General features: G+C 48.2%; 1 protein-coding gene across 2 annotated transcripts; it reads left to right on the top strand.

Moving 5' to 3' along the window:
* The first annotated feature begins 42061 nt into the window (after nucleotides 1–42061).
* SNTA1 (syntrophin alpha 1) lies at nucleotides 42062–70361 on the top strand. 2 transcript variants are annotated; one of them, XM_045981851.1, is made up of 8 exons: nucleotides 42062–42493; nucleotides 45565–45750; nucleotides 62314–62518; nucleotides 65630–65837; nucleotides 65974–66104; nucleotides 68567–68753; nucleotides 69468–69655; nucleotides 69740–70361. In XM_045981851.1, exons 1-8 carry the CDS (start codon nucleotides 42184–42186, stop codon nucleotides 69855–69857), a joined length of 1533 nt encoding a protein of 510 aa, XP_045837807.1. In that variant the 5' UTR covers nucleotides 42062–42183; the 3' UTR covers nucleotides 69858–70361. The 2 variants fall into 2 exon arrangements, with proteins under 2 accessions (XP_045837807.1, XP_045837808.1); XM_045981852.1 differs by having other exon boundaries at nucleotides 68567–68763.
* Nucleotides 70362–70799: the final 438 nt, after the last annotated feature.

Here is a 70799-nt window from a genome sequence, read left to right as displayed (position 1 = left end):
AGAATTTCCAGCAGATTCTCTGCTCAGCCTTGAGTCTGATCTGGGGCTTGATCTTATCACCCTGAGACCATGACCAGAGTGAAAATCAAGAGTCAGACACTTAACTTACTGAGCCACCCAGGCGCTCCCACTTTCTATCACTATGCATTGGCTTGCATTTTCTAGAACTGCATATAAATGGACTCATACAGCATGCATTCTTTTTTTTTTTAAGATTTTATTTATTTATTTGACAGAGATAGATCAAAAGACAAAGAACACAGGTGGTGGGGGAGTGTGGAATGGCAGAGGGAGAAGGAGAAGCAGGAACCCTGCTGAGCAGGGAGCCAGACATGGTGCTCCATCCCAAGACCCTGAGATCATCACCTGAGCCAAAGGCAGATGCCCAACCAACTGAGCCACCCAAGTGCCCCTCACAACCTTTCAAAGGAATTATAAACGTGATAGACCTGAGGAAATTGCTCGTGGCCATGGCTATTTCTTGTCCAAACCAAGTGATTGTTTTTCTTTAACTAGTGACTAAGAGGATAAAGATGGGCGGCAGGGAGAAGCGCATGCTGCCTGCCATCTGCACTGGCCAAGCCCCTTCTGCTGATGTATAACAAACACAAGGCCTGGCCAGATGACAGGCAGTGAGGGGAAGCGATTTAAAGGTGTATGATGCTTATTAGATAAACAGGAGCCTGAAATGTCCATGGCACTTTAAAAAACCTATCTGTACCCTGGAGAACTATTTGGCATGGCTGGGGCTTTTCTAATAAGCAGGACGTTTTCTCCATCGAAGGCTAAAGATCCCAGAGCCCCCAAAGGGAAAGACGAACAAGCTGAGTTATAGTAAGATTCAGTATTGTTTATGAACCTGAGAGGAATGTGAGGATACTCCCGGTGAAGAGTTTGTGTACTATACAGCAAAATTAGGAAGAAAATGAAAATCAGGGGCGCTTGGGTGGCTCAGTTGGTTAAGCACCTGCATTCGGCTCAAGTCATGGGTCCTGGGACAGAGTCCCAAGTCTGTGTCCCTGCTCAGCAGGAAGCCTGTTTCTCCCTCTTTCCCAACCCCTCCCCCTCGCTCTTGCTCTCTCTGGCATGCTCTCTCTCAAATAAATAAAATATATATTTTTAAGATTTTATTTATTTGAGAGAGACAGAGATAGCAACAGAGATAGTGAGTGAGAGCACAAAGGAGTGGGGAAGAGAGGGAGAAGCAGGCTCCCTGATGCAGGACTTGATCCCAGGACCCTGGGATTATGACCTGAGCTGAAGGCAGAAGCTTAACTGACTCTGCTACCCAGGTACCCTAAATAAAACCTTTTTAAAAATTTTAAAGGCATGGGGTGCCTGGGTGGCTCAGTGGGTTAAGTAAACCTCTGCCTTTGGCTCAGGTCATGATCTTAGGGTCTAGGATCCTAGGATTAAGCCACTGCCTTTGGCTCAGGTCATGATCTCGGGATCCTGAGATCGAGCCCCGCATCGGGCTGTCTGCTCAGCAGGGAGCCTGCTTCCCCCTCTCCCTCTGCCTGCCTCTCTGCCTACTTGTGCTCTCTCTCTGTGTAATAAATAAATAAAATCTTTTTTTTTTTAATTTTATTTATTTATTTGACAGAGAGAAGATCACAAGCAGGGAGGCAGGCAGAGAGAGAGGCGGAAGCAGGCTCTCTGCAGAGCAGAGAGCCCGATGCGGGGCTCGATCCCAGGACCCCGGGACCATGACCTGAGCCGAAGGCAGAGGCCTCAACCCACTGAGCCACCCAGGCGCCCCTTATTTTATTTTTTTTTAAAGATTTTATTTATTTGACAGAGAGATCACAAGTAGGCAGACAGAGAGAGAGGAAAGCAGGCTCCCCGCTGAGCAGAGAGCCCGATGCAGACCTGATCCCAGGACCCTGAGATCACGACCCGAGCCGAAGGCAGAAGATTTTGGTTATGTATTTGACAGAGAGACACAGGGAGAGAGGGAACACAAGCAGGGGGAGTGGGAGAGGGAGAAGCAGGCTTCCCGCGGAGCAGGGAGCCCGATGCCCCGATGCGATGCGGGGCTCAATCCCAGGACCCTGGAATCAGGACCTGGGCCAAAGGCAGACGCTTAACAACTGAGCTACCCGGCACCCTCACTCTTAGTTCTTAACACTGAGAAATAAATGCTCTCACCATTTTACTAGATAGACTCAATTTCTTTCTATTCATGGGTACTTGTACAGAATTGAGATCATGCTCTTAATGCATTTCACATCCTGACTTTTTTTGCTAATATGTACACAGCATTTCTTCTTCTTGCTAAAAATTATTCATCAATGTCACGTCACTTTAATGGATGGTCACATAATAGTCTATTTTTGGTGGAATCTGATTCGTATAATCATTAGGGCTGCTGCTTTTTAAATTATTTTTCTATCATAAATAATGCCTTACTGAACACCACGTGCATCAGTCTTTCCAATTTTCTGATTCTCAGAACAGAGTTCTCAAAATGGAGTCATTAGGTCAAATAATAGCAACATTTACAGTTTTACCCAACCCTCTTTCCATCAGTAGTGGTTCATAACACCCTAAGAGTGGCTATTAAATTATTGTAGAGGGGTGCCCAGGTGGCTCAATCGGTCAAGCATCTGCCTTCAGCGCACGTTATATTCCCAGGGTGCTGGGATCGAGTCCCATGTCCTGCTCCCTGCTCAGTCGGGAGCAGCTTTTCCCTCTGCCCCTGCTTGTGTGCTTTCTCTCTCTCTCTCACTTGCTTGGTCTGTCTCTCAAATACATAAATAAGTAAAATCTTAAAAAAATTATTGAAGAACATTTCTAAATTGATAGCTGAAAATGTGATACAGTGCAAATGGGCAGTATTGCTCCCTGATGAGTACGTAAATTCCTGAGGCGCAGAAGTGTCCAAGAGGAGAAGCAGATGCCACCCCAAAGCACGGCACCTCTTGTCCTGCAGGCAAGGATCCAGAGGCTTGCTTCAGTCCACTTCTGTACCATTCTTCATCCTCTTTTGCAGAATCCTGTTTTCTCATCTTCTGCTGTCCAGGCTGACGTTCTGATCAGTTCATTTTCTGGTCTCCCTTTAGACATTTTATTACGAATATGTCACACCTGCAGACACAGACATGGTTTACTGCAGAGGTTTCCTAATTGTTTTTCCTGCCTCTAAGATTCTCCCTTCACTGTTCTCTGCAGCCAGAGGATCTAACCACAGCTCCCCGTGGATTTAGTTTCCCTGCCCATTCTCCAGCCTCCTTTAAATTCTAACTGGTAGGGGCGCCTGGGTGGCTCAGTGGGTTAAAACCTCTGCCTTCGGCTCAGGTCATGGTCCCAGGGTCCTGGGATGGAGCCTCGCATCGGGCTCTCTGCTCGGCAGGGAGCCTGCTTCCTCCTCTTTCTCTCTGTCTGCCTCTCTGCCTACTTGTGATCTCTCTCTGTCAAATAAATAAATAAAATCTTAAAAAAAATTCTAATTGGCTCTAGTGTCACCTACCTCCGCCATCCCCTCCAGCCACAAAGAAACCTTCACAATAGAGTGCCTGGGTGGCTCAGTTGTTAAGCATCTGCTTTTGGCTCAGGCATTGAGTCCTGAGTCAGGCTCCCTGCTCCGCAAAGAGCCTGCTTCTCCCTCTCCCTCTGCCTCTTCCCTCTGCTTGTGCTCTCTCTCTCTCCTTCTCTCAAATAAATAAATAAAATCGGGGTGCCTGGGTGGCTCAGTGGGTTAAAGCCTCTGCCTTTGGCTCAGGTCATGATCTTGGGGTCCTGGGATCGAGCCCCGTGTTGGGGGGGGGGGGGTCTGTGCTCAGCGGGGAGCCTGCTTCCTCCTCTCTCTCTGCCTGCCTCTCTGCCTACTTGTGATCTCTGTCTGTCAAATAAATAAATAAAATCTTAAAAAAATAAAAGTAAAATCTTAAAAAAAAAAAAGTCCTGCCTAACTGTTGTCATGTCCCTCTGCATCCATTCATTTCTCCAGGTAGCATGGTCCTTCCAGACCATACAGGGTCCTTTGTACTGAACACAGGCCCCATAAACTCCCCTGGAGCACAGTTTTAAACCCTCCATACAGGATGTGAACTCCTCAGGGGCAGGGATCTTCTCTTGTTTATGGCTGATCCTTGGGCCCCAGATGGTGTCTGATGAGAAAGTGCCAAGGACAGGGCCATCTAGTCCATAGATGCTGGACTGGGACACATGCTGTGTCACTCCCTACCTGAAACGCTCACGAGCTCTCCGACGCGTGTGGTGGGAGCATAAGTGGTACAACCACTTAGGAAAACCTTATCAACGAAACCAGAATGTGTGCCTGCCCCGTCGGGCCTCATTTTCACTCGAAGGGAGCTACCGGACGGGAATGCTTACGTGTGTGTGAGCACACCCGCACAAGTTACAGGAGTAGTATTTACCGGAGCCCAGACAAGAAAGTTCCCAAGTGTTTGTCAACAGGAGGATAAACACATCGTGACACAGTTACACAACGGAATGCTGCATAGCAATGGCAATGAGTAAACTATGGCTATACAGACAACAGAAATGAATCCCAGGGGTGCCTGGGCGGCTCAGTGGGTTAAAGCCTCTGCCTTCGGCTCAGGTCATGATCCCAGGGTCCTGGGATCGAGCCCCACATCGGGCTCTCTGCTCCGCGGGGAGCCTGCTTCCTCCTCTCTTTCTGCCTGCCTCTCTGACTAGTTGTGATTTCTCTCTGTCAAATAAATAAAATATTAAAAAAAAAAAAAAAGAAATGAATCCCACATAGTGTTGAGTTAAAGAAGCCAGACACAAGGGGTGCCTGGGTGGCTCAGTGGGTTAAAGCCTCTGCCTTCGGCTCAGGTCATGATCCCAGGGTCCTGGGATCGAGCCCCACATAGGGCTCTCTGCTCTGCAGGGAGCCTGCTTCCTCCTTTCTCTCTGCCTGCCTCTCTGCCTAGTTGTGATTTCTCTCTGTCAAATAAATAAAATATAAAAAAAAAAAAAAAGCCAGACACAAGAAAGCATATACTCTGATTCCATTTACATAAAAAAATTCAAAATGAAGTAACTCTAATCTGTGCTTTTAGGAATCAGGATAGTGGTGACCCTTAGGATGGGGGAAGGACAGTGACTCGGCTAGCCTGCCGGGGGCTGGTGATAGTTCTGATTCTTGATTTGGGGGCTCACTTTCATGGAGGTGTGTTCAGCCAGAGAAAATTCACACTTAAGATCTGTGCTCTATGTTTTTCTTCAATCAAAAATCAAAAACAAAACCGAAAGAAAACAAGTACTTCCAAGACTCCTCAATGTGCTTGAGATAAAATTCAAACAGCCCACTAGGACCTACAAAGTCTCACATTGCCTGGCCCCACCCATATCTTAGACCGCCCCCAGGCCTCTCAGGGCTTCTTTACCCCCTACCTGCCCCTCACACAGAGCTCTTCAGACCCTCTGCCACACTACTCTTTCAGCTAGGCCGGGAGGCTGGGCTGCCACTTGGAGACCTAGGGAAAGGATGTTACTGTAAGGGCCTATTTAGCCAGTGGCCCCACCTCGGTTGAACAGCCATTTTGTTGTTTATGCAGTAAAACTTAAATTGACCCTGTTCCCCCCCCCCCCAGGGAACTTAATTAAAAGCAAATCCGGGAAACCAGTCCCAGGTAACAAAGCCCAAATACAAGGGCGGGTCAGGTCAGGTGTAGATAACGGCCCAAATGCAGGGATGAGTCGGGTCAGGTGGAGACAACCAATCAGTAGAGCGTGCATACTGTCTCCCTAGCTACCAAGGAGTGTGGGACCTGCCTTTTGGGCGCCAGTTCTGACCAAGGTGATAGGCTAATTCAAATAGCTACTAGGGGTGAATTGTAATTCAATTGGCCACCCGTTTGGGACCTGGCATGACTGTGCAGCTTTCTCTGTGTGTTACAATCTCATTGGCCACCTGCGTGTGGCCAGGCCCAACCATGTGGCCTTTGCTCTATAAAGGTTAGTCTGTAAGGCAGGGAGGGGTCGCCTCTTTGTAAGAGGCGGGTCAGGTTGATTCTCGATGCTTGGCGTGAAATAAAGTTTTGCTTGACCTTTGCTTTGTATCAGTCTCATTCCTTTAATCACAGACCCATTATTGGTCATTACAGTCACAGCCTGAGGCAAGGGAACGCATATGAAAATACTCCCTAGGGTCACCTGGGTGGCTCAGTGGGTTAAGGCTCTGCCTTTGGCTGGGGTCATGATCTTGGGGTCCTGGGATCCGGGCTCTCTGCTCTCTCTCTCTGCCTCTCTGCCTACTTGGGGTCTTTGTCTGTCAAATAAATAAAATCTTAAAAAAGGAAACCAAGTACTCCCTACAGGGAGGGCCCTGATTTGCTTTTATTTTTTTTTCCCCTTAAACAGTTGGCCACAAGCCACACTAAAAGAGAAGAGAAATCTAGAGATTTAGGAGTTTCCTCTGAGAATGTGTAAGAGACTTGCCCACCCCTAGACCAGAGGGTCTCAGACGTCATCCTTAAGCGACTGAACGCCCTGGGGCTCTCAGAATTCAGTCTCTTCCAGCTCCCTGTCAATTCTTTTTTTTTTTTTTTTTAAGATTTTATTTATTTATTTGATAGAGATCACAAGTAGATAGAGAGGCAGGCAGAGAGAGAGAGAGAGAGAGAGGGAAGCAGGCTCCCTGCCAAGCAGAGAGCCCGATGCGGGACTCGATCCCAGGACCCTGAGATCATGACCTGAGCCGAAGGCAGCGGCTTAACCCACTGAGCCACCCAGGCGCCCCTCCCTGTCAATTCTGATTGTATGTGGGGGAGCAGTACAAGAGACACACTTTAAGTCTGTTACCAATTTGGGGCCAGTCAGAGTTTTGGAGCCTCGTTTCCCCATCTGCAAAGTCAGATAATAGCAGTGCCTGCCTTAGCGGCCATGGGGATTCAACGAGATAACCGTAATAGGTGCTAAGTGTGGTTCCTGGCACAAGGCTTGTGGTTCCTTCCTTTACTGAGTACCTACTATGTGCAGAGTACTGGGGATAAAGCAGTGAACAAGATGGCCAAAATCCCTGTGCTATGGAGCTGTCATTCTTGTGAGGGGACACAGACAATGGACTGACAGCAAGTAAATACTGTGATAGGTGCCCTGAGGAGAAATAAGACAAAGGCACAGGGGCTTAGGGAGTCCTGTTTTGTTTTTTGTTTTAAGATTTTTATTTATTTGACAGAGATAGAGAGGGAATACAAGCAGGGGGAGTGGGAGAGGGAGAAGCAGGCTTCCAACTGAGCAGGGAGCCCAAGGGGCTAGATCCCAAGACCCCAGGATCACTACCCTGAGCTGATGGCAGGCACTTAAGGACTGAGACGCCCAGGCACCTCAGGGAGTCCTGTTTTATGTAAGGTGGAAAAGAAAGCCTTCTCTGAAAAGGGTATTTCCATTCCTAAGACCTTAGTAAGAAGAAGGGAAAAAATAAAGTTGCTAGAAGCTGTGTGAGTTAGGAGCGGCTCTTGGCGGAGGGTAGCAGGAGCAAAGGCCCTGAGGCAGGTGTGTGCACAGCACAGAGAGGACATATGTCCTGGGCAAGGAGTCCAGAGTCAGATAAATGGGGCTCAATAGACCAAAGTAAGGAAATTGACTTTGTTCTGAGTGAATTTCGGAGTGATTAAACAGTTTGGAGTAAAGGAGTGACATGATCTTCCTGCCTCCAGGATGAAGAGTATACTGGAGGAAGCAATGGTGGGAAACTGCCACAGTGATCTGGGAGGGAGACAATGGTGGCTCAGACCAAGGTGACAGCAGGCCCATGGTGAGGAGGGGCTAGATTTGAGACTGGCTGATTGATTGATTTTAAGAATTAAAAAAAGTTTTTAAAAAAAGATTTTATGTATTTATTTGAGAGAGTGAGCTCACGCATACAAGCAGGGGTGGGGCAGAGGAAGAGAGACAAGCAGACCCCCTTGCTGAGCAAGGAGACCAACATGGGGCTCAATCCCTGGACCCCGAGATCATGACCTGAACCAAAGGCAGACATTTAACTGACTGAGCCACCCAGGCGGCTCCCCCCACCCCCCGCGCCAATTTTTTAAAGTAATCTCTACACCAAACATGGGGCTCGAATTCACACCCCTGAGATCAGGAGATCAAGAGTTAAGATCCTCCACCAAATGACCCAGCCAGGCACCCCTCAAGATATATTTAGGATGGAGTCAGTAGGATTTGCTAATGGCTTCTTTGTAGGGTGTGGAAAAGAGAAGGGTAAAGGATATTCTAAGATTTGGGGCCAGACCATCGGAAGGATGGGGCAGCCATCCCATGAGGTGGAGACAGCTGTGGGATGAACAGGCACATCCTGGAAGCAAAAGCAAAGATTCTGGTTCCAAGATGTTAACTTTGGGATGCCAGTAGATAGTCACATGGAGGGTGTACATGGCTTGCTGTGGTTGTTCAACTCTATTAGTGAGGTGGGACCACAGCAGATGCCTATTGTTTGAAATAGCCTGCATGTGACCTATTTAAGCCTTTCAGCCTCTGGTGCAGCTGAGCCTTGGCATTGAGAGGTTGCTAATCCTCTCCTCCCCTCGGCTCTGGGCCTCCCATCTGGTGCACCTTCCCCAGGTGTCAGCTGTGCTGGAAACTGCTCATCCCAGGCTCAGACACATTGTGTGACCTTAAACCGCCTATGGGAGGCGGTGGGGACAGGGCCTGAAACTCCCAGTGTATCCCCTCCCTCATCCGCATCCGGGCCCAAGGAGGCTCCTGCTGGTGGCAAGGGCAGAATTGGGTGCAGCTGTTTGCTTTGCAACGTGGATGATTGCGCCCACCCCCTCGGTGCTCCAGGGCACAGCTCCACACCTGTTCTCCACCCTCCTGCCCAGGTGCAGAGAACAAAAGAACACCCACTCACCGAGGTCATTGCCTTGAGGGGGGCGGGGAGAAAGACTGCAATAGGGAGAGCCCTCTCTGGGAAAGGGAAAAAAGCTCTGGGGAATGAGAGGGTTTGCATCAGCCCGGTTTAACACAACCTTCTAAGGTAAGGGGAATGTTCTGTATCTGCACCACAAGAGCACGTGGCTATAGAGAACTTAAAGTGTGGCTGGTGTGACTGAGGATCTAAAATTCCAATTTAATTTAAATTTTTTTTTTTTAATTTTATTTATTTATTTGACAGATAGAGATCACAAGTAGGGAGAGAAGCAGGCAGAGAGAGAGAGGAGGAAGCAGGCTCCCCGCCAAGCAGAGAGCCCGATGCGGGACTCGATCCCAGGACCCCGAGATCATGACCCGAGCGGAAGGCAGCAGCCTAAACCACTGAGCCACCCAGGCGCCCCAAATTTAATTTAAATTTAAATAGCCACTTGTGCCTAGTGATTGCCTTATTGGCCAGCCTAGGTTTAACATTTGGCCCTGGAGGACATCAGGATGATAATATGTTTAAGTAACTGCAAGTTAACATCTGTTACGCGCACGCTTTGTGCCAAGTACGTTGCATACGTTCTCTTACTCCTCACACTACTCTGTAGGAAAGGTGTTATCATCCCCATTTTACAGATGAGGAAACTGAGGGTCAGAGTGGCAGATTCATTTGGTCACTGTTCCACAATAAGGAAGCGCTGAAGGCTGAAAGGGAACACCCAAAATCCCATTTTCAAAACCAGACTCAGATAAAATAAAGCAAAGCTGCTTTGCAACTTCTAGCTCTCTGCAAATGAATGGAGTGTGCAAATTGCTAAAGGAATGCAAATCAGCCTACAATTTGGGGGACAGAGCTCAGCTCTGGTCACACCCGCCATCTTCGCTGGCTGTGAGTGAGTGGGGGCGGAGGCTGAGTGACAAGGAGGGAGCAGGGAGGAGGGGGAGTTGGGGTGGGGGTGGGGCCAGACCAGCTGGTGTCGGAGACCCAGGACATCAGCTGGCTGGCGGGCTGGCGGGCTGAGACAATGGGCGGGGCACCTGGTCAGAAACCTCCTCCTTCCACACCCGGCCCTCTCCCCTACCCTGGCCAGCTGCCATGGGCACCTTTTCCTGTCTTGAGCAAGGCCTGGGATACAGGAGAACTGCGGGGCCAGTGCAGGATTGGGGGGGGTCTATCTTGAATGACCTAGTGGAGTGAGGGGGAGCGGGGGTGGGGGTGGAAAACAGGAAGGTAGGAGCTTCTATGGAGGTCTTAGTGCCAGACTTTTTGCCCCCGGGCGGGGGGGAGGTGGGCACCTTGCAAACGTCCTTGCACTTGCTCCTCCCACAGTCCCCCTTGGTGATAATAATAATAATAATTATTATTATTAACATTAGTAACCCAGTGGCTCAGCCCACCTGTCTGGAATGGAAGGTGTTATCTCAGTTAATCCTCAGGACCACCTAGGGAACCAAGGACTTTTATTCTCTTCCTTTCCCAAAGCGGGAGCCTAAGGCTCCGAATGGTTAAGAGACTTGCCCCGCATGGAATTCCAGCTTACTTACAAAACGTCTCATCTTCATCTTAGTCTCCCACACTTACTTGCTACTTAAAGTCTTATTTTGGGGTTTTGCAAATGATAGCCCTTGCCTGCCCCACTGTTTTGTACTGTTTATGAAGTGTTTACACCTTTTAACTACTGAGAGGAAGCAAGAATGTTGTTTGTGATGTGATACTTACATTAAATTCAAATTTTATGTCTTTAAGTGCAGGTTTTTTGAATGCAGCCAACTTTATCATTTACATATTGTTTATGACTAATTGCTGCAACAGCGGGCAGCCCATGTTTTAGGGTCCATTTATAGGAAAGGCTTGCCCATTCCTACCCTACCCCTGGCTCCATAGGGAGACTGGGGACCCAAGCTCGCAGTCCCCTGAGGGTCCTTCTCCCAGGAAACATTCCCTGACCCTTGGCTGCTACTGACCCTAGCAGATCCCTTTCCATCCTGCCAGCAGGAGTGTACCACCGGCTTCATGCATTCATTCCACAAACAGTTCTGGAGCGCCTGCTATGTGCCAGGCACCGGTCTAGGCATAAGGGACAAAGCAGATGTGGTCCTCACCTACAGATATCCGCAATCACCCAGAACATCTCTCAATACAAACAGTACAGAGTGCTGTGTGGAAGTTGGAGAGCATCTGACAAGAGAGCCAAATTAATCTGGCCATCAGGGAGAAATTTCTGAAAAAGGTAACAGTAATATTCAAGGTCTGAAAAATTAGTAGGGTTCCAAATTGTAGGTATCCCCTTTTAGACTTACCTCCCGATTTCAGTTCCTTTTCCCTTCCTTGGAGACTAGATCTTGACACAGATGAGACCCCTGACTTAGGATGAGGGGCAGAGCTAGAGAGAGGCATTCCCCTCCCCATTGTGAGTGGAAACATTGAGTCAGGCCCAGAAGGTAGGTGGATGAATTGGCAGTCACTCTTAAAAATGTTTGGATGGGGGCGCCTGGGTGGCTCAGTGGGTTGAGCCGCTGCCTTCGGCTCGGGTCGTGATCTCAGGGTCCTGGGATCGAGTCCCACATCGGACTCTCTGCTCAGGGGCGAGCCTGCTTCCCTCTCTCTCTCTCTGCCTGCCTCTCTGTCTACTTGTGATCTCTCTCTGTCAAATAAATAAATAAAATCTTTAAAAAAAAAATGTTTGGATGGGAGGCGCCTGGGTGGCTCAGTGGGTTAAAGCCTCTGCCTTCAGCTCAGGTCATGATCTCAGGGTCCCGGGATAGAGCCCTGCATTGGGCTCTCTGCTCCACGGGGAGCCTGCTTCCTCCTCTCTCTCTGCCTGCCTCTCTGCCTACTTGTGATCTCTGTCTGTCAAATAAACAAATAAGATATTTTAAAAAAAGATTTCATTTATTTATTTGAAAGAGAGAGACAAAACAAAACAAGAACATCTACTGTGTGCCAGGCACTGTTCTAGATCTTGGGGATACAGCAGTGAACAAGATAGGAAAAAATATCTCTACCCTGGTGGAGCTTCTCACATTCTGGTACAGAAGGCGGTAAATAATATATTGGATATGTTTTGTTTTTTTTTTTTAAAGCATTTCTCTTTTTTTTTAAATTTTATTTATTTATTTGACAGACAGAGATCACAAGTAGGCAGAGAGGCAGGCAGAGAGAGAGGAGGAAGCAGGCCCCCCACCAAGCAGAGAGCCCGATGTGGGACTCGATCCCAGGACCCTGAGATCATGACCCGAGCCAAAGGCAGAGGCTTTAACCCACTGAGCCACCCAGGCGCCCCTGCATTGGATATGTTAAGTGGTGACCACCACTATGGAGGGAAAATAAAACAGGAGCAGGTGACAGACAGACCCTTTGAAATAGGGAGTTAAGAGAAGATAACAGTTTGGGAATGCAGGTGTGGCTCAGTCTGTTAAGCGTCTTCGTTCAGCTCAGGTCATGATCCCAGGGTCACCAGATCTCCCACATTGGGCTTCTTGCTCTCCAGCGAGCCTGCTGCTCCCCCTGCTTGTGCTCTCTCTGACAAATAAATAAATAAAATCTTAAATTAAAAAAAAAAGAAGGTAACAGTTGGAGCAGAGAGCTGTGTGGGTGTCTGGAGGGAAGCATACATTGATGGAATGCTAAGACGCCATAAAATTCTAATCAATGGCATTCTCAAGTCGTGAAATTCTAAGTAATAGAATTCTGGGGCCATGGAATGCTAATCAATACTTCTCGGGTGCCATAAAATTCTAATCAATAGAATTTTCTGGTTGTGAAATTCTAACTAATAAAACTCCAAAGACATGAAATTTTAATCAATCAGGAAACCTCCTTAGGGCACCTGGCTGGCTTTTTCAGGAGAGCATGTGACTCATGAGCCCAGGGTCATGAGTTCAAGCCCCATATTGGGTGCAGGGCTTACCTAAAAATCAATCAATCAGGAGACCTACATGTGAACGCAGGTGGGGAGCAAAATTCTCAGTGATCAGTAGTAGTTAACTAGGTGAAGGGAGGAATAATGCCCAGGAGAGGAGTACAAATGGCATGTACAATGGTCCTGTGGCAAGAGGGTAGGAAGATTGGGAGCTGGAACCTGCCCCCTACCTAGCCACTCTATTGGTAAGACAAACTGTTCCAGAAGGATCTGTTTCTCTACCTTTGAGCCATGACACCAGAGTTTCAGCAGAAGAGAAGTTGGTAAAAATAATATGCCTAGGGCACCTGGGTGGCTCAGTAGGTTAAGCATCTGATGACTCTTAATTTTGGCTCAGGTCATGATCTTGGGGTCCTGGGCTCAAGCCCCGTATCAGGTTCCCTGATAGGCGGGGAGTGTGCTTGTCTCCCTCTCTGCTTGCCTCACCCTTGCTTGCCTTCTCTCTCTCTCTCTTTCTCTCGTTCAGATAGGTGAATACATCTTTAAGTAATAATAATAATATGCATAGAGACACATCTGGGCTAGTCAGGCCCCAATTCCAGGTCTGCTTCCAATCAGGCCTATGGCCTATGTAGCTCTCTTCCTCCTACATTGAATGAGAGGGCTTTGGGGTGACTATATCTGGGCCTCAGTCCTACCTCTTGTCTTTATGAATATTAGCTATAATATGGTATCACCCAAGACTGCTTCTCCCACCCCCCACATTTATTATTCATTGCTCCATCAATATCATTATGAATAATAGTAATGGCTACTGACTGTGTCAGCCATGGAACCAAGTGATCTATAATCATTGCTCCTCGAAGTGTGGTTCCTGGATAGTGTTTGTTCCCAAACTGTCTACACAAAATTTGTAAGAAATGAGAGTGTTTAGAAACTTCTATGATGGGGCACCCTGAGAGATTTTATTTATTTATTCGACAGACAGAGATCACAAACAGGCAGAGAGACAGGCAGAGGGAGAGAGAGAGAGAGAAGCAGGCTCCCTGCTGAGCAGAGAGCCGGATGCGGGGCTCAATCCAGGACCCGGAGATCACGACTGGAGCTGAAGGCAGAGGCTTAAACTACTGGGCCACCCAGGCGCCCCAATAAATAAAATGTTTAAAAAAAAAAAAAAGGGAAGAAAGAAACTTCTATGATAATTTGATATTGTCAGGACATCCAGCATGTGACTATTTTCCCAACACTTCATTTTCCACATATGTAACAAAAAGTATCAGTCCACAGTGGACTGGAAATAGTAAAGTGAAAAGAAAAGAGAAAGGAAAAAAACAAACAAAAACAAAACCCAGTAAACTTATCTCTCATCACAGATAGCAGGAGAAGCTCGCTTTATTCACATTATCCCTTTAAAACTCACAGCCTTGTGCAGCTGGTACTTTTATTATTTCCACTTTCTGGTTGAAGGAACTGAAACTCAGGGAAGTTGCATGTCCCCGTTGCCCAGAGCAAGGGGTGAGGAGGGGATTCTAGGTCTGTCAGAAGCAGGAGGCTGAAATGTTGGGCACACCTCTGTGCTCCCTCACCTGCCTGGGTTCTTCTCTTTACCATAATCTGTTTGCTTTAACTCAGCAGGTACCCACATCTTTCTCCCCTGCTGGTTCCAGCCCAAATACCTGCCCTCTTCCTATTCCTGCTGCTTCTACTCTTCAGTGTTTTCCCTCGCTGGCCTCTAGGTAAGCACCCTTCCACAGAAGTTTCTGAGATAATAGAGACATTCTATATCTGCCTGTCTGTTATGGCAGGCATTGGCTACATGTGGCTGTTGAGCACTTGAAAGGTGATTAATGTGACAGGGAGACTGAGTTGTTAAGTGTCATTTTAAATAACTACATGTGGCTGGTGGCTATTGTATTAGATCGTGGCAGACCCAGAGAGGAAAAAGTGCAAACCTCACACAGCACTCAAGGCCTTTGTTTTTGGACCATGAAATTGCTGACTGATCTCTGGGCTAACAGTTACAAAGAGAGGGCTTTGGAGCCTAATAGATCTGGATGCAAATCTATATCCACAAGCTGTGTGGCACTGGGTAAGTTACTTAACCTCTCTGTGCTATCAAGTCCCATCTGTGAAATGGGACTAAGGATTCCTACCTTCTAGGCTTAATCAAATTTTAGTTACAGTCCTTGGGATACTGCATACCACATTGTGCTGCTTATAGACAGCAAGATGGAGTCACTCATGTCAAGCAGTCCCTCATGCCAAGGAGTGATGTAATGAATCAGGAAGGCAGCCAAGGGTGATGAGCTGAGAATAGATATCGCTAGAATCAGAATACACTGGCAGCCCCCAGAACTGATAACTAACTAGCAAAGCCAAGAGAATCTGGAAGAAACAAGAAGTGATAATCCCTGGAACCAGAAGAGGTCTGGAAAGTCTAAACACTGATCGAATTCCTTTAGAAAGGGAGGATTTCTGCAGTAAACTGTCACATTCTCCAGACGCTGACTCTTCCACGTCGGACTGCATTAGAAAGGTAATTGCCCAAGGCCCGACTGATCTCTGAACATAATAGAGATCCTCCACTCCCTCCACTGCCGGAACATAATGAGCAGAGTCCCCATCTCGAGCTCACGTACTGACTTTGGGTTTGGTTTGTTAATGTCTTACTCTTCTGGTATCTTGTTTGTTGCATGACTTTGTATTGTACTTTGTTTTGTGGGACAGGTATGAAGCCAAGTTACATGCAATGTCATTGACTTTGGAATTCTGAACGTGCTTTACAGTTATGTTGATCTTGCTTTATGATTGAATAAAGCTAACACTGTGGAAAGATAGCTAGGGTCCTAGCCTTTGTAGCCTCAGCTCCATGCTTCTGGGTTCTTATCTGTCCTCTGTCTTTTTCTCCCCTCTGCATCTGTGCAGACGGAGACTCTGAAGGGGGTTTAACTTTCCCAGAGTTCCTCAGGAAGCCTCAGGCAGGGTAAGGTCTAGGTTACCAGGTCTCCTCACTCTTTAGGTTCTACACCTGGCAGCTGTGTGACCTTGAGCAAGTTCCTTAACCTCTCTGATCTTGGTTTTCCCTTTTTCAAAATATAAAGACATCAGTCTTACATCACAGCATTCTTTTTTTTTTTTAATTATTTATTTATTTGTCAGAGAGAGAGAGAGAACAAGTAGGCAGAGCAGCAGGCTCCCCACTGAGCAGAGAGCCTGATGCGGGGCTCGATCCCAGGACTCTGAAGATCGTGACCTGAGCTGAAGGTAGACACTTAATGACTGAAGCCACCCAGGTGCCCCACATCACATCATTCTTAAGAGAATTCAGTGACTAAATGACAAAATGTGTGTTTAGCATACTGATAAGCTCTCAAGGTCAGCAATTGCTGTTGTTGCTCAGTATGGTAATTAGTTTAACTATAACAATAATTATTATTCATAATTATTCCAGCCCAGGTCTCTTTCCTGGGCCTTTATTTAATTTTATCTTTTTTTTTTTTTTTTTTTAGGATTTATTTATTTATTGGGTGCCTGGATGGCTCAGTTGATTGAGCGACTGCCTTCAGCTCAGGACATTGATCCTAGAGTCCCCAGACTGAGTCCTCATCAAGCTCCCTGCTCAGCAGGGTGTCTGCTTTTCCCTCTGACCTTCCCTCTCTCATGCTCACTCTCATTCTCTCTCTTTCTCAAATAATGAAATAAAATCTTTTTTTTTAAAGATTTATTTATTTGACAGGCAGAGATCACAAGTAGGCAGAGAGGCAGGCAGAGAGGGGTGGGGGGAAGCAGGCTCCCCACTGAGCAGAGAGCCTGATGTGGGGCTGGATCCCAGGACCCTGGGATCATGACCTGAGCTGAAGGCAGAGGTTTTAACCCACTGAGCCACCCAGGTGCCCCTGAAATAAAATCTTTTTAAAAATTATCTATTTATTTATAAGTAGGCTCCTCACCCAATGTGGGGCTTGAACTCACCACCCTGAGATCAAGAGTTGCATCCCCTGGGGCACCTGGGTGGCTCAGTGGGTGTAGTAGCCTCTACCTTTAGTTCAGGTCATGATCCCAGGGTCCTCGGATCCAGCCCCACATCTGGCTCTCTGCTAGGTGGGGGGCCTGCTTCCCTCTCCCTCTCTGCCTACTTGTGATCTCTCTCTGTCAAATAAACAAATAAAATCTTAATTAAAAAAAAAAAGGTGGGGCGCCTGGGTGGCTCAGTGGGTTAAGCCGCTGCCTTTGGCTCAGGTCATGATCCCAGGGTGCTGGGATTGAGTCCCGCGTCGGGCTCTCTGCTCAGCAGGGAGCCTGCTTCCCTCTCTCTCTCTCTCTCTCTCTCTGTGCCTGCCTCTCTATCCACTTGTGATCTCTCTCTCTGTCAAATAAATAAATAAAATCTTTAAAAAAAAAAAAAAAGTTTGTGGCCTGAGGCCTGATTCTAAAATGGAAACTGCTTTCTACTCCTCTCTCTGAAGGTCAGAAGTCTGAGCTGCGTACTGGAAGGAGGTGGTGATAAAAGGCAGGGCACAGGACGGAGTGCTGGCAGTAGAGGCAAAGATGATGCAAAGCCACCTCTTTTTGTCTTCTTTTTTTAAAATTTTATTTTTAGGGGTGCCTGGGTGGCTCAGTTGGTTAAGCATCTGACTTTGGCCCAGGTCATGATCTCAGGGTCCTGGGATGGAGCCCAGCTTCAAGCTCCCCACTTAGCAGGGAGTTTTGCTTGTCACTCTCTGCTCCTCCCTGCCACCCCTCATGCTCTCTCAAATAAAAATAAATAAAACCTTTTTTTTTTTTAGATTTTATTTATTTGACGGAGAGAGACACAGCTAGAGAGGGAACACAAGCAGGGGGAGTGGGAGAGGCAGAAGCGGGCTTCCCTTTGAGCAGGGAGACAGATGCGGGGCTCAAACCCAGGATCCTGGGACCATAACTTGAGCTATGACTTCCAAAAAGAAATAAAATCTTTAAAAAAGTATCAAGACCCCAACATGGGTCTTGATCTTGTAACCCCAAGATCAAGAGTTGCACATTCTATGGACCGAGCCAGCCGGGTGCCCCCCCCTTTTTAAAAAATTTTAAATCCGGTAGAGTTAACAAACAGTGTTTTATTAGTACACAATATAGTGTTTCAACAATTCTTTTTTTTTTTTAATATTTTATTTATTTATTTGAGAGAGAGAGAAAGCACAAGCCTGGCTTAGGCCTAGGTGGTCCTGGGAGGAGGCGTTGGGGTCCCAGGAGACAAGATGCAGCAGAAGCATCTGCAGCCTGGGAGGAAGGTGCCGCTGACCAAGTTCAGAGATGCAGAGGAAGCCACAACCCTGCAGGCTCCCGCTCGTGGACCGCCAAGGACCTGTGGCAGTTAGCCTCAAAGTTCCATGGGAAGTCACGTGAGCTGTGCCCATGGCTGGGAGGGAGAAGGGGCACAAGGAAGGGCAGCAGAAAAGTGGTCTGAGGAATTCCTCTATTCCCTGGGAGGCAGAGGGGGCCAAGAATGCGCATCGGCGTAGAGTCCTGGTATGTTCTGGTTTTGGGTTCTGTGTTTTCCATTCATAGACGGGGAGTTCTGAGTCTGTAGCCACACAGACCATACACCATTATTTGGTTGGCATTATTAGCTTCTTGACTTTGGGCAAAAGCCCTGACTGAGACTCCATTTCCCAATCAGTGAGCAAGAAATATACCTGCTCACTGGGGTATGAGGGCCCAAGTGTAGTGTGGTGCCCGATGCTTGGCAGATATTCATTAAATATTAGTTACTGTTATCATCGAGTTACTCAGACTTTCTGATCTGTGGGGCTCTAATCTATTGAACTGTAGAGATTGGCATAAGGTCATGGGCAAGGTAGTGAATTGTAGGGGCTTAGAGTTTCAGCTCTGGGATCAGATCTCATCTCTGCCCATGTGCCTATGGGCAGGTCCCCTACCCTCTGAGCCTCCACTTCTTTTTTGTAAAGTGGGGAGGGCCTTTAAAGTTTGGAAATGCCTGATCCTTGCAGGAGGGTTAGTGGGCCTCCCATTTTCTTCACCCAGCTTCTGCTTCCCAACTTTTTGGAGGCGGACCAACTGACCTTTTTATTCCTTCCTGCTCCCCACCAAAGATTTTATTTACTTATTTGACAGAGAGAGAGTGAGTGTGCACACAGTAGGGGGAGCAGCAGAGGGAGAGGGAGAAGCAGGCTCTCTGCTGATCAGGGAGCCCCATGCAGGACTCAATCCCACAACCCCGGGATCATGACCTCAGCCGAAGATACTAACCAACTAAGCCACCCAGGTGCCCCTCTTTGTTTGTTTTTAAGTAATCTCTGTGCCCAACCTGGGGCTCAAACTCATGACCCCAAGATCAAGAGTCACCAACTAAGCCAGCCAGGCACCCCTGTGTTCCTACTTTTAGTTGTTTTGAATATATACCCAAAAGTGAAATAGATATGGGAATTCTATGTTGAATTTTTCAATTAATTGCCACACCATTTTCCATAGCACCATTTTCCATTCCCCTTAGCAGTGTTCAAGGGTTTCAATTCCACATCCTCACCAGCTCTCGTTAGTCTCTGTTTTTGGGGGTAATAGACAAGCCAAGATAATAGGTATGTACAGTGGGCTTTTAAAATTTTTTTCCAAGTTTTATTTATTTGAAGGTTGCCTGGGATGCCCAATCGGTTAAGCATCTGCCTTCAGCTGGGGTCATGATCCCAGGGTCCTAGGATCAAGTCTCACATTGGGCTCCCTGCTCAGTGAGGAGCCTGCTTCTATCTCTGCCTGCCACTCCCCCTTCTTGTGCTATCTCTGAGAAATAAATTTTAAAAATCTTCAAAAAATTATTTATCTGAGAGAGAGAAAGAAAGTGTAGGAGCAGAGGGTAGGGTGGAGGAAGAGAGGGTATCTCAAGCAGACTCCCCACTGAGCCTCACAACCCATGAGATCACAGAGTTGAACCAAAATCAAGAGTCAGAGGCTCTACTGACTAATGGACCCTAGACCATAGACCCGACTGAGCCACCCAGGCACCCCTGGGCTTTAAAAAAACAATTTTTTTTAATGCAAATACCTTCATGCAAATCATCTTGTATGGTTTTCTGCATTTATTTTTTATTTATTTTTAAAGATTTTATTTATTTGACAGAGAGAGACACGAGACAGGAAACACAAGCAGGGGAGCAGCAGAGGGAGAGGGAGAAGCTGGCCCCCTGCTGAGCGGGAAGCCTGATGCAGGGCTCCATCCCAGGACCCTGAGATCATGACCCAAGCAGAAGACAGATGCCTAACGACGGAGCCACCCAGGTGTCCTTGGTTTTCTGTTTAAAAAAAGAAAACATGGGGCGCCTGGGTGGCTCAGTGGGTTAAAGCCTCTGCCTTCGGCTTAGGTCATGATCCCAGGGTCCGGGGATCGAGCCCTGCATTGGGCTCTCTGCTCAGCAGGGAGCCTGCCTCCCCCTCTCTCTGTGCCTGCCTTTCTGCCTGCTTGTGATTTCTGTCTGTCAAATAAATAAATAAAATCTTTAAAAAAAAATGCAGTGGCCCGGGAGTTAGTTCTGTCTGTCCCTGCACCTCCCTGAGCCCCCAGTTTTGCTGCCCAAGGAAAGGGAAGAGTAACCCCATTCCCAGAATTAAGGAAATAACTGTTCAGATGTGTGTACAAAGAAAAAAATTTGGCCAGAGGTCAGTGGATGGGACGCTTGTGCTCTGTCTGTCAAATAAATAAATAAATCTTAAAAAACAAAGAACCAGGGACGCCTGGGTGGCTCAGTTGGTTGGGCGCGGCCTTCGGCCCAGGTCATGATCCCAGGGTTCTGAGATCAAGTCCCACCTCGGGCTCCTTGCTCAACAGGGAGCCTGCTTCTCTCTCCCACTCCTCCTGCTTGTGTGCTCTTGCTCTCTCTCTCTCTGACAAATAAATAAATGAAATCTTAAAAAAAAATAAAAACAAAGAAACAAACAAACAAAAATGAAATTAACAAAACAAAACAAAAAACAGGAGTGCCTGGATGGCTCAGTGGGTTAAAGCCTCTGCCTTCAGCTCAGGTCATGATCCCAGGGTCCGGGTATCAAGGCCCGCATCTGGCTCTCTGCTCTGCGGGGAGCCTGCCCCCCCCCCCACCTACTTGTGGTCTCTCTCTGTCAAATAAATAAATTAAATCTTTATAAAAAAATGATAAAATGTTACAGCTTCAGGTGAAAGCCTTTATTTACTCTTCCTCTGCCCCACTGCTCTTCCCCGCTCTCCGTCCGGGGGGGGTTTGGTGGCTCCCATAAAGGCTTCCGGTTTGGGGTTTCCAAACATCGCATGCATGGTTTTACACCCACACTGGTGTTGATACAAATGTGCTTCCATTGCACTAAAATCACACACGATATTATTCCTGTGTTTTTAAAAAGGTCCCATGTATCTTCCTATTTCCCCCACATCCTTCTGCAACTTGATTTTTTCCCACTTCACCTTATGTTTTCAAGGTGTAACCATTTTTTTAAAAAAGATTTTATTTATTTTTCAGAGAGAGAGAGAGCGAGCGAGCGCACAAGCAGGCAGAGGCGGAGAGAGAAGCAGGCTCCCTGCCAAGCAAGGACCGGATGTGGGACTTGATCTGAGGACCCTGGGATTGTGACCTGAGCCAAAGGCAGCCGCTTAACCCACTGAGCCCCCCAGGCATCCAAGGCGCATCCATTTTGAGTTCATTCCCTTTCCCTGCTGTAGAGTTTTCCACTGTATGAATAGAACACATTTCATTTGTTTATTGTCAAAGAGAGGTATTTGCCAAGGGAAGCAAAACGTTTGCCCAAACAAATTGGTCTGCAAGAATTTCCTGGGGCAAATAGTGAAGTTATTTATTGGTTTCCAGTCCTGTCTTTCCAGGCAAGAATTTCCTGGATCAGATAGTCGAGTCATGTTGACATGGAGTGGGTGGGGGGGGGTCTCCCCTCTCAGGCCCGGTGGTTGGGTAACACGGAAGACGGTTGTCTAGGTTGTTGTTTATCCAGTCCCCTACTGATGGGCATTTAGGTTATTGCCAGTATTTAGCTATCATACCCAGTGCTGCAACACCACATCGTGAGAGCTTCCTTGGGGTCCCCACAGAGAAGTGCGTTTGCTGGGTAGCAAGATGTGGGTATCTGCAATTTTCCCGGGGCCCTGTGTTCTTTCTGGCCCACCTCCCTGACTCCCAGAAGAGGAAAATCTCCCTCCACAGCCACCAGAACAGACGGCAGGAACTGCCAGGGCTTTGCCCACACCGGCTGCCTGCCTACCGGCCCGCCTTCCCTTGTTCTGGCAGATTAACGGTGACCTATGACCCTGACAGGCTGGCCACACTCCCGGCCAATTTCAGCCTGTCGAAAGGAGTCCCCGGGGGTGGTTAGGGCTTGGGGATATGTCGGCCAGATGGGCCTGGGAGGTCTTGGTTTGGCTTATCCCAGGAGGCAGGGCAGAGCAGGTGGGCAGCCCCCAGGACCCCCACCCCCGTTCCCCCATCATGCATCACTGGGCTGGAGCTGGAGCCAGATGGTGGGGATGGGGCGGCCTTGCAGCTTCGGGCCTGACAAAGACTCCTCTGTACTGCTCCCCCACCCTGACTGGCGTGGCTGGCCTAGTCTGACTGCCAATCACTCTCAGCCCTGGCCTGCCTTGCCCTGGGCAGCGTTTCTGCCCAGAAGTTCCCTTCCCCCATCCCATTTATGGGGGAAGTTTCCCAAGCAATGTTCCTGGAGAGCCTGAGATTTGGAAACCCATTTGTCCTCCACCTGAGAATGGGCGAATACGACCAAGGCAGTGCAGCCTGGTGGTTCGGACAGGTCACAGATTCAAAAGCACGGATAAGATCAAGTGCAATGGGCCAGGTGGGGATTGTGGCAAACTGGTGCCTGGCACTCGGTGAGCGGTCATCAGTGGTCCCTGCGATTACTGTAATGGAGGAGCTGAAGCCCAGAGAGGAGGCCGCTGGCCCGGGAGTCTCAAGGTTAGGAAAACAGACTTGAGAGTCCGGCCCACCTGAATTCCAGATCTGCTACTGAGACTGAGTTCTTGGGATCACCTAAGTGCTCATTCATTCCTCATCTGAAACGGAGCTAATTAAATCTTTACCGCAGAAGACAATCCTGAGGGAGAAGTAAGAGAACACCCGGAAAGCATCTGGTACAGGCTAGCCCCGAGTACATATGAGCTCCATCTCATTATTATCCTGGGACCCAGAGAGAGGGTGCAGACGCTGCTAGAGACAAGAGAGCCTCCGAGCAAGGGGAGGAGGATTCTAGGGCTTCAGTAGTTGACTGGTTCAGGCCTGGGATCCACTGGGAGGACTTTCCAAGTTACCATGTGTCACCTTCTTCTTGACTGGGACTCTGTTTCCGTATCTGTAAAATTCATTAAATGATAGCAGGTACCTGATAGGAGGCTGTAAGGATTAAGTCAGTTTTTTTAAAAAAGATTTTATTTTATTTATTTATTTGACAGAGAGAGAGAGCGCGCGAGAGCAAGCGAGCGCACAAACGGGGAGAGGCAGAGGGAGAGGGAGAAGCAGACTCCCCACTGAGCAGGAAGCCTGATGTGGGGCTCGATCCCAGAACCGTGGGATCATGACCCGAGCCAAAGGCAGAGGCTCAAAGGACAGCCACCCAGATGCCCCTCGCTGCCCTTTTTTTAAAAAAGAGATAGAAGTTTATTGAATACAGCATAAGGAAGCGACAGGTAGGACAGCAGAAGAGAGGCTGTCTGCTAGGATTAAGTCAATTTTTACCTGGAGAGCTTATGGACCATAGTCGATCAGAATTAGTTATTACTGGGAGGCAAGGAGTCATTTCTGACTCTCCTCATGCAGGCTAGGGTTTGGAGGGTCTCCAAGTTAGATCTGTCTTGGGGGCGTAGCAAAGGGGAGGAAGGGGGAAAGGCTGCCCTGGGGGGCTAGGGGTCCTGGGTACCTTTCTGGGTGCTGCCTCTGTTTTGCTGGGTGACTCGAGGCCTCTGGAGAGTGGATGATATGACCTCCGCCGGTTCCAGGATTCTCTGACCTGGGCTGGGGCATGAGGAAAGGAAGATGGATGTGGAGGGAGGCTGGGGGAGTGGTACTGGGGGCTAGCCATGGAGCTGCAGCCAGGCCAGCCTTCATGCCCGGCTGCCTCCAGGAATCCCTCCCCACACACTGGGTCCAGGCATGTTCCAACTGGCTCCTTGATGCCAAGTGAAGTCTATTAATATCAAATTAATAAGGTAATTACTGTGATTTGGAAAAATTACTAGTGAATGTTTTTGAGAGAATTTCAGAGCAGAGAGTAGGGTGAGTGAAACATCTGTGAGAAAAGGACGAAGGATGGTTCTGGAAGCAGCATGAGGGTGGTAGGCTCTGGGCCCAGGGGGAGCTCCCTCCACACTCAATGGCTTGGGACTCCTCCTGCAGTACCAGTGAGGAGAGGAGAGCTCCCAGAGCTGCTCTGGGGGAGGGTGGGAGGGTGCTTGTGTGTTGGGGTGGGGCTTGGGAGAAGAACAGAGAGGGGGGCATGTGGGATTTTTAGGCCCTAAAATTACCCTCACAGATAGCCTGTAACCTCTGGCTCTGTGAGCGAGTGATCTCCTGCCCCAGTCACCCCAGTTCGGAGCTCCTGCCTGGAGTAGGGTTAGAAGGAAGTCCCCTGAGTCAGAGAGGCTGTGAAGAGCTTAGAAACAGAGGGTGTCAATGTGTGACTCTTGGACCACAGCACCGTCATCGCCTAAGAACTGGCCAACCCGCTGAATGGCAAGCTCTCGGATGTGGCCTGGCAATCTGTGTTTGAACCAGCCCAGAGTAGAGGTGTGGAACGACAGGCAGGGCCAGGCCTGGGAAATGGGGCGTGAAGCCCGCTTTGAATGGTTTTTGGAGATTGACTCCGTAGGAACTGACAGCAGGGTGGATGTGGGAGACAGCATGGTAATAGTAGTCACAGAAGTAAGAAGAAGAAGAAGCAAATCTATGCTGTGTACTCATTCAGCAGGACACGGTGCTAAGCACTTTCTCAGTATGACCTTCACGGGAGCCCTCACAAGTGGGAATGACTGTGGACCTAATATTTTGGATAGGAAACTGAAGAACAGAAAGGGTAGATGCCCAAGGCTCCACAGAGCCAGTCTTCCGATCTAGGGTTTTTCCTCCTCTCTGATCCCAGCCTCCCTTGGTATATCTGAGGAGGGTAGTTGGTGACCCAAGTGAGCATGACTTTGGGATCACCGCCTGAGCCAAAGGCAGATGCTTAACCAACTGAGCCACCCAGGAGCCCTATTGTTATAATCTTTGAAGATTTTATTTATTTTATTTGAGAGAGAGTAGAAGCAAGAGAGATCACAGAGGCAGATGGAGAGGCAGACTTGCCAGTGAGTGGAGAGCCCAATGTGGGGCTTGATCCCAGGATCCTGAGATCATGACTTGAGCTGAAAGCAGATGCTTAACCGACTGAGCCACCCAGGCACCCCTTTCTGTCACTTTTATTTTTTTTTATTTTTAAAAAAGATTTTATTTATTTATTTGACAGAGAGAAAGAGATCATAAGTAGGCAGAGAGAGAGGGGGAAGCAGACTCCCTGCTGAGCTTAAAGCCTGATGCAGGGTTTGATCCCAGGACCCTGAGACCATGACCTGAGCTGAAGGCAGAGGTTTAACCCACTGAGCCACCCAGGTGCCCCTTTCTGTCACTTTTAAACATCACTCTGGGGGTGCTTGGCTGGCTCAGTCAGAAGGGCATGGGACTCCTGATCTTGGGGTTGTGAGTGCAAGGCCTCACATAGGATGGAGAGATTACTTAAATAAATACAACATTAAAGAAATGTCACTTAGGGCACCTGGGTGGCTCAGTTGCTTAAGCGACTGCCTTCAGCTCAGGTCATGATCCTGGAGTCCCGGGATCCAGTCCCACATCAGGCTCCCTGCTTGGCAGGGAGTCTGCTTTTCCCACTGACCTCTCTCCTCTCATGCTCTCTCTCTCTCTCATTCTCTCTCTCTCTCAAATAAATAAATGAAATCTTTAAAAAAAATTCGCTTGGATCCTCTAGGTTCTACAACTGTCCCCATTTTTTAAAAATTTAATTAATTTATTTTTTTCAGCATAACAGTATTCATTGTTTTCGCACAACACCCAGTGCTCCATGCAATACGTGCCCTCCCTATTACCCACCACCTGGTTCCCCCAACCTCCCACCCCCACCCCTTCAAAACCCTCCACAACTGTCCCCATTTTATAGATGATGCAATTGAGGCTCAGAAAACAGAGTCATGGGCACCTGGGTGGCTCAGTCAGTTAAACATTTGTCTTGAGCTGGAGTCATGATCCCAGGGTCCTGGGATGGAGCCCAGCATTGGGGTCCCTCCTCAATGGGAAGCTTGCTTCTCCTTCTTCCTCTGCCTGCCACTATGCCTGCTTATTTCTCTCTCCTCTCTATCAAATGAATAAATAAAACCTTTAAAGAAGAAAAAAGAGAAAGAAAGAAAACAGGGTCAGCTGCCCAAGGTCACATAGTGAGTGGCGCAAGTAAAATTTCAAAGGAAACAGGAATTTGGAATCCTGGCTGTTAATCCAGATAGGCAGACCCTAGACTTGGTGGGGACCCCTCTTACACAGAGGTGCTTTCCGGGTTTCCTGTCCATTTGAGGTGCCCATCCTATGTCCCCGAGCACCCAGGATAGGTGCAGGCGCAGAGTGAATGTCTGTTAAGTGACATTAATAACACTTTTCTAAATAGAACAGTCTGTGGAAGCCAGAAGAAGGAATTAAAATTGAAGGGGTTTCTTCAATACAGGGCCATTTAATTCTCTCAGAGCCCTTTAGCCTTTTGTTATATTATCCCCATTTCACAGATGAGGAAAGGAGGACTCAGAGAAGAAGTGATGTGCTTGAGGTCATACGGTGTTGGTGAAAAAGCGGGGGTGTGAGGCCAAGTCCGCCTGCCCCCTGCCCCCCCCACCCCGCCCCCAAACTGGTTCTTTTTCCACTGGCTGGGTCAGCGACGGGGTGGTAGGGGTGCAGAGATGGGATGGGCCCAAGAAAGGGTGGCTGGTATATTAATGGTAACAATCATTATTATTATTATCACCATCTGCGAAATGGATGAATAATCCTTACACGAGGAGGGGAAGAAAGTGCCTCACCCATTCTAGACTCCCATCTTTCTTCCGCCTGGACTGAGCTGCCTGCCAGCTTAGGACCCTGCTGCTCTGGCTCTCTGCTGCCCTCTGCTGGCAGCCATCCGAGGTGACGCTAGGCTGTGGAAACCATATGGCCCCAGCGACATAAACTGGTCTCCAGCTGATTTACATACAGTGTCTTTTGCTAGTGACCAATATTGGGCTGGGGCGGGGACAGGGCAGGGACCAATATTGGGTGAGGCTCTCTAGGGCCTCTGTTCCTCCTTTGTGAAATGTTGGATTTGGGACCAAAAGCTCTTAGACCATGTGAATCTGTGTCTGCCAAAGTTGACACCTTTCTGGCTTCTCGTTATCTCTAGGAAGAAAGTGAAACCCATTGCCCTGCCTCCTGTCCCCTTACTTCTAGCTTCTGAAACCTTCTTGCTTCTTACCTGAGCATTATCAAAACCCAGTCTGAACCAGTAACATCCACCCACAAGGTTTATTTTCTTGCTGAGGGGTTAGAATCAGAGCCCTGGGATGATTGTCTGGTTGAAAGAGAAAAACCCTCTCTTAAACTCCTGCTCAACAAAACACACCCAGGAGCAAATGTCCTGCTTCCTGAGATGGTTGTTTAGCCTTGCTCTCTCTTCTTTGACTTGATTTCTACCCCAGGGCTCAGCCCTTGGTTCATTTTTCTTCCTTCTCTGCACTCTTCCTAGATTATCTTCGGTGGTCACGCACTTTCAACGTCTCCCAACTGCTGTTGACTCTCCAGAACCTTCTGCACCCAAGCCTACAGCAAATCTTATCCATCTTCCCTTCTCCATACCCCCTAATTATATTTACTCCTCTCCATCCCCGCGGCAGCCACTCCCTAGTCCCGGTCGCCACCATCTGCCATATGGACAACTTCAACAGCCTCTGTGGGGGCTGTATTTTCCAGAGAAGTCCGTAACAATAGCTCCCCTTCCATATGCCCTTCTGGGACCCTCTCATTCTTCCATCAAGAGGTGGAATAACATTCTGCTCCTCTTGAATATGGGGGACTTTTGTGACTGTCTTGATCCACAGAGCCCAATAGAAATGATGTTATGTGACTTCCCAGCCTAGATGGTAAGCACACCGTGTCCTTCCACCTTGCTTTCCTGGCACACTTGATCTTGTGCTTCAGCCACCATTCTGTGGGGAAGCCCAGCAGCTCATGGGCAGGAGCAAAAGCCCCCAGTCCCCGGCCTCACCTTCGTTCCCATGCCAGTTTTCTAGGCAAATGAATGAGCTGTCTTGAAAACAGATCTTCCATCCTCCAGTGAAACCACTGCGTTTGATACCGTGTGGGACAGAGATGAGCTAAGCCTGAGTGGGGTTCTTTTTTACACATTAATATATAACCTGAATACTCTTCCTTCCTTTTTTTTTTTTTTTAAGATTTAATTAATTTATTTGACAGAGAGAGAGAGAGAGCACAAGCAAGGGCAGCTGCAGGCAGAGGGAGAGGGAGAAGCAGGGTCTCTGCTGAGCAGGGAGCCGGATGCAGGACTGGATCCCAGGAACTTGGGATCATGACCTGAGCCGAAGGCAGACACTTAACTGGCTAAGCCACCCAGGCACCCCTGTATACTCTTTTAAATAGTCTCCTTGCGTCCAAGCCAACCCCCCTCACATTGTCCATAGTCTATTTGGTGGACAGAGGGATCTTTTAAAAACATAAGTCAGTTAACAATTTAGAGGATTAGATACTCTGAACAACTCCCTTGCTCAAAAAATCTATAGGTTCTGGATAAAAATCTAAAAATACATTACTGAGTTGCTAAGAGTGCCATGGATATGGTGAAACCTATTTTGATACACAAGTATTTCTGCAACATCTGAATCATACAACTTATAATATGGAAGTAAAGGAAATTACCCTTTCTAAGGCTTGCCCCATGTAAATCGCAAACACACCGGACAGGAGTAACTATCATCCATTCCAGATCCTCTCTCTCATATTTGGGGACATGAGTCAAGTATGACAGTGGAATCTTTGGTTCTTAAAATTGTAAATTTTTCTTTCATTGCAATAAACCAGAGTCACATAAGTACGTTGTTGTGTTGAAATATAATACATGTCCCATAAAGTTTACTCATTTATTTTATTTATTATTTTTAAGACTTATTTACTTATTTATTTTTTAAAATATTTTATTTATTTATTTGACAGGAGAGAGAGATCACAAGTAGGCAGAGAGGCAGGCAGAGAGAGGGGGAAGAAGGCTCCCCGCCAAGCAGAGAGCCCGACATGGGCTCGATCCCAGGACCCTGAGATCATGACCCGAGCTGAAGGCAGAGGCTCAACCCACTGAGCCACCCAGGCACCCCAAGACTTATTTATTTAAAAAAAATATTTTATTTATTTATTTGGCAGAGAGATCAAACACCAGGAGGCAGAGTGGCAGGTAGAGGGAGAGGGGGAAGCAGGCTCCCAGCCGTTCCAATTTTAGTATATGTGCTGCCGAAGCGAGCACAGCAGGCTCCCAGCCGAGCTGGGAACCTGATTAGGGGCTCGATCCCAGGACCCTGAGATCATGTCCTGAGCTGAAGGCAGCCGCTCAACCAACTGAGTCACCCAGGCGCCCCTAAGATTTTATTTATTTATTTGTCAGAGAGAGAGAGAGCATGCTAGGGGGAGCGGAAGGCAGAGGGAGAGGGAGAAGCAGACTCCCCGCTGAGCAGGGAGCCTAATGCAGGGCTCTATCCCAGGACCCCATGATCATGACCAGAGCTAAAGGCAGCTGCTTAACTGACTGAGCCAGCCAGGTGCCCCAAAATTTACTCATTTAAAGGGTACAGTGGTTTTAGTATATTTATAAAGTTGTGTGACCACCACTATAATCCGTCAGATTTTCATTTTATCTCCTTCTTTCCTTTTTATTTTTTTTAAAAGATTTTATTTCTTTATTTGACAGAGAGAGAAGTAGGCAGAGAAGCAGGCAGAGAGAGAGGGGGAAGCAGGATCCCCACTGAGCAGAATGCTGGACTCAGAGCTCAATCCCAGGACCCCTGGGACCATGACCTGAGCTGAAGGCAAAGGCTTAACCCTCTGAGCCACCCAGGCACCCCCTTCCTTTCTTAATAACATATAATGCATTATTTGTTTCAGGGGTTATTTATTTATTTATATTAAAAATATATATTTTTAAAGATTTTATTTATTTATTTGACAGACAGAGATCACAAGTAGGCAGAGAGGCAGGCAGAGAGAGGGAGAAGCAGGCTCCCCGTGGAGCAGAGACCCCGATGTGGGGCTCGATCCCAGGACCCCGGGACCATGACCTGAGCCGAAGGCAGAGGCTTTAACCCACTGAGCCACCCAGGCGCCCCTTAAAAATTTTTTTTATGGAACCAGAGAGTAGGAACAGAGATGGGGCGGGGCAGGCTTCCCTCTGAGCAGGGAGCCCGAGGTAGTCGATCCCACGACTCTGAAATCACCATCTGAGGGGAAGGCAGATGCTTAACCAACTGAGCCATCCAGGTGCCCCTATTTTCTTTTTGAAAAGACTTTATTTTTAAATAATGTCTACTTCCAATGTGGGGCTTGAATTCATGACCCCAAGATCAGGAGTGACATCATCCACGGGTGCAGCTAGCAAGTGCCCCTCGTTCTATATTTTTAACACCCCTAAAAGAAACCCTTTACCCCTTGGCAGTCCTTCTGTCCTCCTCCTGCTCTAGGCGTGGGCGACCACTGATCTATCTTCTGTCTCTATAGATTTGCCTATTCCTTTCATATAAATGAAATCGTACAGAATGTGGTGTTTTTTTGTTTTTTTTTTTAAGATTTTATTTATTTATTTGACAGAGAGAGAGATCACAAGTAGGCAGAGAGGCAGGCAGAGAGAGAGGAAGAAGCAGGCTCCCTGCGGAGCAGAGAGCCCGATGCGGGGCTTGATCCCAGGACCCCGAGATGATGACCTGAGCCGAAGGCAGCGGCCTAATCCACTGAGCCACCCAGGCGCCCCCAGAATGTGGTGTTTTGTGATTTACTTCTTTCACTTAACATGTTTTTGAAGTTACCCATATTGTAGCATGACTCAGTACTTCATTCTTTCTCACTTAATAATAATCTTTTGTATGGATAGACCACATTTTGGTTATCTATTAATCAGCTGATGGACATTTGGGTTGTTTCCACCTTTTAGCAATAATAATAATAATGTGAACATTTGTGTACAAATTTTTGTGTGGTCAGTGTTTTCATTTATCTCAGGTATATACACTGCTGGGTCATATGATAACACTATGTTTAACATTTAAGGAACTGTCTAACTGTAAAACTAGAATAATTTGTTCAAATTTTTTCTTAAGGCATTTTACCTGTTTATTGGAGAGAGGAAAGAGAGGATGGGGAGGAGCAAAGGGAAAGGGACAAAAAGATTCTGCACTGAGCACAGAGCCCGACGTGGGGCTCAAGCTCATAACCCTCTGATCACAACCTGAGCTGAAACCAGGAGTTGGACACCTAACTGAGCCATCCAGGTGCCCCCAGACAGTTTTAGATTTACCAAAAAATTTTGAGGATGGTACAGAAAGTTTCCATACATTCCACATCAGGTCTTCCTTATTAAGAATCTCCTACATTATTATGGTACATTTGTCACAGTTAGCCAATATTGATACATTATTATTACTTGAAGTTCACACTTTAGGAGTGTCTGTGTGGCTCAGTCGTTGAGTGTCTGTTTTCAGCTCAGGTCATGATCCTAGGGTCCTGGGATCAAGCCCCACATGGGGCTCCTTGCTCAGTGAGAAGCCTGTTTCTCCCTCTACCACTCCCCCTGCTTATGTTCCCTCTCTTGTCGTCTCTCTCTGTCGAATAAATAAATAAAATCTTTAAAAAAAAGTTCACACTTTATTCAGATTTCCTTAGTTTTTGGCTAATGCCCTTTTCCTGTTCATCATTCTCCAGGACACCGCATTTTGTTTATTTATTTTAAGTAGGCTCCACACCCAGTGTGGGTCTCGAACTCACGACTGAGAGTTGGATGCTGTATCGACTGAGCCAGCCCAGTGGCGCCCCCACATTTCATTTAGTCACCACGTCTCCTTTAGGCTCCTCTTGGCTGTGACAGTTTCTCCAACTTTCCTTATTTTGGATGACCTTGACAGTTTTGAGAACTGGTTGGATATTTTGTAGAATGTCTCTCTAGTGGGATTTGTCTGATGTTTTTTCTCATGATTAGACTTGGGTTACAGGTTTTTGAAAGAAAGACCAAAAGACAGATTATCTACGAAAGGAAGGAGTATTTGTGTGACAGCAAACTTGTCAATAGCTTCAGTGGAAGCCAGAAGACAGGGCTAAGGGAACAGGCTGAGGGAAAACCTGCCAACCTAGAATTTCCACTCAGTGAGATTATCTTTTAAGAACAGCATAAAATTAAGACATTTTCAGATAAAGAGAAACAGATTTTCGTGTCTTTGGTGGTTTCCTTTCTTCTCCCCCTCTGGCTGTGCCTCATTCCGATGTTGGATGGTCTGGGAACCTGGGTTTGCTCCTGTGTGTGGTTAGCACGATCAGAGGGTACAGGATGGATCTTGGAGGAGGACGTCCCTGCTGGGCTTCCAAGAGAAGCTATGTAGACATCTACAACCTTGGGTCTCTTGATCTCTAGGATATACTGGTGGCAGAAAGCAGACTTCAAGTGGACTAGGGGTGGGAAGGTGTTGGTTGAGAGCCCTGTGAGCCACAGGGCAGTGAGTAGATTGACTGTAGCCTGATCTGCTTGGTTCAGTCTGTTCTGTAACAGGAGTTTCTCAGCTCTGGAGTTGGAATACAAGGCGACTTCTCCTTTTTCTTCCCCTCCTCCTTCTTCTTCTCTTCCTCCTCCTTCTTCTCCTTCTCCTCCTCCTCCTCCTCCTTCTTCTCCTTGTCCTCCTCCTCCTTGTCCTCCTCCTCCTCCTTCTTCTTCTAAGAGATTTATCTATTTATGAGGGAGAGAGGGGGGAGGAGGGAGAGGAAAGGGAAAGAATCCCCTAGCAGATTCTGCAATGAGTTTGGAGCCTGACGGGGTGGGGGTGGGGCTCCATCCCAGGACCCAGAGATCATCACAGGAGCCAAAATGAGGAGTCAGTCCCCCAACTGACTGAACTACCTGGATGCCCCTGGAATAGAAGGCTTCTTGAAAACCATTGTCCCTGAGCTCTCCGAAGAAAGGGTACTTAATAGTTCCCATTGAATCTGTCTCACAAGGCTTTTGTGTAACCTGAGGACAGACTAGAGGCCTGCAGCTCCTTTGAGGAGTCAAAGATTATTGTGAATCTTTGGTAAAATTTCTAACTTGTATCCTCCTTCCTATCTGGAGGAAGAAAGAAAATAAAATTCTTTAAGGCAAAACAGAAAGAAGGCAAAACGGAAAGAAGAGTGCACCCTCACTCACCATGGGAAATTCTAGAGGATATAATTCCAAGAAGGAAAATAATCTCAGAAGAAAGTTCTGAGATGCAAGAAATACCAAAGAGCAAGTTAAACATGTAGGTAACTCTGAGGGAACTTTAACGGTGTAATCAAGGACGATATCTAATTTGTGGGGTTAGGGAAAAAATGAGCACCAAAGTAGTAGATAAAGAGAGCAAATAATTTGGGAAAGAGTAAATGAAGGTAATAGAGTTAATACAATTAGAGAACATAACTTCCAAATAGGAGAAGGGAGGTGTCCACTGGTAAGACCTTTTTTTTCTTTTTAAAGATTTTTTTTTTTTAAATTTTATTTGACAGAGAGAGAGTGCGAGAGAGGGAACACAAGCAGGGGGAGTGGGAGAGGGAGAAACAGGCTTCCTGCCAAGCAGGGACCCCAATGCGGGGCTTGATCCCAGGATCATGGGATCAGGAACTGAGCTGAAGGCAGACGCTTAAGGACTGAGCCACCCAGGCAATCCATAATAAGATATTTTTTAAAAAATATTTTATTTATTTGTTTGAGAGAGAGACAGAGATAGTGAGAGAGAGCACAAGTGGGGAGGAGAGGGAGAAACAAGCTCCCTGCTGAGCAGGGAGCCCAATGTGGGGCTTGATTCCAGGACCCCAGGATCGTGACCTGAACCAAAGGCAAATGCTTAACCAACTGAGCTACCCAGGTGCCCCTAGATGTTGTAATTATTTTATGTGTTTGTGTGTGTGTGTAATTATATATAATATATAATTATTTATATATTATATAAATGTATATGAATATATAAATATATACAAAATATATTTATATAAATATATTATATATAATTATATATCATATATTATTATATATAAGAATATATAATATATAAAATATATAAAATATATAATCATATGTATAATTATATACTATTTAATTATATATATGTGTGTGTGTGTGTGTGTGTGTGTGTGTGTGTGTATTCATTTATATGAATGTGGGCTCCCAGCCCAGTGTGGATCCCAAATAGGGCTTGAACTCACAACCCTGAGATTGAGACCTGAGCTGAAAACAAAACATTTAATTGACTGAGCAAACCCGGTGCCCCTTAAATATTTTTAATAGTTAATAAAATTGAATGTAACCCTATCAAACAAACCATGCCAGTTCTCTGCTGAATCCCTCCCAGTATCCTTCAGCTTGGAATAAAATCTGGGTGTATTTCCTTGTCTCAGAGGATCAGCATTGTCTGGCTCCTCTAACCTCTCTGCACCTTCTCCTTCCGTCACTGAACTAGAACCGTCCAAAGAAGCAAAGGTCTTTCCCACCTCAAGAGCTTTGCACAGACTCTTTCCTCTAGGCGTAATTGGCTCCTTGTTAACTTTTAGGTCTTACCTTGAATATACCTCCTTCCCTGACTACCGTCCAGAAGGTCCTCCTGCCCCTTGTTGTCCTCTATCATTGTCACCTACTCATTTTTTGTTTTAGGCACACATCAGGTTTGGCAATTATTTTTAAATTTTATTTATTTTTTAAAGATTTTATTTATTTATGACAGAGAGAGAGATCACCAGTAGGCAGAGAGGCAGGCAGAGAGAGAGGGAGAAACAGGCTCCCCACTGAGCAGAGAGCCCGATGTGGGGCTCGATCCCAGGACCCTGCGATCATGACCTGAGCTGCAGGCAGAGGCTTAATGCACTGAGCCACCCAGGTGCCCCAGGTTTGGTTCTTTTAATTGTTTTTTTGTTTGTTTAAGAAACTCCCCCCATTAGATTATAGATTCCATTAGGGCAGGACTGTATACATCTTCTTCCTTCCTTCAGTCATTTTTAAGTAAACTCCGCACCCAAGGTGGGACTTGAATTCGTGACACATGCTCTACCAACTGAGCCAGCCAGGCGTCCCAGGACTGTATACAGCTGTCCATGGTCTATCCCCAGTACATACCACAGTGTCTACCTCAGAGCTGGGACTTAGCAAATATTTTTTTTTTTTAAAGATTTTATTTATTTATTTGACAGAGAGAGATCACAAGTAGACAGAAAGGCAGGCAGAGAGAGAGAGAGGGAAGCAGGCTCGCTGCCGAGAAGAGAGCCCGATGTGGGACTCGATCCCAGGACCCTGAAATCATGACCTGAGCCGAAGGCAGTGGCTTAACCCACTGAGCCACCCAGGCGCCCTTAGCAAATATTTTTGAATGAATAAATAAATGAATTGTGGTCAGATTGAGAGAGGAGGCCCAGGAAGTGTCTGTTTGATCAGAAAGGATGAGATTTTCCCTACCTATCCCAGTCCCACTCAATAAAATTTATTAAATAAAGTAAGAAGAAGAGAATGGCAGCTGTGGTCGGCATCCTTTCGAATGGAAACCAGTGGAAACCAGAACACTTCTCTGCTATTCATCACTCATTCATCAAACATTACTGGACTTTTACTGTTTACCAGGTCTCATTGTGGGGCTTTAATAGTGGGCAGTACAGTGCCTGCCCTAACAGTGGGAGGTTGCTGGGTCTTGCCTGAAGGGATGAGGTGCTGAGCTTAGCCCCTCCCACAGCCTTCAGCCTGGAAGACCATCTCCCTGGTTATCTTTCAGGGACCTAAGCTCCTATTGCTCTCCCTCAGCAAGCATTCATTCATTCACTTATTCATTCATTCATTCATTCATGCCAGGAACTCTGCTAAATAGATAGAGTTCCTGCCCTCAGGGGGTGTCCTGTCTAGCGGGGAGACAGGTGATAGGTAAACAAACATGGAAGTACAAGTTGTGATAACTGCTGTGAAGGTAGTGCATAGGACGGTCATGGGAGAATTCATTTTTTTCTCAGCTTTAATTTAAACAAGCTTTTTTTCCCTTTAAAGATGTATTTATTTATTTGAGAGAGAGTGAGGGATGGCGTGGGAGAGGGAGAGAGAGAGAATCTCAAGCAGACTCCCTGCTGAGCTCAGAGCCCAACGTGGGGATCAATCTCACAGCCCTGAGTCGAAATCGAGGGTCAGATGCTCAACTTACTGAGCCACACAGGTGCCCCAATTTGAACAAGAATTTTAAGGAGACAGCCTGAGGGCATCTGGGTGGCTCAGTTGGTTAAGCAACTTTGGCTCACATCATGATCCCAGGGTCCTGGGATGGAGTCCCACATCAGTCTCCTTGCTCAGCGGGGAGCCTGCTTCTCCCTCTGCTCTTCCCCCAACCCCCGCCCCATTTGCATGCTCTCTCTCTCAAATAAATAAATAAAAATCTTTAAAAAATTTATTTTATTTTGTAATTAACATATAATGTATTATTTGTTTCAGGGATACAGATCTGTGATTCATCAGCCTTACATAACACCCAGCGCTCACCACAATACATACCCTCCCCAGCGTCCATCACCCAGCCACTCTATTCCCCCAACCCCCTTCTGTCCAGCAGCCCTCAGTTTGTTTCCTAAGATTAAGAGTCTCTTGTGGTTTGTCTGCTAAATAAATAAAAAATCTTAAAAAAAAAAAAAAAGGAGCAGCCTGAATCCCCCACACCGGGACAGCAAGATTAAAAAGTGTGAGTGTGACTTCCCTCTCCCCACCTCGGCTTAGGTGGGGAGTGGCCTCTTAAATGGAAAGGGCTGCCTTGTGGAGAGGTGAGTGCCCCGTTACTGGAGGCATCCAAGCTTAGGCTGGAGGGGGAGTTCTCAGGGAAGCTGCAGAGGGGCTTCTTGCTTGGAGTTGGGTGGGGATTTGGAGTTGGTGATATTTAATGGGTTCATCTTTTTTTTTTTTTATATATTTTTATTTTATTTTGACAGAGAGAAACCACAAGTAGGCAGAGAGGCAGGCAGAGAGAGAGGAGGAAGCAGGCTCCCCGTGGAGCAGAGAGCCCGATGTGGGGCTCGATCCCAGGACCCTGGGATCATGACCTGAGCCGAAGGCAGAGGCTTTAACCCACTGAGCCACCCAGGCGCCACTAATGGGTTCATCTTCTAATCACCAAGACTTTAGGATACTAATATTCCTTTAAGTTCCACATGCCTACATGTTGTGAATCTGACCTTGACTAGGATCCTAGGGTAGGCAAAGCGTTGTAATTAGAAATAACTTGGTTCATATTCAGGCTCTGCCATTTATTAGCTGTATGACTTTGGACAAATCACTTTCCCTCTCTAAGCCTTGTTTTCTTCATCCACAAAATGGAGATGATAAAGCCTGCCTTATCAGGCTGCACTGCAGATTAAAAGGTGCCATATAAGGGAAGGACTTGGTTTGGTTTCTAATCCCACAGGGCACCATGGACTCTTAGACTTTGGAAGCCTGTCAACCTCCTTAAGATCCAGGGGCTCCTGGGTGGCTCAGGCAGTTAAGTGTCTGCCTTTGGCTCAGATCATGATCCCAGTGTCCTGGGATGGAGCCTCCTTGCTCAGCAGGGAGTCTGCTTCTCCCTCTGCCTGTCACTCCCCCTGGTTATGCGCTCCCTCTCTCTCTCTCTTTCCGTGTCACATAAATAAATAAATCTTTAAAAAATATTAAAAAACGTCCAGTAAGCTCCAAACCTCTCCTGGGGTGCAGTATGATGTCCCAGTGAGTCCTGGTGCCAGACTGACTGGACTTATCACTTCACGTCCCTGAGCCTCAGTTTCCTCATCTGTCTAATGGGGATAATAACAGGACCTACTTCCTGGGTTGTCTAGAAGAGGAAATGAGATGACCTCTGGAGAGCAGTTATGTTAAGCAGTGGATCATGTAAACTCACATTATGGCTGCCATCATTGGGTCTGGGAGGCCAGGGATGTAGAAATTTCTGCTTCCTGCCTTGGAGCCCATGCATAGAGGGCTCCCCCTTTGACTAGGGCACCAGACTCTAGGTCCAAGGGGTTGAGCCTGCAGGGCCTGCAGTGGGAATTTGAGACTAGTTAGCTGGGTGGCCCCCTTTCTTCTTCCCTTTGCCCTTCCGCCTCTCATTCCTTAGGACTGAACTGGTTTCCTCTGGGAGCTGTGCCATGTTTGGTGGGAGCCAGGCCTGTGTGTGTGTGTGTGTGTGTGTGTGTGTGTTTGTGTGTCTGGAAGGCCAATTCCTGAGCTACAGCAGAGAAGCATCAGCTGACCACAGTGGAGGGGTAGGGTGTTCCTCCAGATACTGGGGTCCTGGGGGGTGGCCTGACGGGCACAGCTGATGGACATTGCCCAAACTGTGTGATCACCGAAACACGCACACACATAAAATACACACGCATATATTTGCACACATACGCGTGTCCATACACATATGCACACATCACTCTTTTTTTCTTGCTGCACCTCCTTTGCCCTTCTCTGCTAGCCTCCTCTTATTCCGTACACATCACCTCTCTTCTTCCTCCCTTCCCATTATAACCATAGAAAACAGTCCCCCAGGGGAGGAATTCTGTATCAGGGCTCTTTCTCATCAAGTTTGTCTAGGCTCATTAAGTCTTTTTTAAGCAGGGCAATACGTGGGGGGACTTTTAAGGATCTGGCTCCAGGCTTTGGTCCTGGGAAAGGAGTCTGATCTCTTGCTCTCCCCTCATTTCTCGCCTCTTGCTTGATCCCTCCTCCCCTCCTTCTTTACCTTTAGAGTGAAGCCAAATAGAATGTAATTCTCCTTTATCACAAGTGCTTATCCTTACTTTTCTCAGGTTTGCTCTACCACCTTTTTTGTTTTTGTTTTTTTTTGTTTTTTGTTTTTGTTTTTTTTTAGATTTTATTTATTTATTTGATAGAGGGATAGCGAGAAGGGAACACAAGCAGGGGGAGAGGGAGAAGCAGGCTTCCTAGCAGAGCAGGGAACTGGATGTGGAGCTCCATCCCAGGGTCCTGGGATCATGACCTGAGCTGAAGGCAGATGCTTAACAACTGAGTCACCCAGGTGTCCCAAAACTCATACTTTTAGTATATGTGCTGCCGAAGCGAGCACCCAAAACTCATACTTTTAAAATACCAATGCATAGGGACACCTGGCTGGTTCAGTCAGAAGAGCATGTGACTCTTGATCTCAGGGTTATAAGTTCAAGCCCTGCATTGGGTGTAGGGATTGCTAAAAAACAAAAACAAACAAAAAAACCACCTTAAGAAAAAAATCAATGCATAATGCTATATTTCTTCTTCCCCTCCCTCCTTCCTCTCTCACTTTGTCTCTTTCTCTCTTACTTGCTGAATATTATATATATACATGTCAGACCCCGTTTGTGTGTTTGTGTTTTAGTTGTGTCTTTTCTGTTTTGATACTTATCACTCTAAATTAAAGCTATTTGACTGATGCCTGTTTTTCAAGATAATTATAACTTGTATTTTTTTTCAGTGCTTACTATGTACAGGAGTTGTGCCAAGCAGTTTACCAGCATTATTTTATTTATTTCTTATAATAATCCCAGGGATAGTAATTTCAATATTCTCATTTTATTAATTGTGAAATAGAAAGCTTAGGGTGTTAAATAAGTCACCCAGAACCACAGAGATAGAAAATGGCATAGTTAATGTGTCAGTTATATCTCAGTAAAGATGGAGCGGTGGGAAGAAAGGGCACAGTGAGCCTTTGAACACAGAAAATCAGGATACAAAACCCATCCTCTTTTTTTTTTTTTAAGACTTTATTTATTTGTTTGACAGACAGAGATCACAAGTAGGCAGAGAGGCAGGCAGAGAGAGAGAGAGAAGCAGGCTCCACGCTGAGCAGAGAGCCCTATGCAGGGCTCGATCCCAGGACGCTGAGATCATGACCTGAGCCGAAGGCAGAGGCCTAACCCACTGAGCCACGCAGGCGCCCCCCAAACCCATCCTCTTAACCACCATGGGGATCCTGCCTTTCAGCGGGCTGTGTGTCCTGTGAGGTGAGCTCCCATCCATCTTGTTTACAACTATTTGTTTACAACTATCTTGTGGTAACCTAGTGCTTGTCTACCTAGCACTGGGTCTGGCATAGAGGGGATATTCAATACATATTGCTGAATGAATTAATTACAAACTCATCCTTTGCTGCTAGGTGGGCTGCAGAAAGGAGTAGGAGTGAATGGGCTTGGAAACCAGACAGAGCCAGGTTAGATTAGAAGTCCATTCTTACTAGTCCTGTCTCAATTTCCCCATCTGTAAAACGGGGATAATAGGCTGTGCAGAGTGTGTGAGGTTAAATGACAATGTTTATAAATCAGCCAGCTCGTGTGCCAATGTATAGCAAGCTGAATAAATGGCATCTGTGTATTATATGTACATGTGTATGTAACACATATGTATTATGTATGTGGCCTCAGTGGATTTTCCCTGGTATAGAGTCATTCCCTTACAAGTTGGACAGTTGGGCTGGTCTCTAGTTATTTGCAAACTTAAGTTTGCCGTGGACAATTGGTATATGTCCCTGCTTTCCTATGAGTTTCCTTTTTGCCTTGTTCTACCTGAGGGTGCAGGGAGTCTACATAGGGATGTGGTCCTAACTATTTATTGCCTAACACATCCCTGCTAGGAGTGGGAGCCGGAGAGGAGGGGCAGATATGAAGGCTGGGTGAAGTGTGCGATTTGGTGGCATTTTTCTGGTAATGATCCCACCTCAATTTTGTACTTGGCAGCTGTCTGGCAGTGGTTCAATGCCTAGGCACTGGTGTCAAACAAGGCTCGTTTTGAGTCCATGCTCTGTCCTACTCACAAATGTGTGATGGGTCAATTCGACCTTCTAAATCCAAGTTTTCCCTACTGTACAGTGGGAGTGTTGTGAACTGCAGCTACTCCACGAGGCTAAAAGATAAAACATGGACATCCTCAGATCTAGTCCTGGCCAATAGTAAGCATTCAATAAATAAAAGCGACTAGGGGTGCCTGGGTGGCTCAGGTCGTGTTCCAGGGGTCCTGGGATGGAGCCCCAGCAGGGAGCCTGCTTCTCCCTCTCCCTCCACTCCTCCCGCTGCTGGTGCACACTGTCTGACAAATAAATAAATAAAATCTTTAAAAAAAATAAATAAAAGCAATCATATTGATTGCACAGGGGTCACAGTTTAAAATGCATTTCACAAGCCCGCCCCCTTAGCGCAGTAGGTAGCACGTCAGTCTCATAAAATGCATTTTCACGATTTAATCCTGACACAAACCCTGTGAAGTAGCGATTCTTGCGATCCCCATTTCATAGATAAGGAAATTGAAGCCAAGAGAGTGAAGTGATGGGATCAAGGTCGACAGGGAGGTAACAGAGTGACGCCCAGACCCAGAGCCCCACCTTCCTTACACCAGGAGCTCTGGATTCTCCTTCAGTCAGGTCTTTCTGAGAGTATGGGACTTCAGGCTTTTCTCTGTTCGACTGTTAACAGAACAGGTGGTTAATCGGTTAAACTCCTATACGGTGTCCATCCGCCCCACAAGCCCTGAACAGTTCGCAGCGTGTTCATCCTGGTGGGCGGGACCTGTCTGCTTTAGAAGCCACGCCCCCAGATAAGCCACGCCCACGGACCCAAGGCTCGGCCCCGCCTCGGGAAACCAGCTCCTTCCAAACCCCGCCTGCGAAGTCCCTGGGGGCTCGGTATCCACACAAGTCCTGTCCCTGGAGGGCAGCTCTCCGCCATACAAAGCTCTGCCCCGACGCCCAAAGCCTTGCACCAGGATCCATGATTTTCTTTCTCCTGCGCTCCTACGCCTGTGAGCTACGGTCCCTGCCCTCGACGGCCTTGGGAGCTCAGAGTCTCTGTCGCAGGAACCTGCTTCCGATACGAAGCCCCGCCCCTTTATGGCCCGGCCATATGTCTCTCTTTATCTCTTGACCCCTACCTCCTACCCACGACGCCCGTAATCCCTAAGTACTCTCACGCTGCATCCTTCAGGTCCTGGGCACCGCGGCGTCGCATCCACAGTTTGCCTGCGGCCCCGCCCCTCTCCGTAGCCACACCTCCCGAACAGCCCCGCTCCCGAGGCTCCACCCCCACCGGCCGGGGGTAGTGTAGCGGCTGGCCCAGTCGGGCCCCCGCTGCCCTCTGCCCTGGGCGCTTGGTCTGAGCCGGCCGGGCACTGCGGGGCAGGGCGAGCGCGGCGGCCCGGGGGCTCGGAGGCGAAGATGGCGTCAGGCAGACGCTCCCCGCGCACCGGGCTGCTGGAACTCCGCGCCGGGGCTGGCTCGGGGGCTAGCGGCGAGCGGTGGCAGCGGGTGCTGCTCAGTCTGGCGGAGGACGCTCTGACCGTGAGCCCCGCCGACGGCGAGATCGGCCCGGAGCCTGGCGCCCCGCGGGAGCCGGAGCCCGCGCAGCTCAACGGCGCCGCCGAGCCTGGCGCGGCGCCCCCGCAGCTGCCCGAGGCTCTGCTGCTCCAGCGGCGCCGCGTGACGGTGCGCAAGGCCGACGCCGGCGGGCTGGGCATCAGCATCAAAGGTGGGCGCGGGGGGCACCGAGGGCATGCGGGTCGCGGTGTCTGTGGGGCCTCCGAGGGCACAGGTCGCGGAGCCCGGCAGCCTACGGAGGACGCGGAGTTGGAAGACTTCTGTCTAGGGTCAGGGAGGGTGTCTGAGGGGACAGAGGGAAGGAGGACACTGGGAGCACCAAGGTCGGAGGGGTTTCAGGAGACTGAGGCCTGAGTCCGAAGGCACAGGTGGAGCGGGTGGGGGCGCACCAAGGACAGGTGGGTGGGGAGTTCTGTGAGGAGGCATTGAGATGTCAGAGTTGCCTGGACATCAAGGACAAGAAGGACGGTAGGAGAGCGAAGGATGGACAAAGGGGATTGAGGCCTGGGAAGCTACTGGGCAGGAAGGAGGAAGTCCCTGAGACACAACCAAGGTGGAGGGAAGGGGTAAGGCCTGGAGTTGGGAGCCCAGGTTTCGAGACTTGGGTAGAGGCACAGGCTGGGTTCACAGACAGGGGTCCAGGAAGGACCTGGAAATCTGAGGACCCAGGACCCTGTGTACTTAGGCGGAGGGTCCTGGGCTTGAATTTCCTGATCTGGCCATCATCACCTTGCACATAATTGAGAGGAGTGCACATAGAGTTGTTACTTCTCTCTGAGAAATCTCAGCTCCCAATACTGAGCGATTTCTTTAGGAAGCACTGGGATTGTGTTTGAGTCCTGGATCTGTGTGAACTTAGACAAGTCACTTCCCGTCTCTGGACTCGAGTTTCCTCACTGTATGTTGAGGCTAATGATAGAGTTGTAAGGTTTCTGTGAGAACTGGGGTCTGAAGTACTCACCCTGCAAGCACACAGTAGGTGCTTGGTTAATTGTTGCTGTTCTATGAGAGGAAAAAAGGAGGCCAGGAGAGACTCCCAAAGCAACTAACCATAGTGCTTAAAATCCCAGTATACTCCCAGCAGCTGGGTTCACCATGCCTACCCATCTGCTTCTCCGGCTGCTGTCTGCCTTGGGAAAGGGTGTCAGCTCTGGTATCACCTTGGATATGCACTCTTCTCTCTCCCCAGTGCTGGGTCTATTCATTGGTGTCTCCAGACCCTTTGGCCTGGGTGAGAGGGTAGGGATGGTGAGGACTGAGCCACCACTGTGTACTGAATGCTGTGTCTAGTGCTCTAGGCTTATGATCCGTTTTATCCAGGCAACAAGTGGTAAAAAGTGGGGAGCATAATATCCATTCTGCAGGTGGAGAAACCGAAACTCAGAAAAATAAAACCATTTTCCCAGGCTCAAACAGTGAATGACAGTGCTGAGATTTCAACCTCAATTATCAGGACTTAAGAGAGTAGCCACAGATTTGGTTCTTCCTCATGGAAGGGCACATTCCCAGATAGCCGACCAAAGGAATGGAAGAGGGAGAAAGGGGGAAGACAGAGAATGGACACCAGTCTCGCCCCTAAACTCCAGAATGGGAGAGGGCAGCAGATCAATCCAGAAATTATACACTCAATGTGTTAAAGCAGAAAGAAACTTAGAGTTAATATAGAGTTCCATTTTACAGATGGACAAGCTGAGACTTGGAGAGGAGACAGACTTTCTAAGGTCACATAAAGTTACTCCTTAGCTCCATACTGCCAGTTGGGAGTGAAGGTACTTTTAGGAGGGGTCAGGGGAAGTACCAGCTCCATTCTGTTCTTCATGGATAAAGCCTGGGCTCTTGTTTCCATGGTGACTGCCCTCTGAGGGTCCAGCCCAGCTGAGGCAGCCTGGAATGATCATAGCTTCAAACTGAACTGAGGTCCCTAGTTTCTGATGGGAGAGAGCAGATATAAATAGAAACCCATTCCCTGGGGCACCTGGGTGGCTCAGTGGTTAAGTGTCTGCCTTTGGCAGAGGTCATGATCTCAGGGTCCTGGGATGGAGCCCTGCATCAGGCTCTCTGCTCAGTGGAGAGCCCGCTACTCCCTCTCTCTCTCCCCCTCCCCCTGCTTATGCTCTCCTCTCTCCCTCTCTTGCTCTGTTCAAATAAGTAAATAAAATCTTAAAAAGAGAGAGAGAGAGAGAGAGAAAGTAACCCATTCCTTTCTAGGCTTCAAATCCTGTGTGGTGCCGTGAGCAAACTGTTGGGCCTGTGTGGGGGCCACGGGAGGTGTTCCAGTCTGACCTTTGCCACCCGTTTGTTGTGTGACCTTGAAATAATGACGTCCTCTTTATGGACCACTAGTTCCTCATCTTCAGTAATCTGGGTTCGACCAGTAATGTGGTATCTGAGAGCCTTAGTTACAGTCAAGCATAGGGTTAAGAGTGTTGGTTCTGGAGCCGGGAGACCTAGGTTCAAATGCTGCTTTCCTGTCACCAGCTAGCTGAATGACCTCGGGCAAGGGGCTTCTCTCCGCACTTCATTTTTCCTGAGAGGAGACTGAGCATGCATGTGTGATTGGGATGTTGTGAAGATACAGTGAGACAACATTGAGAGCATTTAGCATGGTGCTTGGCACTTAGTATATGAAAATAATGCGAATTATTATGTCTATTTCATATTTTAAAGGGATATTCAAGAGCTTAGCACTTAGTTAATAAAGTGATTCAGTAAGATGTACTAGCTTTTTTTTTGTATCAGAGATGCAATTTGGATAGGCTTTTGAAATCTAGACTTTCAGGCCTTGATTTTCAGCTGGGTCGTGGACTGTAAAGCTTTCCAATTGCTGAAGAGATCCTTGGGTGGGGGGCATTGCCATAATGGACTTCTATCTTTACTCCAGGATAAAGGGTATCAGTGGGTTCCCCCGTTGTGGGAAAGTTGCCTAAAATACAAAATATTTAAGAAAAAGTGACTGGAGCACTTGTAAGTTGCTCAAACATGAACATCCAAAGCGTTTAGCCGAAGATCCAGTGACCAAACTCCATTATGAATTTAGAACATGATTTATTAGTGTTCCAGACTCCTAAGGCTCATTTCTGAGATCCTCTTACCTCTCTCATCCCTGCTCTCCTGGCACTGGGCTGGGCACCGAGGTAGGCCTTCAGAAATCATTTTGCCTTCATGTACTCTCAAGCACTGGAGTGTCTGCCTCAGTTTCTTCCTCTTTCTGTGCCTGTGCAGGGGGCCGGGAGAACAAGATGCCTATTCTCATTTCCAAGATCTTCAAGGGCCTGGCAGCTGACCAGACCGAGGCCCTCTTCGTGGGGGATGCCATCTTATCTGTGAATGGGGAAGACCTCTCCTCTGCTACCCACGATGAGGCGGTACAGGTCCTGAAGAAGACAGGCAAAGAGGTGGTGCTGGAGGGTAAGCACTGGGGACCCCAAGGGTGTTATTCTTTCCTCTGCTTCCCCCAGGCTTCAAGTGGCCCCCGCCCAGCAGCGGGGGCTGGGAGGTGGGCCGGGTGGAAACAGAACTTGGGGACCTGCCTTGACACAGGATTGGAGTGGTGGTGGGAAAGCTGACACAGAGCCAGACAGAACTAGTTTTCCTTTCCTCTCTTTCATTCCCTAGCTCTGTAGACTTGGGCAACTCATTTCATTTCCCTGAGCTTTTGGGTTCCTCATCTGTAGAACAGGGAGGTAACTTCTGTCTTGCTGGTTGTATGATCAGGGCAAAATGGACCTGGCAGGATCTGCCACCCAGTGAGTGAATCAGGGAAAGAGAGGGGCAGGGAGGGACTGGGGAAGGGGCAGCTAATATTCTCTCTTGAGGAAACTGGAGAGCTTCCAGCTCCAGGGACCCTGAAACCCTGGGACCCATGCTCCCTTGGGAGAAGACTTGGTCGTTATGTTGCAGAACATCAGGTCCTTCCAGCAAGGATCAGAGAAGAGTCTTGGAGGGAGGACGTTGGTGGTTCCCCTCTGCTATCCTCGCACTGTGTGGTCTTGGATGAGATTGTCTTCTCTGAGCCTCGGTTTCCCCATTGGTTGTGATAAACGTCTTGCTGTGGCTGTCCCATATCTTTTGCCATCTCTCTCAGGAGGTTTCTGCTTTGCTCAGCCCTTTCTTCAAACTCCCCTCTGTCAATTCCGGAAGCTGTGGGGGCCTGAGGAATGTGCGTTTGGCTCTTGGCCCAGAACAGGCACAGGGAGATGGCGGGGGCTGATGGAGAATGCCATGGCCAGCGAAGCTGCTGAGCTGAGCCCCAGGCCTGGATCCACATAGATTGCCTTTGTGTCCCCAACCAGGTCTCCAAGAGGCCACAGAAACAAACAGGCTCTGGGGGATCTTTGGCATGCTTGTGGCCCTGACCTTGGTTCTCTCTCAGTTTTGTTTTATTTTTACATTTTCAGTGTATGTCTTTAAGTGCCACTGTGAATTTTTAAAGTATACACTTTTTTTTCTAAGTGGATAGATCTCTATTTTTTAAAAAGATTTTATTTATTCATTTATTTGAGAGAGAGAGAATGAGAAAGTGAGCATGAGATGGGGAGGGTCAGAGGGAGAAGCAGACTCCCTGCCGAGGAGGGACCCTGATGCGGGATTCGATCTGGAACTCCAGGATCATGACCTGAGTTGAAGGCAGCTGCTCAACCAACTGAGCCACCCAGGCGCCCCTAAGTATACACTTTAAAAAAAAAGTCAACTCTGTGGTCTTGGTCCTTGAAGCTTAAGTGTCACAGTCATATTTTAACAGCAAAGTTAAATAGCAAGATCACTGATAAATGATAGAGATGAAAGAGACTCTCCCTACCCTATGCCTCATTACTTTGGTATTTATAGCCAGTAATGCAGCTGAAACTCATCAAAATGTCATATTTGGGTTGACTTGAGAGGATCTCTTAGTTTCTGCTGTTCGAAAGTTTAATCTGGAGGTGGTAAGATTTCTACTGTAGACACATTCCTGATTCACACGGAGGTCCTCCTCCCCCTCTCATCTTCAGATGGAGAATGTCTTTCTATCTGAGTTCTCAGCATGGGTCATTCTGAAAAGATAGCATCTTTGAGTGTTGGAAGCTTGAGGCAACTCTTGGCTTCAGGAGCTAATACTCAAGCCTTCTGTATCATTCTGGTACTCCATTCCTTCCTTACTAAACCAAGAAACACAAGACACATGCTATGTACCTGGTATGCAGAGCACTGGGTCAGAAGATAAATCTGACCCAGGCCCTCTCCTGAAGGAGCTCATCATCTTGTGGAGGAGATAAAGTGTAAACACTGTCTCGTTCATACAAACTATTTAAAAATCAGTTTCTAAACTCTGTCTGCTCTGTGATCAGTGTCTGGCCTTGGGTAAGACCCTTGCCTTCTCTGGCCCTCAGCTTCCCTAGCATTTGGGATTAGACTAGATGAGAGATGATCAATCACTTTCATCTTCAGTGTCATCTTCCCTGGTGGATACTGGGAAGCATGTATTTGGAAGGATTGGGAAGTCTTGTCTGGGCTCAGCAGAAAGGAGCTGGAAGTGATTAGCCATGTCTATCATGGGTACAGTAGAGAACAGAAGTAACATGTGTACCGCTCTAGGATTGAGGGTCTGTAGCCGTTACATTTTCTGAGACTTTTCCCAGGGTGAGATCTTTCCTTGGCAAACCTTGTCCCCGGTCTCTGGCTGGAGCCTGGCCTATCTCTTGCCTGAAATAGGATGTGGCACACGGTAGGCACTCAATAAACATTAGTAACTTACCCTCCTCCCATCACATTTATTTAGAATTGGTATTATTTCCTTCTGGAATGTTTGGTAGCATTCTCCAAGGAAGCCATCTTTATAGAAAGTTTTTTTTTTTTTTAAAGATTTATTTATTTATTTGACAGAGAGAGAGAGAGATTACAAGTAGATAGGCAGAGAGAGAGGGGGAAGCAGGCTTCCTGCTGAGCAGAGAACCCAATGCGGGGCTTGATGTGGGGCTCGATCCCAGGACCCTGAGATCATGATCTGAGCTGAAGGCAGAGGCTTAACCCACTGAGCCACGCAGACGCCTCTATAGAAAGGTTTTTTTTTTTTTTAAGATTTTATTTATTTATTGGACAGACAGAGATCACAAGTAGGCAGAGAGGCAGGCAGAGACAGAGGAAGGGAAACAGGCTCCCCAGTGAGCAGAGAGCCCGATGCGGGGCTTGATCCCAGGACCCTGGGATCATGACCTGAGCCAAAGGCAGAAGCTTTAACCCACTGAGCTACCCAGGCGCCTCTGGTTTATGTCTTTTTAAAGAATTTGTCCATTTCGTCTAAGTTAACAAATTTATTTTATTATAAATTTGACAACTAAAAATTTGGCAACATAAATTTGTTTATAATTTTCCCATATTATTCCTCCCTTTTGGATGTGAGTGCTCTCTGCTTTCTTTTTCCTCCTCCTTTATACTGCTCTGCTCAGTGGTTTTGAGGGGAATCTCAGTCTCGTGGCGGGGGTTTGGGGGGAACAGCTGAGTGAAACTACTAGATTACAGATGTGTCATAGGTGCTGAAGTGGGATCTGTCCAGGGATGAGAGGAAGTAGCGGTTACTTCTCTCTGGATAGTCAGGAAAGGCTTCCTGGAGGCGGGGATGCTGGCACTTTATGAACAACAAGCAGATGTGGGTATGGGGTGGGGGAAGGGCATTCCAGGCGGGGGAGCTGTGTCCGCAAGACCTCAAGGGGGTGAAATGACTTGACTTAGCTGGGGAACTGCCTGTGAACTAATTAGGGTGTGAGGGAGTGGAGAAAGAGGAGGCTGTCCAGACTGAGAGCCTTCAGGGCCTTGAATGCCAGGCTAAAGCATTTGGACTTCCCCCGGAGGAAAACAGAGAGCCATTAGAGGGGGTACAGCACATGGGCATATCTGGGTTTTAGCAGCATTGGCCTGGTTTGAAGGAGGTGGAAATAGATGCAGAATGGCAGTGAGGAAGCTGGGACCGTGGACAGGAAGGGGATGGTGGTGGTTTGTCCTAAGCAGGCTTGGATAGGAGTCTGGAGGTGTGGCCTTCTTGTTAGTTTTTTCCAGCCTTTTCTTAGTTGAAGTCTCTTTCAAGCTACTTTCCTAGCCCAGCAGCCTTGTGGAAGGATAATTCCACCCAATTCAGCCAGGGGCAGGCCTTGGGATCAGAGTCTTTGAATTGCCGAAGTGACCTGAGGAGCCCGGAGGCTTTGAGGGAGCTGGGATGGTTGGTCCTTGAGATATGGGGGATATGGGGATGGTAAGGAACTGGCAGCTTCAGCTGTCCGGACTCAGGGCTCCTGATGCTCTCTGGGCCTCGGGTCCTCCTTGGAGCCCAATTACTAGCCACATTGTTCAAAATTCCCCACCCCCATCCCACTCCTGAGGCCACATCCGGGGGCATGGAAAGATGGCCTGTCCTGTGGATGTGAACCTGGCAGGGCAACTGGACATCTTTCCTGAGGCCTGGGGCTCAGTGGGTACAGAGCCCCCTGAGAGCATCCTAGAAGGACAGATGTCACTAGCTAACTCTGGGTGGCAGCCTCCTTCCTTGGCCTAAGTCAGGGGTTCAGCTGGGCCTCATTAACCCTGGCCTGCCTTCTAGGTCCTTTCCTCTCTGTTAGGTCAGGGGTTTGGACAAATGTTTTCAGCTTGTTCTCAGCCACAGGGATGTGTTTGTGATCAGAGTCTGGGCCCAAGCTGGCAGCCAACACGCCTCTGTCTGCTGCTTAGAGAGGCCCATTGTGTGCACAGACCTGGAGCCAGGGCCAGCCTAGGCCCTTGGAGACCAGGCCTGGGGGAAAATCGAGAGACAGCCAAACGCTGTCCACCCCCTCCACCCACTCCACCCCCATTGTGGCTGGCAAGACAGGGACAATAGAGAGCCTGTGATGCATTAAAAAATAATACTAAAGGACAGAGGCACCTGGCTGGCTCTGTTCTAGAGCATGTCACTCTTTTCCCCCTTTCTTTCTTTCTTTTTTATTAAGCTTTTATTTATGAGAGAAGGAGAGAAAGCGCACGAGTACAAGCAGGGGAGAGAGGCAGAGGGAGAGGGAGAGGCAGGCTCCTCAGGGAGCTCTAACTGGGGCTCTATCCCAGGACTGCAGGATCATGACCTGAGCCAAAGGCAGGCACCTGACTGAGCCACCCAGGTGCCCCATCACTCTTTTTTTTTTTCAAAGATTTTTTGGGGTACCTGGGTGACTCAGCCGTTGGGCATCTGCCTTCAGTTCAGGTCATGATCCCAGAGTCCTGGGATGGAGCCCCACGTCGGGCTCCCTACTCGGCGGGGAGTCTGCTTCTCCCTCTCCCACTCTCCCTGCTTGTGTTCCTTCTCTTGCTGTCTCTCTGTCAAATAAATAAATAAAATCTTAAAAAAAGATTTATTTTTTTATTTGAGAGGGGCGGGGGAGGGATGTGAGCAGGGGGAAGGGCAGAAAGAGAGGGAAAATGTCTTAAGCAGACTCCACTCTGAGCCCAGATCCTGTGGTGGGGCTTAATCTCACAACACTGAGATCATGACCTGAGCCTAAACCAAGAGTTTGACACTTAACTGACTGAGCCACCAGGTACCCTGTGCATGTGACTCTTGATCTTGGGGTTGTGTGTTTGAGCCCCACGTTGGGTGAAGAAATTAGTTAAAAACAAAAATCTTTAAATAATAATAATAATAGTACTAAAGGATAATAAAAATTAAAGTCAGTTTCAATACTTTATACAAAATAGAGAAGGTACATCCCACATAAAGATCAAACTTTTTTTTTCAAAGATTTTATTTGTTCATTTGAGAGAGAGAGAGACAGAGAGAGCACACAAGCAGGGGGAGAGGCAGAGGGAGAGGGAGAAGCAGGCTCCCCACTGAACCAGCTGGGAGCCTGATGTGGGGTTCGATCCCAGGGCCCTGGGATCACAACCTGAGCCAAAGGCAGACGCCCAACCATCCAAGCTACCCGGGTGCCCCATGATCAAACTTTTTTTTTTTTTTAAGATTTATTTATTTATTTATTTGTCAGAGAGAGAGAGAGCACACAAGCAGAGTGGCAGGCAGAGGCGGGGAGAGAAGCAGGCTCTCCGCCAAGCAAGGAGCCACATGCGGGACTTGATCCCAAGACCTGACCTGAGCCGAAGGCAGCAGCTTAACTGACTGAGCCACCCCGGTATCCCCATGATCAAACTTTTTTTTTTTTTTTAAGATTTTTTATTTATTTATTTGACAGACAGAGATCACAAGCAGGCAGAGAGAAAGGAGAAAGCAGGCTTCCTGCGGAGCAGAGAGCCTGATGTGGGGCTCGATCCCAGGACCCTGGGATCATGACCCGAGCCGAAGGCAGAGGCTTTAACCCCCTGAGCCACCCAGGTGCCCCCACATGATCAAACTTTTAAAAGACAACACGCATAGAGTAGCATGTCCATAAATATTCATAATAAAAGGCAGTACGGTGTGGGGTATCCAGGTGCTTCAGTCAGTAGAGTGTCCATCTCTTTGTTTTGGCTCAGGTCATGATCTCAGGGTCCTGGGATCGAGCCCTGTGTCAGGCTCTGCACTCAGCGCAGTGTGCTAATGGATTCTCTCTTTTCCTCTCCCACTGCTCTCTCCCTCTCTCTCTAAAATAAATAAATCTTAAAAAAAAAAAAAGGGCAGTGTAGAATGATAGCAATTGCTGTAATCCCCATTTTACAGACAAGGTTGCCGAGGTTTGCTGAGCGTAAATAACTTCCTTCGGGTCATACGACTAGTAAATCGACTGAATTCAAACTGAGGTCTGCCTGGTTGCTGAGGCCACTGTTGCTTCAGCCTTGGGTGATACCTACCTTGCATGGTTATTTGCAAGATTAAAAACTAAAACACACCAAGGCCAGTGCTCCCAGTAGGTATTTGATTATTTAGTTTATTTGCTCTTTTTAAGGGCGGGACCATGCATTTGAAGTGCAGAGCACAATATCTTTCACATGTAAGCGTTCAGTGAATGTCAGCCTCTCTCATCTTTATGTCCCCAGCAAGCCCTCCGTGTTATTTCCTCCAGTGAACCTGAAGGTCTTTCAGGGCAAGACTCACGTGTGGTTTGTCTCAGAGCCCTACACCTGGCACTGAGCCCAGCGGCGCGAATTAGCTCCTGGTCAGTAGGGATCTGTCCCTGGGGTACATCTCTGACCCTTTCTACTTTACCTGAACTGTGTCAATTGCGGTTGGCTTTCCTAAATGTTTCAGATGGGGCTCAGAGCTCAGGCCAGGCTTGACGAAGTCCTGAGAGTATCCGTGGTGAGTCCCTTGGGACTCCTGCCGGCTCCTTCCCTGGGAGAGGGGCACTGCCAGGTGTCTTGCCCAAAGTCTAGCTTAATGTATCACAGCTGTCAAAGGAGAGGCTGTCAAAGGAGAGACGTGGGTCACGGATGCTGCTAATCTGAAGCTACCCTGCTTGGCTTAGCCACGTGATGCCATGCCCCTGAGACACCTGAGGGATGGAGCCCCCATCCAGTCCTCCCATGGCCACTAAGACCTGTTGTTCTCATCATTGTTCTCAAGGAAACATTTTTTTTTTTTAGTTTTTTAAAAAGATTCTATTTATTTATTTGACACAGAGAGACACAGCGAGAGAGGGAATACAAACAAGACTAGGAGAGGGAAAGCAGGCTTCCCGCAGAGCAGTGAGCATGATGTGGGGCTCAATCCCAGGCCGCTGTGATCATGACCTGAGCCTAAGGCAGATGCCGGATGACTGGCCCACCCAGGTGCCCCTTGTTCCCTGGATCTTGATTAAAATGCCTATGGGGTCTTTGGAGACATGTTCTGGCCTCCAATAGCTGTGTGAGCCTGGCTGCCAATGGTGGTGGAGGGAATAATGACGATAATGATGGTGATGGTGGTGTCTGCTGTTTATTGAGCCAGCAGCAATATGCTAGGTGCCTTCCATATGTTTTCTCACTGAACCCTCAAAAACACCTCTATAACTGAGGCTTATTATTTGTCCCATGGTGCAGATAAGAGCACTGAAACTCAGAGAGGTGATGCTGTTTTCCCAGGGTCACACAGTGGCAGAGATGGGGTTTGAGCTCAGATCTGTCAGATACAAAAACTCATGTTCTTAGATATTTATGATGCATTGCAAGTCATGTCACCCCTGTGAGACTGTTTATTCAATGTATCCAACTGTTACATAAGGACAGGCACCCTTATTGAGCTATTGCTGTCAGGTGAAGATGGGTGTGAGAGTCAGGCTTGGTGCTTGTTCTATGGTGGGCTCTCAGTAAGCATGACTTCCTCCCAGTACTAAGGTCCTGGAGTCCTTTGCTAATTAAGGTGACAAGAGCTTCATCTCCGGATCCTGTCTTACACGGTTTGGAATGTGCTGATATATGTATGTGTATATATAGATATTTAAATTTTCATTTAAATTCAATTTAGTTAACATATAGTGTATTGTTAGTTTCAGAGGTAGAATTTAAGTGATTCATCAGTTGCCTGTAGCTCCCATACGGTGGTATATTTTTGAAAGTAAAGTAGATTTTTAAAAAATGTAAAAAAGTAAAATATAAAAAACCTGAGGAGAACGTAAAGCAAGTATCTTCTTCATCTTTTTCTTCTTCTTCTTCTTTTTTTTTAAGATCTTATTTATTTATTTGACAGAGGGAGAAAGAGCACAGGTAGGCAGAGAGGCAGGCCGAGGGAGAGGGGGAAGCTGGCTCCCCACTGAGCAGGGAGCCCGATGTGGGACTCGATCCCAGGACCCCAGGATCATGACCCAAGCTGAAGGCAGACGCTCAACCGACTGAGCCACCCAGGCCCCTCTTCTTCTTTTTTTTAAGATTTTATTTATTTGAGACAGAGAGAGTGCACAAGTGGGGTGGGGGGAAGAGCAGAGGGAGAGGGAAAAGCTGGCTTCCTGCTGAGCAGGGAGCCCAATATGGAACTCCATCCCAGGACCCTGAGATCGTGACCTGGGTTGAAGTCAGACACTTAACCGACTGAACCACCCAGGTGCCCCAAGCGATTATCTTCTTGTAGAGATAACCGCAGTTGATATTTTTACACTTTCAGAAAGTTTCCATTTTTGTTTTGATCGTTTAGCAAGTTGAGGACCTATTTCCAACTCAGTGCATGTAACTTGGTCTCATTATTTTTAGTGGTAGTTTAATATCCCTTTATTGGAATTCGTATATTTATTTAACAAGTATTTACTGATCCCCTGCTCTGCACTAGGACTTGATGTCGGCGCCATGGATATAGCTCTGAATAAGACTGAGTGGTCTGCTTGTCAGAGAGCTCCCATCTTATACCTAGCAGTCCGTACTTGTGGACATTCAAGTTGTTCTTAGCCTTTTGCATCATAGACAATGGTGCTGTGAGCCCTCTGTGGACCTGTGAGCATTTATCTGAAGCGGCGTTCCTGCCTAGGGTGTTGTTAGGTCAAAGGGTTCACTTGCCTTTAGGATCTTGACAGATGGCATCTGTTGTACTGCTCGAGGGTGTGGTAAGGTGAGATTGTCATGCCCCAGAGTGTGGCAATGCAGGCTCTGTTGGTCAGGCCTGATGCAGGGCCTGCCAGGGGCTGGGAACTATTTATAACCCAGCCTTGCTAGACCAGCAGAACCTTAAAGGTCGCCCCTTCCAGAGCCTGTTAGAATCCCACATCCTCTCCAGACCATCCTTGGCGAGCAGATGGGCAGCCTCAACTTGAAGCTTCACAATACCTACTCAGAGAGGTGGCGCATCAGTGCCCATCATACAGGCAAGGAAACTGAGGCAGAGAGACCTTGGGACTGCCAAAGCCAGAGAGCAGGTGACAGGGCCTGGACTGAAAACTTTGCCTATCACTGTTTCCTGGGCCTATCCCCTTAGTCATACTAAGAACAGCAGCAAAAATAACCACAATGCAGTTTATTGAGGACTTAGTCCGTGCTAGGCAGGGCAAAGTGCTTTATTGGTATTGAGTCTCAGTACCGTGAGAAATGGATCTATTTTACTCCCATTATAAAGATGGAGAAATTGGGGCACCTGGATGGCTCAATCGGTTAAGCAGCAGGCTCTTGATTTCTGCTCAGGTCATGATCTCAGGGTCATGGGATCAAGCCCCGTGTTGTTCTCTGGGCTCAGCACAGGGTCTGCTTGAGATTCTCTCTCTCCTCCTCCTCTTTCCTCCTTCTCCTCCCCTCCTCCCTGCTTGCACATGATGTCTCTCTCTCATTCTCTCTAAAAAAATAAAATAAAATAAAAAAAATCTTTAAAGATGAAGAAATAGAAGGTCACAGAAGTCAAGTCACTTGTTCACTTGTCCAAGGTCACTGAGCGAAGAAGTTATACCCAAACCTGCCTCATTCCAGAGCCCGCATTCAATGTTTTCTCTCCAAAATGAGAAGCCCCAGTTCTGTCTAAATTCATTCATTGAACAAATATCATACTTATTGATTACCTAGTATATATGTCAGGTACTATACTAGATTCTGGGGTACCCTAGTGCATAAGAAAGCAAGTCCCTGCTCTCATGGAACTGACATTTTGGCTGGAGGAGAGAGACTCTAGCCTAGTAAACAATTGGATCTTGGGTCACGTGATTTCGGCCAGGGCCAAGTAGGTGAGTGCCCACTGAACAGACAAGGGACAGCTTGAGCTTAGAGGACGGGCTTTAGTCAAGACTCAAAGCCAGGACGTTCAGTCACAAGCACTAGTGAACACTGGGATAAGTACTGGGGATCCTGGTTGAGCTAAAACGGATGTGTCCCCTTCTCTCGGCAGCGCATTTGCTCCTCCCAGTTGTCCTGGGCCAGGTGAATGATCCTGCCCTGTTTCAGTTCCTTGTGTTCCCGGGGGAGTCTTTTTCCTGGATCCTTGGGGCCAGGCCTGGGTCCTGTCTCTTCTTGGCAGAGCTATAAGGGAACGGGGGCCTCTGGAAGGGGCAGGGTGTCCTACGTTTGTGTGTCTTAGCTTCCCTGAGGAGGAAGGATCCAAGTGTCACTGCTTCACCAGGCTCCTGGGTCAGGGGCTTGGCTGGGGAGGGTGTGGATACCAGCTGGGCTTATCTTTGGAGTTTCAAGAATGCTGACCACAGGGCCATCAGTCCTCAGGCCACTGCCTTTGGCTAGCCCCACCCTGCCTGGGCGGATGACTCAGGCAGAAATCAGAGCAGGCTATTTATGGCCACATTCTGGGGCCCCCTGAACCCCACCCCCACTCTCGGACAAGCCAATTGGTTTGTGAAACCCAAGCCCTGTTTTGGGCATCAGCTTGTGTGCTGTCCATTTATAGTATGTTTCTGTGGGAAAGGAGAAGGAGGACCCAGTTCCGGGACAGCCTGCATGAGCAGGGGCTCCAAGTAGTTTCTCTGGCTTCCAAAGTTGACGAATGTTCATTTGCCAAGCATGTAGCCTAGGGGATCCCTGCTGGATTCTAGGGACACAGAGATGAGTCAGATGAGGTCCATGCCCTCACAGTGCTCCCAGCCTATTGGGGGACACAGACTCCCACACAGACACATAGGAGAGTGGGGTGTAGGGGACTGCAGAAATGATGGGTGTAGTGGATCCAGAGTGGGCATCTGGGAAGGCTTCCTAGAGGGGTGATGGAACTGGCCTGGGCTGTGGCGCCTTCTCTCTCCTGAATGAACCTGTCATACCTTGGCATTCATTTCTCCATTTACAGAACACTGACTCCTGGTTCAACTCCAGTCCATTTTCTGTCCTCTAGGAGCTCCCATTTTGGCGAGAGAGAGCCCCAGCCTACAAACTCTCAGCAGAGTTCTAAGAAGGGCAAGGGTGGCCCATAGGTAAGAAACTCATATTTCTTGAGTGCCTTACCTCTGCCACATGTTTTATATCATCTTATTTAATTCTAACATCTCTCTGGGGGAGATAATGTTATTCCTCTTTTATCGACTTGCAAAACAAGGCCCAGGCAGGTGAATTTCCTTGTCCTTGGTCATGTGGCTAGACAGCACTGGAGCTGGAATACAAATCCAAGATTTGTAAATCTAAGCTATGTATGGAGGTGCCTGGGTGGCTCAGTCAGTTAGGCATCTAACTCTTAATTTCGGTCAGGTCATGATCTCAGAATGGTGAGATCGAGCCCTTTGTCATCCTCGACCCTCAGCACAGAGTCTGCTTGAAATTCTTTCTCCTTCTCCCTAGGCACCCCTGCATCTAGCGCGCGTGTGTGTGCGCACATACACACACATGCACACACACACTCTTGTCTCTCAAATAACTGAATAAAATCTTAAAAACAAAACAAAACAAAACTGTGTACTAAGAGCATTCTGTGCAGAGAGAACGTTTTCAAAAGAGTGCAAGTTTGGACCATCCCAAAGGTCTAAACATTTCTACTTACTTGGTTAGAACTTAGTCATGTGACCACACCTAGCTGCAAAGGAGGCTGGGAAGTGTGATTTTTCTTCCAGGCGGCATGGGCATGGTTCTATAAGCCAGGGGAAACAGGAGAGCATGAATGTTGGCATGCATCCTGAAGAGGCCAGGATCATTAGACTAGAGGGTGAGATTAGGGATGTAGCAGGAGGTGAAGCCAGAGAGGTAGGCAGGGCTCAGGTCCTAGAGAGCCTTGGATTTTGATGGAAGGTGCAGGGGAGCCAGAGCAGGACTTTGTGCAGGGGAGGGGTGTGGCTAGTGACAGCAGGGGGATGTATCAGTTGTATCTCCCCTCCCCATACAGGGTGGGGGGTGGAGAGTGGGGAGGCTGTATTAATCTGGAAGTTTTTGTCCACCAGTAACAGGAACTCAATTCAAAGGGGTTTAGACAGTGAAGGAAATGAGTTTTCCCCAGAAAACCCAAAAGCAACATGGCTACATGGTATATTAGTTTAAGGCCTCACCATCCTAAATGTGTTGACCCCAATCCTTGTGCTCAAAAAGTGACTATCATTGCTCTAGGACCAGCCCCCTCCCAGCAACTTTTAAAGGCTAGAGAGAGGAGAGAAAGGGAAGGGAGTGTACTTTCCTTTACTTCTCATTGGCCAGAATTATAGCATCTGCCCCTTTCTAAACCAATCACAAGGAAGAGGGATGGAAGGATCATGGTTAGCTTTGACCAATCATGATTTTCTTCCTTGTTTGGGAAGAAGCCCAATCTGTGGGGCTCAGGATTCTATTAGCAATGAGAGAAGGGGGGGAATGGTTTGGCTATTAGTTAGGCTGTAATGTGTCCCACCTCCATTGTCCCTTGAGACATAATCCAATAGTCAGTTCTGGGATAAGTCATTGCTGCAATGATGAGGATGAGTCATTGAGTCATTTTTAGTCCTAGTTCCCAAACTTCAGACCTAGACTTAATTCTTTCAAGAAAACCTGCTCTTGTTTTCAGCTTAATTGCTCTTCCAACCCTAGTAGGGTTTGTAACTTCCTCTCACTTTCACTGCTGTTTGCCTTGGATCCTGTCTGAGTCTGAGGGACAGTCTTCTGTGATAGAAATAGCTTCTTATCTGGCTTTTCCAGGGAGCTGGGCCAGTAACTGCTTCCTCACCCCTTCCTGGTTTGTTTGCTCACAGGCAGAATATACTGGTTAGGCTTTGACTGCAAAAGTCAGATGGTTGGCATCTGACTAGATGGCCATGAGGGCATGGTAGTTGAAGGGAGAGGAAGGGAGGCTGCCCAAGGATTAGTAGGCATAAGCACCTCTTAGTAGGGCAGCAGCGGGAGACAGCATAGCTAGGAGAAGAGAGACCAGTACTTGGGTAAGTCTTTTAACCACTATGACATACACCATGTCTTCCCAGTAGCTGATTTTAGGGATGAGGAGACTGCTGCTCATCAGAATTGGGAACAGTCCAGATGCCAGGCAAATGTGGCAGACAATGTTGGTTGCCTGCCTTCCAACTACTTCCCCTTCTTTGTTGCTAACAGAATGCTGATTTTATTGGGTAGAAATATGATCTAAGTCATGACGATTCCCTTTCACTAATGATTTTTCTAGAAATAGGCATGGAGCCCAGTCAGGCCAATGAGATATAAATCTTCATGGGAAAATTTACCTCTCTGATAAGGAGTTTTGAGGAGAAAGCCCTTTGTTCTGCCTATAACCTCCCTGCTTTGGGTTTTGTCATATAAGGAATGATTGGTTTGAGCTGTGGCAGTCATCTTATGGTCATGAGAGGAAGGCCAAGAGACTGGCAGAGAGGCCTGCCCTGAATTCAATGTCATTGAGTTGCTGAACCAATCCTAAAATTGCCTTCCTTTAGATTACTTTTTTAAATAGCATTTTATATTTTATTCTATTTTTAAAAAAATTTTATAGGCTCTAGGCCCAGTGTGGGGCTCATGACCCTGAGATCAAGAGACATGCTCTACTAACTGAGCCAGTCAGGCACCTCTAATAAATATAGCAAGAATGACCAAAATAGGGGCGCCTGGGTGGCTCAGTGGGTTAATGCCTCTGCCTTCAGCTCAGGTCATGATCCCAGGGTCCTGGGATCGAGCCCCACATCGGGCTCTCTGCTCAGCGGGGAGCCTGCTTCCCTTCCTCTCTCTCTGCCTACCTCTCTGCCTATTTGTGATCTCTGTCTGTCAAATAAATAAATAAAATCTTAAAAAAAAAAGGAACGACCAAAATATTTCATTACCAATCAGCCTCAGTGGCTGGGTAATGCATGCTATAGAATACTATGATTGATTTATGATGTCTTCCATGAGCAAGGAATAAAGAAGTGCATATGTTTACCATCCCAGTCCTACCTAAGGCCAGCCCCATACCTGGTACATGGTAGGTACTCAGGAAAACCGACTTGTTTCTAAATCTCTACTCCTATCAGGCTCGTCTCAGATCAAACTTGTCATCATATTGCCTTTCACCTCCAGCTGCCATTGTTAGTGAGATCTTCCTTTTCTAAAAAGGCATGGGTCCAGGCCCCAGTCAAGACTGTTTTGGTTGCAAATATCGTAACTCCTGTTGGGATGGCAGTTCGACTTTCTAAAAGTTTGTTCGTTTGTTTTTAAAGATTTTATTTATTTATTTGACAGACAGAGATCACAAGCAGGCAGAGAGAGAGGAGAAAGCAGGCTCCCCTCAGAGCAGAAAGCCCTATGCAGGGCTCGATCCTAGGACCCTGGGATCATGACCTGAGCTGAAGTTAGAGGCTTTAACCCACTGAGCCACCCAGGTGCCCCTACGGTTCAACTTTCTAAAGGCCAAGTATCAGAAACTGGAGCATTAGCAGGTGATCGACAGCACCTTCCCTCTATCTCTCAACATGTATCTCCACTAATTATCTCTACAAACCAGCTTCCTCCTCTTCTCTGTCCCCACAGCAGAAGGCGGTTGCCCCTGTAGCATTCGTGTTTGTTTAAGACACCAGTCTGGAATCTCTCCCAGTCTCATGTTGGGGAGCCTACTGTGGGTTAGGAGCTCATCTTGGTCCAGCTAGCGTAGCTGGAAGGGCAGGATCACATAGCAGAACATGAATTCATGGGTCGGTTGGGCAGAGAAGTAGATCTGGGCTGTTATTCTAGAACTTCATTGTGGTCACCACTGGCTCCAAGTGCCTAACTGAATTTAATTTAAAAGTAATTAATATTAAATAAAAAAAATCCAGGGGCACCTGGGTGGCTCAGTGGGTTAAGCCTCTGCATTCAGCTCTGGTCATGATCTCAGGTTCCTAGGGAGCCTGCTTCCCCCCCAACTCCTCCCACCTGCCTCTCTGCCTACTTGTGATCTCTGTCTGTCGAATAAATAAATCTTTAAAATAAAATAAGATAAAATTAAAATTCAGTTCCTCATTTATACTAGCTACATTTCAAGTGCTCAATAGCCACATGTGGCTAGTGGCTACTGCATTGGACAGTGTATATATGGAACATTTACCTAAGTGCAGAAAACTCTGTTGGACAGTGCCGTTCTAAAAGGTGTCCACTATACTTACTCAATGATGTTTGGTCAGAGCTAAGAGCATCTATATCGGTTAGGGTACAAGCTATGCTATCGTAACAGGAGATCCATAAAATACTGTGGCTTAAATATAATAGAAGTCCTGGGGCACCTGGGTGGCTCAGTCAGTTGAACATCTGACTCTTAGTTTTGGCTCAGGTCATGACCTCAGGGTTCTGGGATCAAAGCTTGCGTAGGGCTGTGCACTCAGAGAAGAGTCTGCTTGTTCCTCTCCCTTCTCCTCTGCTCCTCCCCTACTTGTGTGCTCTCTCTCTCTCTATTATATCTTTTACAAATATATATAATAGAAATCCTTGCTTTCTTAGGAAACAGACCATGTCTGACATGGCATCTCCAAAGTGTCAGCATCCATTTATTTCTGTTTGGTTGGTCAGCCTTCCTTAGACCGTGGCTCATGACCTCATGGTCAAGATGGCACTTCACCAGTCTGTGTTCCAGCCAGCTCGACCCTGTCAGGGGAACAGAGGAGGAAGGGAAGGGCATGCCTCTTTAACAGGCAGACCTTGGCAGCGGCACACATCCCTTCTGCTCTCATCCTATTGGCCAGACTTGGTCACATAAGTACTCATAGCTATAAGGGAGCCTGGAAAAGGGTCTCAAGCTGGAAGGCTATCTCTATCTTGGAGGACAGTTGGCAGCTGGTCCCACAGGACTATGTCATTCCATACCTCCTCCTTGCAGATAAGCAGGCTGAAGAAATGGAGGCAAACAATGGGTCAGTGGAAGAGGAGTCCCACCTCCTGACTCCTGTCTCAGTGCTCTTTCATTGCCTTGTTGTGGCTGTTGTTGAGTCCCTTTAAGCAGCCATCCCAAAGGTCCAAACACTTCTACTTACTTGGTTAGAACTTAGTCATGTGACCACACCTAACTGCAAAGGAGGCTGGGAAGTGTGGTTTTTCTTCCAGGCGGCATGGGCATGGTTCTATAAGCCAGGGGAAACAGGAGAGCATGGATGTTGGCATGCATCCAGTATTTCTACCACGCTGCCCTGTCAGAGACTTTAACCTAGAGGAGGATAGTGATATGGAACATAAATTAAACTCTTATGAATTAGTGTCAGTTGTGATGTGTGCTGCATGGGAGCCCATGTCATGACAGTAACTGCTGATCTGTCCTCTGACCAGTCAAGTACATGAAGGAGGTCTCACCATATTTTAAGAACTCTGCCAGCGGGACCTCGGTTGGCTGGGACTCGCCTCCTGCTTCACCCCTCCAGCGACAGCCATCTTCCCCTGGTCCCCCACCCCGGGACTTCAGTGATGCCAAACGCATGTCTTTGAAGATGGCATATGTCTCGAGGAGGTGCACCCCCAGTGACCCAGAGCCCAGGTAAGTCTGGGGTGGGGGGGCAACTCAGACAGATATGAGTGGTGGGGCCGAAGGAAAGATGGCGGTGTGTTGCGAGTGACCAGCACAATGCCTGAACATAGTAGGGCTTAAGAAATGTTTGTTTGTTGAACGGGTGTAAGAGTGAAGAGGATGATGGTATGCTTGGGTTCTCTCTTTTTCCTCTGAACAGCTCACATCTGAGGAGGAGCTTGGACTGTAGAAGAGCCCTGGGGTCCAGTCCTGGTTCTCCTTGAACTAGTCCCTTTTCCTCACTGACCTTTAGATTCCCCCCTGGGAAATAAAGTTTCCAGACTCGGTGATCCCCTCAAGTCTCTTCTAACTCTGCTGAGGTTCGTAGATGTCCAGTGACATTCGTGTCAGGGCCGTGGAAAGTTACTGTCCTTCACATATGGGCAGCCCTTACCAGTTCACTGATGGTAAGATTGGTAAGAGCCAACATTATTGAGTGTTTACCATGCACAATTTAATTTAACTCTCGCAGCACCCCTACAAGCAAAGGCCCATTATTTCAGCCCCATTTTGTAGATGAGGACAGAGAGAGGCAGGAACCCGCCCAAGATCACACATCCAGGAAGGGATGGAACTTGCCTCATTCCCAGTAGCCCTCTCTGCTTTAGAAACTGCAGGTGCCTGAGGGATGGTGGCGGTTGACTGGAGAATATGTTGACCGAGTGGGGTATGCAGGATTGGGGGTGGTGTTTACATAGCGTGAGCATAAAAGGCTTGTGCTGTGGGTCCTAGTTACAGCTGAGGTTCAATGCCGGCCGATGTCCAGCGTTGGCCTGGAGATTCAGCATCCAGATGGGCTAGCCCTACCCGCTATCCCAGCTCCAGCCTGCCCCCACGAGGCAAGAGCTGGTGATTCGCAGGTCACTTAAGCTGTTCCATCAAAAGGGCCTTTTGTGTTGGATGAGGGCGAGGTGGTATTAGTCTTTCCCAAGACTGAACATTTAGGTAAATCGTGGTTCCCAGCCTGATCCCAGACATCACCCAAAATATGTGTGTTCATGTGTTTTCTGTTTGTTCACGTGGAGTTGACATGTAAATGCAAGCATTTGTGTGCATATGTGAGCGTTTGCATGGGTATGGGTGTAGTTTTGTGCCCATGTATTTGTGTATGTTTATGTTCATATCCACATGTGTGTATGTGTGCATGCGCATGCTTGACCATGGGCACGTGTGTAACACAGATAACTTGGATATACCTGTGGTTCCTTATCAGTGCTAAATATCCCAGTCAAAGGAATACGATCTGATAACGAAACTGTAATGAAAAATATTTCACACTTTTACCAAGTGTTAGGATCACACTGGGCTGCAAGTATCAGGAAGGCCAGCAAGCAATGGCTAAAATAAAGGGCGGGTTTACTTTTCCACATGTTTGAGAAATGGTTCAGGATCAGCTAATTGGGCTTTTTTCACTCCTCAAGAATGCCCTTAATGAATCAAGCTTCTAGCTTCTTCCTCTGCCATTTTCTTTTTTTTTTTTTTAATATTTTATTTATTTGACAGAGAGAAATCACAAGTAGGCAGAGAGGCAGGCAGAGAGAGAGGAGGAAGCAGGCTCCCTGCGGAGCTGAGAGCCCGACGCGGGGCTCAATCCCAGGACCCCGGGATCATGACCTGAGCCAAAGGCAGAGGCTTTAACCCACTGAGCCACCCAGGCACCCCATTCCTCTGCCATTTTCATTGTGTATTTTCTTCTTAGAGGTAGAATGGTGGTTGTGCCTTGAAGCCTGTGTCCGTATTCCAGGCAGGAAGAAGACAAAAGGCAAAGGAGCTTTTCTCCTGGTATTTTGTTCCTTTGCCGCTAACAAACCATCCTAAAATATAGTGTCTTGAAAGATAACAGTTCATTATTTCTTATAAACCTATAATCTGAGCTGGCTCGGCTGGCCAGTTCTTCTGCTTTTTGTGGTGTCTGCGGGGGCTGGAAGTACAAGATGGCTGCTTCGCCCCCATGGCTGCTGCCTCAGCTAGAATAGTTGGAACAGCCAGGGGCTGGCTAAGCAGTCCTCTTTCCACAAGGCCTTTCTATGTGCCTTATTTGTTCTTCCTCTCAGGGTAGTTGGTCGTAGGGTACTTGGACTTCGTGGTGGCTTGGGAATGGCTGAATGTCACTTCTGTCATATTTTATTTGTCAAACCAAGTTACAAGGTCAAGGAGAAGAGAAAGAAACTTCACCTCTTGATGAGAAAAGTGGACTGTGTGGACAGAGAGGGATGGATTTGGTGGAAGCCATCTTTGGAGAGTAACCACCCCATCTAGGAAAGTTTTCCCTTCAGTTGGGAGGGGATGTCCTTGCCAGAGACTTCTGTCTATGTCTCGTGGTTGGACCTGGTGGCCAGCCCTAGCTGCAAGGGAGGTGGGAATTCAGGTACTTCGCTTCCTAGTTCTGCAGCAGAGGGAGGCAAAGGAGAAGGGGTTGGAATGGGTATCGTGTGAGCCATTCTCCAGTTTCTGTCTCACTTCGTCTGTGACAGAAAGGGCAAAGAGGAGCGAATCTTTCATGTTTCAAACATAACATTTTAAAATCCTTTCCCTGTCACTGCTCCTCTCAGTACCTCCCGGAAACCCTTCCCCCACAATTGTCCACATGGCTTTTTTTCTCCCTCCCTTCTCCCTTCTCCACTCCTCCAGCTCTTTTTATGCAGACTGACTTGGCCTCTCAGTTTCCACGCTCTCCCTCCACCCCCGCCCCCGTTAGTTTATTACTTGCAGCCTGTGCCACAAGGGAGGAGCCAGGAGCTGGCTCAGAGGGAGAATCCTTCTCCTTCGAAACCAGGAGAAAAAAAATAAGATCATGAATCCTCACGCAGTGATTGTGGCTCCTATCACACATGTTTGCATATGTGTTTAATTCGTATGTATATGCATGTGTGTGTATGTGTCATAGTCTCCTGTTCCTAGGCCCTAGGAAGCCCCACTTGTGGCTGGAGTCCCCGCAGGGAGTGTCACTCCCCACCATCTCTTGGATACCCTGTGGTTTCTCCTGGTTTTGCAGAGAATGGGGTTTAGGGCCAAGTTTCAAGGTTGGGCAGCTGCAGCCCAACAGGCTGGTCCTCCCCTCCCCTCTGTTTGTGCCTGCAGGTATCTGGAGATCTGTTCAGCAGATGGCCAAGACACCCTCTTCCTGAGGGCCAAGGACGAGGCCAGTGCAAAGTCGTGGGCAGCTGCTATCCAGGCCCAGGTCAACACTCTGATGCCTTGGGTCAAGGACGAGCTGCAGGCGCTGCTGTCGGCCACCAGCACAGCTGGGAGCCAGGACATCAAGCATATCGGCTGGCTGACTGAGCAGGTGCCTGCTGGGCCAGGCCTCAGTCCCCCACCTTGAGCCCTCCCCTGGACCACATCCTGGGCACCATCCCACTCCATCCTGGCCCTCTGACCGCTCCCTTCCCTGCCCCTCCTCACTGTTGCCTTGCCCCCTGCAGCTGCCCAGTGGGGGCACGGCACCCACCCTGGCCTTGCTGACCGAGAAGGAGCTGCTTCTCTACTGCCATCTACCCCAGACCCGTGAGGCTCTCAGCCAGCCAGCCCGTACAGCCCCCCTCATTGCCACCAGGTATCTGCGGGCAGGCAGGGGTGCCTGTCTCACCCAGAGGTTGGGGGGGTGGTGGTGATATTCTCCATGGGCCTCAGAGCTGGGGGATTCCAGCCTCATTCTGCCCTGGGTTATTTGCCAGGTGACTTGAAGCAAGTCTCTATGTTGTCTGGGCCTTAGTTTCTTTATCTGTAAAATGAGGGCTTGCAAGAGAAGGATGCGAGGTCCCACTAGTCACTCACTACTCTGCCCCAATCTGTGCAGCACGGTTCAGGGGACAGGGAGCTGATCCAACAGTCTGCCCTGAGGGAGTGCCCAGTCTGGTGGGGGAGGCTGCTCTAGGGACAGCCTCCATAGCACAGAGTTTAGAAACCCCTTCTCTCTGCCTGGTCTGATGGACAAGGCTTTAGCAGGAGGTGCTGTTGAGCTGGGCTTTGACGGACGAGTAGAAGTTTGCTATTTCAGAAAGAGTAGAAGTGCATCTTACACAGAGAGAACAACATGGTCAAAGTCACCGAAGTAGTAAGGGCTACAGGGTGTCATGGAGCTCCGAGTGTGCTATAAGCAGGATGTAGACTCTATACAGGAAATGGAGAGAAATGAGGCAGGGAGCTGGCAGGGCCTGATCTTGCGGAAACTCTCCTGCCTGGTTAAGGAATGCAAGTAGCTTTATCTCAAGAGTTGTGGCCCAGTGGAAGGGTTTTAGCCTGGGAGTGAGGTGAGGTGTTTGTGTGTGCGTGTGTATGTTTAATTTAAAAAAATTATTTTTAAGCTTTTAAAAAATATTTATTTTAATTTTTAAAGATTTTATTTATTTATGAGAGAGACAGAGAATGCAAGGGAGAGCAGGAGGAGGAGAGGGGCAGAGGGAGAGGGAGTAGCAGACCACCTCCTCCTTCCCCGCTGGGAAAGAAGCCATATGCAGAGGCTCTATCCCTGAGATCATGACCTGAGCAGAAGGCAGACACTCAACTGACTGAGCCACCATGGTCCCCCTTTATTTATTTATTTTAGAGAGAGAGTAAGAGCGATTGGTGGGGGTGTTGTGCAAAAGGAGAGGGAGAAGGAGAGAGAGAATCTGAAGCAGACTTCCTGTTGAATGCAGAACCCGAAGCAGGGTTTGATCTCACAACCCTGAGATCATGACCTGAGCCGGAATCAAGAGTCTGGTGCTTACCCGACTGAGCCATCCAGGTGCCCCGACTTGGGTTGAGTTTTAGAAGAATTCCTGTGGCTGCCACATGGAAACTGTATTGGAGGGGGTAGGATGGAAGCTGGAGGCTGGTGCAGTCATGCAGGAGAGATGGTGGAGGTGGGTGGAGGCAACAGATGGAGAAGAAAGGCCGCATTTGCATTGGAAGACACATGGGTGGTAAAATTAACTGGGCTTAGTGCTTGCCAGATGGGGAGGGTGAGGGAGGTGTCCAGGATGAATGGATGAATGGGAGGTTTGGAGCTTGTGTCTGGATGAGCAGTGGGACTAGGGGTGGGAGTGCAAAATGGGGAGGCTGGAGCAAGTTGCCGAGTTGAGTGGGGGATGGATAGGGAGTTTGGGTGGGAATCTTGGGGAGTTGTGGGTTTATAGTTCCCGGCTTGAAAATGGGAAACTGGGTATCAGCAGCAGCTCTAGTGGGTAGCTGAAGTTATGAGAGAGAGTGTGTGGAGTGAGGAGCAAAGAGGGCTAGGGGCCGGAACTCTGCGTCTGTTGCCCAGAGAGGGGGAGTGAGTTACCCTAGGTTAACACAGCAAGTGGGAATCAAACCAAGTGCCTGGGCCATTGCTGCTCATATCTCTTCCCCTGGATGGGGCTCCAGCCCATGAGTCAGGAGCCAGATGTCTACCAGGAATAAGCTGGTCATAGATTGTCAAACTAATCAAGGGACTCATTAATTCAGGTCACAAATGTTTATTGAACACCTACTGCATGCCGGGCATTGCTTTAATTGCTGAGAAGGGAGTGGTGAACCAATTAGACAAAAATTTGTATACTAGATGATATTCTAGCAAAAAAGACAAACAAAAACCAAGTGGAGCAAATAAAGAATAAGTATAATTTCTGGTTATCATGATGAAAAGTAAGGCTAGTGAGTGCCAGGGGTGCTATTTTAGACAGGGAGGTCAGGGAAGGCTTCTCAGAGATGACATTTGAGCAAAGATCTGAAGGGAGTGAGGGAGGGAGCCATGCAGGTCATCAGGGAAGAGTGCCCTTGACAGAGGGAACAGCCTGTGCAACGTGATGAGGCAAGAATGTGCTCCGCGTGTTTGAAGACACTAGCATGGGCGGAGTTGAGGGAGCAAGGGAAGGGTGGCAGGAGGTGGGCCCCGTGAGTCTGTCAGGGCACAGCTGGAAGTCCTGTTCACTGATGAGGTGGTAAAGGAGTCACAGGGGCCCTTCCCTGGGTCACCACCCCCATGGCCTATTTCTCCATTGTCTGAGATATCACACTTCGCCCTCCCCCTCCCCCCGACCCCACCACCCCTAGGCTGGTGCACTCAGGTCCCTCCAAGGGTTCGGTGCCCTACGATACAGAGCTCTCTTTTGCCCTGCGCACGGGTACACGTCATGGTGTGGACACTCACCTGTTCAGCGTGGAGTCGCCGCAGGAGCTGGCCGCCTGGACCCGCCAGCTGGTGGATGGCTGTCACCGGGCTGCTGAGGGTGTGCAAGAGGTGTCTACAGGTGGGCTGGGCGGATCTGGGAGTGCCTCTCTGGTGATGAGCCTCTCACCTCCAGAAGCATTCAAACTTCCTTCTGTAGGGTGCTTCAGGAGGGGGATATGAAGTGGGCTTTGGGGTCCCTAGGAGCTCTCTCTTTTGGATGTACAGATACCCCAGTGGGTAGTAAGACTCTTTGCCCTGGGTTTTCTTGCCCCGGCTTTGTGATTCCCCTGGGGTATGGTTGCCAGATAAACCATAGGACACCCACTTAAATGTGAATTTCAGATAAACAACAAATACTTTCTTAGTGTAAATATGTCCAAATTATCCATTGCTTATCTGAAATTCACATTTAACTGGGCAATTCAACAGGTCTCTGAGGTCTCCAAGGGCCCTGCTTGGTGGGTCTCCTGATAACCTTTATGGGGGAGAGGGAGTGGGCCTTCCGAACATGGCAGAGTTTAAGCTTCCCTTTCTACTTACGGTGTTGATGGACGTGGGACCTGAAGTGGGGTAGAGTTTCTCTGAGAGCCTGTTTTTCTGTATTTGAGGATGGGGGCAACTCCATGCGGGGTGAATGTACAGATGGCCTACCAGGCAGTGAGCTCCCTGTCCCGAGTGGTACTCAAGCCCCATTTGTGGCGTCGCTGGCGAGGGTTGGCTGCAGGGCTCATGGTCTCTGAGGGGCCAGCTGTGCCTGTGTCCACGTGCCCCCCCCCCCAACAGCCTGCACGTGGAATGGCCGGCCCTGCAGCCTTTCCGTGCACATCGACAAGGGCTTCACACTGTGGGCGGCGGAGCCCGGCGCAGCCCGAGCCGTGCTGCTTCGACAGCCCTTTGAGAAACTGCAGATGTCCTCGGATGATGGTGCCAGCCTCCTCTTCCTGGACTTCGGGGGTGCTGAAGGAGAGATTGTAAGTGGAGGGGGCGGGAGGCTGTGTTGTCCCAGCGGCCAGGCTGGGTGGGGCTCCTGACCCTTCTTTCCATCCACCCTGCAGCAGCTGGACCTGCACTCGTGCCCCAAAACCATGGTCTTCATCATCCACTCTTTCCTCTCAGCCAAAGTCACCCGACTGGGGCTTTTGGCCTAGAGGTCACTGGAAGCACTCACCCTGAAGAGAGGGTGTCTGCCACCTGGCCTGACCCGGCCCTCCGCTGACTGCCTGCTCACCACTGGGCTGAGAGAAGGGAGTGGAAAGGAATGAGGTTGGAGTCCCAGCCTCTAAGGGAGTCTGGGATGGTCTTGGGACTGGGACCCGGACTCAGGACACAGTGGATCCTGCCTGTGATGGGGTAACCTCCCAGCTGCCCCACCATTCCCCCACCAGTGCCTTTTGCAGAGAGATATTTTGTGTACACAAAAGCCATTCCGAGACTGGGACGTGCCCCTGTGGGGACCCTGACCCCAGACAACAACTGCCGGGCCTCCTAGAGTCCCCTAAGCCACCCTCAGAGGCCTCCTCTGAAGCTGGAGTTCCCTGGGGTCCATGGCAAGAGAAAGAGGAGGAACCTTTCTGTTCATTTCTTCCCTCAGCTCCACCACCTGGGGCATCGGTTTTTCTCTTCATCCTCTCTCCTCCTTCCTCTTGGATAAATAAAGAGCCTGTGAGCACATAGGCAGCCTGGCCTAGTGTTTGTGGTTTGTGCCTTGGCCTCTGGACTCTTTGGTGGCCGCCGTAGTCCCAAGATGGACCAGACCCAGGACTGGGGCTCTTTTCCTGGAGAAGAGCAGACCTTTAACCACAGGGCCATAAAGAAAGTGTATTTGTTATCTATTATTGTGTGACAAATCGCCCCCAAATCTAACAGCTTGAAGTTTATTATTTTTCAGGTTCTGTGGATCAGGAATATGTGAGAGGCTAAGCTGGGATGTTGTGACTCAGGGTTTTTTTAATGAGGTTGCATTCAAGGTATTGGCTGGGGCTGTCCTCATCTGAAAGCTTGACTGGGGCTAGAGGATCTCTTCCCAACATTGCTCACTCATTTGGCTGCTGGCAGGAAGCCCTAGTTCTTTACCCCACAGGCCTAACCGAGGGCTGCTCAAGTACGCTTATGACA

This window comes from Meles meles, chromosome 16, assembly GCF_922984935.1.
Source record: "Meles meles chromosome 16, mMelMel3.1 paternal haplotype, whole genome shotgun sequence".
Classification (NCBI taxonomy): Eukaryota; Metazoa; Chordata; class Mammalia; order Carnivora; family Mustelidae; genus Meles; species Meles meles.
The sequence above is the reverse complement of the archived record's forward strand: the minus strand, read 5'-3'. Positions and strand labels throughout refer to the sequence as shown.

What these genes read in the sequence shown, in the direction of transcription:
- SNTA1 (XM_045981851.1), top strand. Translation starts at nt 42,184, where the DNA reads ATGGCGTCAGGCAGACGCTCCCCGCGCACCGGGCTGCTGGAACTCCGC. An exon ending in GCCCCCCTCATTGCCACCAG is followed by an intron (nt 66,105 to 68,566) that starts GTATCTGCGGGC and finishes CACCACCCCTAG; the next exon opens with GCTGGTGCACTCAGGTCCCT. An exon ending in CTGCTGAGGGTGTGCAAGAG is followed by an intron (nt 68,754 to 69,467) that starts GTGTCTACAGGT and finishes CCCCCCCAACAG; the next exon opens with CCTGCACGTGGAATGGCCGG.